The sequence below is a fragment of the Hemitrygon akajei genome, chromosome 3 (genome assembly GCF_048418815.1).
Source record: "Hemitrygon akajei chromosome 3, sHemAka1.3, whole genome shotgun sequence".
In the NCBI taxonomy this organism is placed as follows: domain Eukaryota; kingdom Metazoa; phylum Chordata; class Chondrichthyes; order Myliobatiformes; family Dasyatidae; genus Hemitrygon; species Hemitrygon akajei.
In genome coordinates this window covers 119,191,492-119,263,580 of record NC_133126.1, presented here as the reverse complement: position 1 = coordinate 119,263,580, position 72,089 = coordinate 119,191,492, and the positions used below count along the sequence as shown (strand labels likewise).

Genomic DNA, 72,089 nt, shown 5'->3' with positions numbered 1-72,089 from the left:
CCTTATAACTCTAATCCTCCTGTTCTGGTCACAGTAAATTCCTTGTAACTTGAATTTAATGACTTCCTTCCCATTGCAGGATGACCAGAACTGTACACAGTACTCCAAATGTGGTTTTCCCAACATCTTCCACAGGTTTTACAAACATTTGTGTTGATTTAGAGATACAACACGATGATGGGCTCTTCCACCCAATGAGTCCATCAGAATCAGAATCAGGTTTATCAACTCCGGCATGTGACAGGAAATTTGTTAACTCAGCAGCAGCAGTTCAATGCAATACATAATCTAGATAAAAATAAAATAGTAATAAATAAAATAAACAAGTAAATCAATTATATATATTGAACAGATTTTTTAAAATGTGCAAAAACTGAAACACTATATACTAAAAGAAAAGTGAGTTAGTGTCCAAAAATTCAAAGTTCATTTTGGAATCGGTTGGCGGAGGGGAATAAGCTGTTCCTGAATCGCTGAGTGTGTGCCTTCAGGCTTCTGTACCTCCTCCCTGATGGTAACAGTGAGAAAAGGGCATGCCTTGGGTGCTGGAGGTCCTTAATAATGGACGCTGCCTTTTTGAGACACCGCTCCCTAAAGATATCCTGGGTAGTTTGTAGGCTAGTACCCAAGATGGAGATGACTAGATTTGCAACCTTTTGCAGCTTCTTTCTGTCCAGACTGCCCAATCAGACAGATGTCATACATAACGGCCTTTGCAACTGATAATAGTGCTGCTTCGATGAGAAGAAGATACAGAGGATTCATTACTCATTGAAAAATGCTCTGCCTGACATACTTTGTGTCATCCATCTTGTGAATATTGGGGCCATTCTATTTCTGTTTTGTGTGTGGGCTTGACAACATCCTAACTGCAAACATTTCACTATTTGCTCTGGTACTCTGCTTTCCTTTGCCCAGCAACTCTCACTTAAAGTCACCTTCCACAGTGCAGCACCAGCAAATCTTCCCACAAGGATATTACTCCCTCTCCCATTCCTGTGAAAACTGCCCTGCCTGTACAGTTCCCACCTTCCATGGAAGAGAGCCCAATTATCTAAAATTAAGAAGCCCTACCCACTGCACCATCACCTTAGCCAAATGATAAACTGTCTTACCTTCCTATTTTGGCCTCACTGGCACACAGCATGAGTAGCAATCATAAGATCACAACCCTGGAACTTGTGCCCTTCAACCTTGCACCTTACCCTCTGAACTCACTTCACTTTTCCTCGCCATGACATCAGTATGATGTGACTACAACCTCTGGCTGCTCACCCTCCTATTTAAGAATTCTGTGGATTCAATCAGCTATGTCTCTAACTATGGCATCTGGGAGGCAATTTACCATTCAGTAATCCTTGTCTCATCCACAGAACCTCTTGTGTGTTTCCCTAAGCACTAGACCCCTAGCTCTACAGCTCACCTCTTTTTCTCCCTTTCATTCTAAGCCACAGAGCCAGACTCAGTGCCAGGGGTCTGACTAATGTGTTTTTTCTTTGCTAACTCATCCCCTCTAACAGTATCTAAAGTGGTATTCCTTTTATTGAGAAAAACAGCCACATACGTACTTTGCTTTGGAAGCCAATCTCCTTTCCCCTTCTGTCAGTCACCCAATTGCCTATGTGCTGCACCTTAGGTGTAATGATTTCCCTGTATGTCCTGTCAATCAGCCACTCAGCCTCCCAAATGATCTGCAGCTCTTTCAGCTGCAGCTCCAGTTCCAGAACAGAATCAAGAAGAAGCTGAAGTTGGATGCACTTCTTACAGGTGTAGTGGTTGGGTTCACTGGAGGTCTCCCTGCCTTCTATCATCCCACAAAAGGAATATTCTACTGTCCTGCCAAGCATTCCCACTGCTTTAACAGTGAATAAGAAAGGAAAAATAAAAAGAATGTTACTCAAAATCTTTCCATAGCTTCTCCTTGCTGAATCCTATGTGAGTCAAAGACTTATCCCTCTACTCTAACACTGGGCCACTCACATAATATTTGGTCTGCTGAAACCTAACTTCATCTTTATAGTATTTACCAAGTGTCCAATTAACCAACTAATTGTGGCCTGCCCCACTCACTTCCTTTCAAACCTTATAAGGCGCTGGTAAAGAACGATTTGCTGCCATCATTGATGTGATTAATTTGTTTCCCTTTATTTTATAAAACGAAGCATATTTTATTGAAAAACAGCTTGTATCTCTTTTGAAGGAATGTATGAAGAAACATCTCAGCTCCACACCATGGCCTCCATGCAGAAGAGATGTCTCCTGGTCTTAATATTTACAATAGCATAGGTGATGTACAGATGCTGGTAATTGGACAGCTTTCATTTCACTCAAATCTACACCTTCAGAATCTCTTAGGTGAAAAACAATTCCAGACATGAAATCCAGCATTATGTTTGTAGAAGCGACACACACAAAATGCTGCCTGGCCTGTTGCGTTCCACCAGCATTTTGTGTGTGTTGCTTGAATTTCCAGCATCTGCAGATTTCCTCGTGATTATGTTTGTGGAGTTGACTGACAATGTAGAGCTGACGCCATTGATGGTGTCCAAAACCCAGACAAACCAATGTATTATTTCATGAAGGGATTTAGTGGCAACTTGAACAGGTATCCACAGCCTGAACAAAGAGGTACCTGTTTGCACTCCTCAGTGAAGAATGTCATTATTCTATCATTAAATCCCATTGAATGCTTTGAAGACACTCAAGTCAAATCAAATCAAGTTGTGTTTATTATGCACTTCACTGCACAAGTACATTGAAATGCAGATGCAATGAAAAACTTGCTCACAGTAGCAGAGATTGGACAGCAGCTAAAGCATAAATTTACATAAATTGGTGAAAAATATTCAACCAAAGACAAGTCTATGGTAGTGAGGATTGTCACTTTGTCGTGATGGAGAAGCTTGTGTGGTCCTGAGATCCCGAGAGCGATGCTGTCTGGAGCTCTGCTCCTGGTAGGGTCACCAATAGCGCTAAGGTCGAGGGTGAGGTCCCTGACAAAGAACAATCCAACCAAGACCTCAACGGTGGAACAGGCCGACGGTTACTTCAAACTCAATGGCTGTGAAGGCGGATGAAGGCTGCAACAAATCCATCAGCTCCAATTGTCGTGGTTTCCATGCCATTGGAATTAGTTGGTTGACTTGTGAAGTATCGTGTACTTCTTGGAGTGCAACATCAAGTACACATTAAACAAATACACGCACATGCGTCTTAGCTCTGTGATAGATCAATGGAATGAAGACCATCATCCTCAAGCTCGAGGGATAGCCATGACAACGACGACGAGTGTAACCAGATGATCATTGAATATCATTTTTTATGGTTAAAATGCACTAATGCGTTCACCCTAGTAATGATGACATAGCTGCCCGGGACCTAAAGAGAAAATGGTGATGTCATTATGCACATGTGGAGTAGAAAGAAGAGTAACAATGTTCTAGAATAAATGTTAAGTGCTGGGAGCTGCTTTTCCCAGGTTTGGTGAGAAAAGGTGAATATTATTTGATAATATCCATGTAAATTCATTTATACTTTGTAAATCTAGAATATCAGTAATTTTACATGCTTTACATGTGGATGCTTTAGATTTCGCAAGTAAGGCATCGGCGCTGGATAGCGTGGTTGTGCAAAGTTCCGTATTGGCTTAGTAGGTCAGTCTTTCTAGTGAATTTAACCACAGGGCAATATACTGCAAAAATCTTTGTAAAAGTGTATTTTTGTCTAACTTTATTGTTTCATGACCGAATGTGAACATAATGGAGTAATGTGGAAGTATTAATTTCTCTTCACATAGTGTGAGCAAAGAGAATTCTTTTGAGTCTAGCCTACACATGTTTGGAAGTTAAGCACATGTGTGCCATTGTTAGTATACCTCTCAGTTAAGAAGTGATGTACTTATTCATATTTTTGATGTGTATAAGTCAGAGGGCTGGTGGGGTTCAAATTTTGTTTCTATTGTTTTTATAGAATTGCCACATCCATATTAGTTTTGTATATTTTTTATTTATTTTCATACTGCATATATAACTAGTTGATAGACATCTTTAAACTCATTTTGTTGTTTTTATTTTGAGACACTCTTTCTGCATTAAAACAGATAAAGGAATTAAAGACCTGATAAACTATTTGTTGCCCTGAGTGTGTATTTTTCCCAGTCTACAAAATTAGTGCAAGAAGTGGTCTGTAGTACTCATCACTGAGGTCTGGTTGATTGAAGAAAAGTGGGTGTTCCTAAATCAGATGAAGTGGGACTTCAAGCTCTGTACAAGTGAAAAGGGGGCATGGCCTGGATGGTGGTATCCATGGTGATTTTTGGCACTCACTTGTTTGAGAGTGAGCACAAAATTTGAAAGTGATCCGGCTCTTCTGGAACTTTTCAGTGTGCGTAAGATATTGTGTGCAGTCGCATGTTTGTGAAAAGCGAATGAGAGGTTTAGGGTCCAAGAGGGACCTTTTAGAACTTTATAATAGGCTTGAGATATCTCTGAGTGAGGCCTTTCAAAACTATTCACTGAGGTTAGATGGAACAGCCATTGTGTGAGTGCACCAAATTAGAGGTGTTGGCTACGGTAAGCTTATTCAAAGTTTATTTCTGTCTTTGTCTATTATTGCTTTGCTAGAGTTGTGACAATGGATCCAGGGTTAGTGGTCTGTTCTTCATGCCATATGTGAGAGATCTGGGAGACTTCCAGTCACACTAATAGCTGCTGTATATCTGCTTGAAGTACACACATCTGCAGCTCCTTACAGACCGTGTTAGGGAACTGGAGCTGCAGCTCAGTGACCAATGGCTAACTGGGTGAAAACACAGATGTGACTGGCCTGTTTCCACACTTTGACTAGTGGAAGGAGATGTCGACTCCATTGTTTGTTGGAGTGAACACCAAAGTACTTCAAAGTCTCTATTATTATTGTTGTTATTATATATTACTTGATAGTTGATTTTGATTTTGCAATTTTCGATTGCGTTTCCAGATGCCACGTTAACTGTTTTCAATTTATACCAAACTGCAAAAGTACAAGATTTGCAGCAATGACATGAATTGTTACACTTCCTGTATGATATGCCTTACCAACTGTGATTAGTGATCTTAGCTCTCAGTTTAAATATCAAATATAAACTCAGTAGTAATGGACAAAAATTAAAGTCACTTTATCCTGTTACTGTTGAAATTCTGTGTTGCGGTCATGAATAGACATTCATATCTGGAGACTGCCCAGCAATTTGAAGTGAACTGGAAGCCAGTGACTTGATGTTCTTCGTCCTCTCAAATCATATCCCCACATTGTAAAGTTAAAAATGATCACTTTTTTAATTAGCCCTTTCCTCCGCAAAAATATTTCCCAATGCAGAAAACTTTATTTTATAATTTGTCCCTATTAGTAACTTCTGGCTTGAGAGGGAGTTTGATGATTCTTGAGTTGGAGGAACTGGAATAAACAACGCTGCAGATTGTAACATCGAATCAGTGAGCTGTTGGCCTCCCCTCTGACTGTGGCAGGAGTGATATCTCTCCATCTCTCTCATTAGTGAGAGAGATGCGTGTTGTGATGTCAAAGTGTTGGCATGGATAGTAGTTTTTTTGACGGACTCCAGATCATGGTCTTTGGGGTCTTGTTATTACCCCAAATGGGTGGTGGTGGGGGGGGGGGGGGGGGGGGGTTGATGTTTTTGTTGCAGAAAGTGGGGGGAGGGGATGATTTCAGGTTGTATACAGTACTGTATAATGTACATTCTCTGATATTAAATTGAACCATTCAACCTTTGAAATTTAGTTATGTTCTTCATGGAAATCTTCCTATGTGCTTAGCCACTCTTGACTCTGTCAGCACACAATTATAATTATCCTTCTTCCAAATACAAAACCAATTAACATTATGACAAATCTAAATGCAGCAAAACACAGTGAATGATTTTCTCAAGAGTTTGTCTTTTTGTTTCTCAACTAATTCACATGAATGTTTTGTCAAATCCTGCTGCTTTCTGCTCTGTGATGACTTAAATGTGAGACACCTCCTGCATGGTCTCTGCCATCTGATCTCAATGCAAGATTACATTTTACAAACCTGCAGTGGGAAATTGATATTTCTGTCTGATTGATATTTGGCAACTGAACTGCATGGTATCTAGATTGGATGAGATGTTCTTTGAAGACTATGTATGACAATAAGTGTTTCATGGATTACAAATATGCTCAAAGGATTTTCTTATAAATTATAAAGTGAAATTTTGGGAAATGTGTCTACTTCATTTTGTCAATCATTGTACAATATCAAGTCTTAACTGACGCGGTACTATTTCTGGATTGAATTAAATTTTTGTATGTGATTGGACAATGCAGTTAGAAAAAGTTTTCAATTAATGATCCACTTCCAGCAACAATACTTTTTTTTCTTTCTGGAATTCATATAATTCCAGACATGTGCTCCATATGTAGCCGAGAAGGCCCGTTCTATATTCCCCTTTTCCCAGTGAACGTAGTACCTCCCCCATGCTGGATATGAGATTGGATAGAAACGTTTTGTGCTCCATATAGAGATGCCATTGCATTCCTTGCCAATGAAGGTGGCTGGTTTACTAGTATTGCATCATTTCTTCAGCACACGGGTGATCAGTCGAGGACCCTGTTGACCCCAAATATTGAAAAATTGTAATGGGCCACAAAATCTTCCATGCAATTCCATAAAAATGTATGATGCTTATGATGGAAACCAAGTGCCCCATTACTGACTGTTTCTGTGCTCTCTGGACATGTAAAGTTGGCAAACGGCGTAGAGCTCAGTGATATAATGTCAGTATCCAGGTAGGTTCCCCCATATTTCCAGAGCAGTGCCAATCTGCAGCCATCAGCAAGTATATGTGTCCAATACCTCTCCTTTTCTGGTTTTACCTGTGGTATAATGGATAAAGACAATGTTGATATTTTATGTTAATTTTTATTTTTTCTAAAACATCTCTTGTCCAGACTCTGCCTCTTGCTGAAGCTAATGACAGTTCAGTCAGACAGCCCAGTGTGCAGTGGCTGCAGCCAACACACAAAAACACTACAACCAGTATACTGAGGGAATGTGTGAAATGTTCACTCCACACAATCCCACACTGAAGAAGAGGAATGTTTCATCCAAAGACCCTTGTAAATATACTCCAGAGCTGTCCCTCAATCCAGATTAATTTGGTGGTTCCACTCCTTGGGAAAGAAATTTAACCTGTCACCTTTGTTACTCACTGAGAAAGAAAGTTGTAGTATTGTAAAGGTAGAAACAAGTCATTCAGCACATCTCATCCATCAGCTGACTGCACTCATTTATAGTAATCCCATTTGGAGTCATACAGTCCAGAATTAAACAGTTTTACAGCACATAAACAGGTTCTTTAGCCCAAATCTGCCTAACTGACCTCATCCCATTTGCCTGCATTTAGCCCATATCCCGCTATCAGGGGATCCCAACCCTTTTTATGCCATGGACCTCTCCATGGATCCCAGGTTGGGGATCCCTGCCTTTCCTGTCCAAGTTACCTGCGTTTGCTCTGTAGCCTTCTCCATCTTGACAATTCAAGAGTTTGTCTAGACACTTCTTGAATATTATGAGAGTACTCCATTACTTTCTTATTCCAGATTGCAACCACAGTCTTAACATAAACTCATGCATTTCCTCTGTCTAATACCAGTTTATTTTATGTAGTTTTTACTATCTGCCCTCACTATTCCCCTTATTATTTTGGATATCTTCATCATATCACACGTCAACCTCAGAATTTGAACTGTCTACAGTACACACCATTCACACTAGATTTAGACATGAAGTATACACACAGACTGACAATGTCCCCTGTGAATGCTGATTTGGATTGCTGAAGCTGGTCACATTTTTCTGCCTTAGAAAAGTTGTTGGCAATTCACAGTCCACCACAAGATTAGTTGCACTATAAAGAGGGTAATTTGGACATCTGGAAGTTCTCACCATGTGAGCTATACAGAACTTTAGATGCTTGCTGGAGAGCAAAGAAACTATTGCTCTACACCATTTTTGGCCTTTTCTTTTTATGTAGTATTATGTCTTATTATGCACTATGTATTTCTTTTCTAATTTATCATAATATCATAACTTATCAGAATTTATCATACCTACTGCTGCTGAAAAACAACAGATTTCATGACACTTGTCAGATGTAATAAAACTGATTCTGATTCTGTGTCCATACTTCCCATCCCTACTCACACCATCAACCCCTTCTCATCTGGATCCACTTACTACTGACAAGCTCTCACAAGAGCGCCTCTACTCTTTTAGAAGTTTTGACAGATTCAACACATCATCAAAACCCTTGACAAACCTCCCAACCCACACAGTGGAGAGTGGCTTGACTGGTTATACCACAGCCTGCTATGGAAACACCAATTCTCAGGAATGGAGACATCTACAGTAAGTGTTGGATGCAGCCTAATCCATCGAAGGCAAAGCCCCCATCACCATCCAGTACATTTACAAACAGCGCTGACACAAGAAAGCAGCATCCATCATCAAGAATGTCCACCATCCAGGTCAGGCACTTCTCTCAGTTCTACCATCGGGCAGGATATGCTGTAGCCTTAGGTTCCATGCCACCATGTTTAGGAACATTGTTACCCTACAACCATTGAGCTCCTGAAACAGTGTGGATCACTTCACTCACCCTAAATCTGAACTTATTCCACAACCTACAAACTCACTTTCAAGGAGCCTACAAATCATGTTCTCACAGCAGAGACACGTAGACATCATTGAGTTAGACTGGTGGGAATAAGTTAAAAGGAGATCATTTTTTCTTCAACTGTTTGGTCAAAGCACGACTGCACAGGTGCATGGACATCATCGAATTAGACAGGTGGGAAGAATTTAAGAAGACAGCTTTATAGAGCAGGTGTCAGAGTAGAGGGGAATCATAGTAGAAAGGTGTTGGCTCATTGGGGTTTCAGTGATAACATGTCGATGCGAGTTAAGTTGCTTGTGAAGAATAGGAACAGGAACTATGTCTGTGAGGTCGGTGTTCTGTACTGGGTGTTGGATGTGGGATGTCCGGGAGACAACATCACATCTCAGACCATGTGAATCAGATGGCCCAAAGCCTGCCAGATAGCAGAGTGGCAAAGATTTGATGAGGACAGAGATCTAGTGTTGGAAACAGTGGCCAAAGGTGGTGTGGAGAGGAGATTGCAGATAGATAGATAGATAGATACTTTATTCATCCCCATGGGGAAATTCAACTTTTTTTCCAATGTCCCATACACTTGTTGTAGCAAAACTAATTACATACAATACTTAACTCAGTAAAAAAAAATATGATATGCATCTAAATCACTATCTCAAAAAGCATTAATAATAGCTTTTAAAAAGTTCTTAAGTCCTGGCGGTAGAATTGTAAAGCCTAATGGCATTGGGGAGTATTGACCTCTTCATCCTGTCTGAGGAGCATTGCATCGATAGTAACCTGTCGCTGAAACTGCTTCTCTGTCTCTGGATGGTGCTATGTAGAGGATGTTCAGAGTTATCCATAATTGACCGTAGCCTACTCAGCGCCCTTCGCTCAGCTACCGATGTTAAACCCTCCAGTACTTTGCCCACGACAGAGCCCGCCTTCCTTACCAGCTTATTAAGACGTGAGGCGTCCCTCTTCTTAATGCTTCCTCCCCAACACGCCACCACAAAGAAGAGGGCGCTCTCCACAACTGACCTATAGAACATCTTCAGCATCTCACTACAGACATTGAATGACGCCAACCTTCTTAGGAAGTACAGTCGACTCTGTGCCTTCCTGATTGTTACAATCAACGTATCCAGATCAGAATAATAGTCACTATATAAAGCATTAATATGAATACATTGTGGATTGCATTGTAGTCAAAGAAGTATTATGCAGTTTTAGAATTTTAGAAATCTACAATTTAATTTTGACCCTCAGATCCTGAATCACTCTGAACTTCTTTTTTGGACTGAATTAAATTTTGGTATTCATTAGTAAAATACAATTGGAAATAATGTTCAATTGATCCAGACAAACCATTCTATTACTTCATGAAGGGGTTCAATGGCAACTTGAACAGGTATCCACAGCCTGAACAAAGATGCATCTCTTTGCTCTCCTCAATGAGGAATGTCATTATTCAGCCGTTAAAACACACTGAATGCTTTAATGACACTCAAGTCAAGTCAAATCAAGTTGTGTTTATTATGCACTTCACTGCACAATTACATTGAAATGCAGATGTAATGAAAAACTTGCTGGCAGAACCGTAGATTGGACAGTAGTCTGAACATAAATTTACATAAATTGGTAAAAAAAATCAAGTAAAAGCAGGTCTGTGGAGTGCATGAAGTGGTCTGCAGTACCCATCACTGAGGCAGGATTAGGGCTGTCTGGTTCAAGAAATGAATGGCATAGAAAAGTGGATGCTCATAAATCAGGTGAAGTAGGACTCCAAGCTCTGTACGAGTGAAGAGGGCGCACAGCCTGGATGGTGGGGATCCATGGTAATTTATAGCTATTTATAGCCCAGGGTCTGCTATAATTACAGTGATAGGTAAGCTTGCTTTGGTCAAACTGCGAAGACGCCTGATATAGCATACACCAATATGGGCACATGGGTGCATTGTTCAGACAGTTTCGATAACAGGGATCAGTGTTAACACAAATCCTCATGTAACAAGCCCTGGCACTGACTGGACTAGGACATCGTTGCCCACATCGCTTCCTGTGTTCCCTACGCCACTGCGCACAAGTGGAAGAATTATAAGGCATGGGGACTACATGCTGCGCAGGGTTTGCCCTTGAGCACAGGTAGCAATTCTGTCTTTCCATCGTGCTTGCTGTATACATTGCCCATTGGTACCATGTGTTCTCTTGTTGTGGCAAAACGGTGTGTGTGCTACTTCTCTTACTGCGTGCCCCCGAATTTCCCAGGGTTACATCATTCCCATGCCATATCCTCCATGTTGATGGTTTCCAAATCTGCGCTATAGTAGGCAGGTGTGTTATTCTGTGGGGCAAAACTGATTGTACCCAAACCATCCCCATTATCTGGAGGAATACTACTATCCACAACTTCATTCTCAGAGTCATCAGAATTACCAAAGACTTCCCTTACCACCTGGTCAAATTCCTGTGCTGCAGTGTCGGCTTCTTGTTCCTCCTGGCTGGTCTCTGCAATCTGCTCCTCCTCACCACTTACCTCGGGTTCCGCCTCTAACTGTACCTGCGGAACTGCCCTAGTGCAGTGGTTGAGATGATACCAAGTGGAACGCCCTTCCACCTGAACCGCAGTGGGTGATGCCTTGATTACCGTGAAAGGCCCTTCCCTTCTTGGTTCATTCCACTTCCTTCGAAACGCTCACACGTAGACCTGATCTCCCGGTTGGATTGGTCCTTCCCTTTGGACAGTCTCCGGCTCTTTCTGTTTTTCCTGTGTATAGATAGACTGATGTATCATAGTTAATTGCCGCATATATTGTCTTAGTTCAAGTTCCAATTGCTCTAAACTGGGTCCCTTATATGGTCCTCTCCATTGGGGCACTGGCATGGGCCTTCCAGTTAGCATTTCATGTGGTGTCAAGCATGTTACCCGATTAGTCTGCATACGGTAACTCATTAGTGCTAACGGTAATGCATCAACCCAATTCAGTCTAGTCTCTGCACAAATTTTGTTCAGCTTGGCCTTCAGAGTGCCATTGATTCTTTCCTCCATGCCCTGTGATTGTGGGTGGTACACACATCCAAACCTTTATTTTATTCTCAGTACTTGTAATACCAATTTGACCACCTTTTGGATGAAGGCCGAACCATTGTCCGAGCTAATTTCCGTAGGTATTCCAAATCTTGGGATCACTTCATTTGTCAGGAACTTTACCACTGTTCCTGCCCCTTGATCCTTCGAGGGTACTGCGTCTACCCATCTGCTGAACCTATCAATTACCACCAGAATGTATCTTTTCCCTCTTACCGTCTTTATCATATCTACGTAGTCGATCACCAGATGTCGAAATGGTCCTTCAGGCATGGGTATGTGACCTATTGGGGTTGCAATCCCCCTTCGAACATTATTCTGTGCACAAACCTCACATTGTGCTAAAACATAGTCTACCGAAGCCTGTAAGTAAGGTGACCAGAAACCATCCTTTTTTATTTTCCTTATTACTTCCCCCCTTGCACAATGGTCCACTCCATGTGCTTCTGAAATTAAGATAGTCAACAAAGGAGTAGGTGCTACCCACAAACCATCCTCCATGCTCCACAAGCCTTCTGAGTTCTGCTTGGCCCCCCGTCACCTCCACATCGTCTGTTCTGCCAACGTTGCCCTACTTTGCATTTCAACCAGGTCCTCTATCATGGGTTCCAGCTCTAGGCTTACCTGGGGTGTAATAACAGCCGATATACACCCAGATGCTTTCCTGGCCGCTTCGTCTGCAGCTTGATTTCCTTTTGTTATCATACCATTCCCTTTCTTATGTGCCTGGCATTTCACTATAGTCAATGCTTGGGGTTTCATAAGTGCTTTTATTCAGTCTGAAATTTGCTGACAATGCTGTATGGGGTCTCCATTACTTTTCCTGAAACCTCTCTGTTTCCACACTGCCCCAAACAGATGACATACCCCATGGGCATATGCGGAATCAGTGTAAATGTCTACTTTCTCACCTTCCATCATCTCACATGCTGCTGTCAAAGCCTTGAGTTCTGCTAATTGGGCGGAGCACGGTTGTGGACAAGCTTCCACTCTGATGGTCTTGAAGCTTGACTGGTCCTGCTGTACCACTGAGAATCCTGCATGATTTCCATCATAATCCCTATAGCAAGAACCATCTACAAACAAAACCTTTTTATCCGAATCCTCTAGTGGCTCTGACTGTAAATCTGCTCTCAGCTTGGCAAATGTCATCGTTTTCCCTACACAATCATGGGGTTCTCCTTCGCAGCTCAAAGGGACATAATCAGCTACGTTGCTGGTGGTACATCTTTGTATGGTTACATCCGGAAATGTCAGCAGCATCTGATACGCTGCTATCCTGGCTGGTGTTAACACAAATTTCCCTCTATCCAGCAATTCTGCTACCTTGTGGTGTGTGTACAGTATCACTGGATAACCCATAGTTACAGATGATGCCTTCTCATACGCATAGTACAGTGCTGCCAATCCCTGATAACAAGGTGGATACCCCTGGGCCACCTCGTCCAGTTTTGCACTGAAGTACACTATTGGCTGCTTCACTTTCCCTGTACCTGTCACTTGTGTCAGCACTGCTGCGGCATAGCCTTCCCGTCGATTAGATACATACAGATGGAAAACCTTTTCATAGTCAGGCAATGCTAATGCCGGGGCTGACTGCAATTCCTGTTTAATAGTGTTGAAGGCTATCTCCGCCTCCTCATTCCACTGCAGGCTAGTACTCAAATTGGTATGTCCTGCTTCTTTCATTATCTTTCTCAGTGGTGCTACAATCTCAGCATATTCTCCAATCCAATCTGAGCTATATCCTGTCATTCCCAAAAACGTCATCATCTGCCCTACTGTCTGGGGCTTTGGAGCCTTCATTATCGCCTCAATCTGACTCAGCACTATTGCCTTCACACCTTTAGATACCATCCTTCCTAAGTATTCCACCTGCTGCTTGCAAAATTGCAGCTTTTTCTTAGATACTTTATGTCCTCCATACGCCAGTTTCTCTAAAAGTATCACAGTATCCCATTCACACTGCTCTTCACTTTCAGAGCAAATCAACAAATCATCCACATACTGTATCAGTGTACTTTCCAGCAGAATGCCATCCAAATCTGCCTTCAATACTTGATTAAAAACATGTGGTGAATGCTTAAATCCTTGTGGCATTCTAGTGTAGGTGTACTGTTTGCCTCTGTATGTAAATGCAAACAAATACTGACACTGTTCGGCTAGGGGAATGCTGAAGAAAGCCGAACACAAATCAATTACTGAAAAGTAGCTCGCTTCTGGCGGGATATTAGTCAGCAGTGTGTGTGGATTCGGGACTACTGCTGCCAAATCCTTCACTACCTCATTCACTGCTCGTAAGTCATGCACCAGTCTCCACTTAGACCTGTCCGCTTTTGGGACAGGCAACAGCGGAGTATTGCAGGGGCTGTTTACCCTCTTAAGTACTTCTGCCCCTAACAGTCCCTGTATTGTCGGCACTATACCTTCCTCTGCTACCGGTCTTAAGGGATATTGTGGTCTCCTAGGTGGAACTGCTCCTTTCTTTAACCTTACCTCCACCGGACTGGCTGTTTTTATTTTCCCCACGTCCATGTCATGTTGCGACCACAGAATAGATGGCAACTTGTCCAATATTTTATTTTTCTGTCGATCCTCTGCCTTCCCCAATAACGGCATGTGTGGCTGAGGAGTTACTTCAACTTCCTTCATAGTTCCTGTCACACCTATGTTTACCCCTATCTTAATGTAGTTGTTGTCTCCGGATATCCATACCTCAGGCATAACCTTTCTCCAAACCGTTACGGTGCTTACCTGCTTTACTAGGGGTCCCAGGTCTTTAGACTGGTATCCCTCATTTACCAGCAGGGTTATGTTGGGTACAGCTTCCGGTATCCTGTACCATTCTTTCAAGAAGGTATTCCACCTGACTTGCAGGGCCGCCCCCTGCTTCCCAATTACTATGGCTTCCCCTTTTAGGTGTTGTCGAATATCTGTCCTCATGTTCCATCTCCTCTCTACCTCCTTATTCTGAGCCTCATCGAAAATTACAGTACAATGTAACTCAGATTTGGGCGCTACAGCCTCAGGTAATATGGCCTGCACGCCCTGTTTCCACTTTTCCCAGGTATCCCAGATCTGATCTTCTATGTCCCCTATCCAAAAAACATTGGCTCTCTTATCTTCTCGCATTATTAATTGAGCCCCTGCTCTTTCCACACTCAGCCCATTTCTGGTGCATTCTAATTTTAATTCCAGTTTCAATAGAGCATCTCTGCCTAGCAAATTAATCAGAGTTCCTTTAGATACTAGTACTGGCAAAACAATTCCTTTATTTCCCATTTTCAAATGCACTGGAGCCATGCACGGTGTCTACTGTGTTTTCCCCGAGAACCCTACCGTCTTTATAAACTTTCCTGACATGGGAAGGTGAAGGGCATACTGTGGCTGTACGCAAGTGTACGTGGCTCCAGTATCTATCATCATTGGTGTCAGTTGCCCTTCTAACATAACCTAAACCATAGGTTCCTCCTCTGCCTCCCTCGTTATCATTGGGTTATGTCCCTTCCCACTCGAGTTCTCGGGGCATCCCTAATACCAGGCATAGGGGTTTACAGGTCCGCTCGGACTCCCAGGAGCCAGCATGTGGCCAAACTGTGGCTCCCTTGCCATCGGCTCCTGCTGATACGAGACGGGCCATGGTTTAAATGGGCAGTCTCTCTTCATGTGTCCAGGCTGGTTGCATCCCCAGCACAATCTTTCTGCCTCTCTTTCCCCCTGTCTCCTCTCTAATCCTCTTTGCCCATAACTCCTCTGCCCCCCTCCTTGGTAGTTCCAGTCCTGTCTGGGCTGTTGCTTAACTCTGCTCTGTCCCCAATAAGGTATCTGTGGAAATGTTCCGCCGGAGACATTCATTATTGGCATGGGGTTTTCTGGCCCTTGACTGACAGAATGACCGGTTCCTCCATCTAGTGGTGCTTCATTCACTTTAATGGCTGTACTCACACTAGTGATGGCTGGCAGCATCTTTTTGCTTTTTTCTTTTTCCTTCTTTTTCAGTTCTTCGAGCTGCATTTGCAATAGCTTTCGCTGCACCTCTTCTTGCTGCTCAGCCAGCTTTCGTTTGTCTCTCCGATATTTCTCCACTGCGTGGACTACGTGATCACTGAATTCTTGTGGGGTCAGCGACGACAGCCCAACCACTTCCTCCAATTTAGATTTGACTTGCGGAGGCATTGCGTCCAGAATGCTTTGTCGGAACAGTGAGTTCAGAAACAAGCTATTTTCCACTTCTTGCTCAGTCTCCAGTCTCCACCTTTTCAACTGGTTTTCTACATAGGCTGCTGGGTTTTCAGTGTCTCCCAGTGGTTCCCCCTTTAAGGCTTTGGGGTCCACTCTGGGTTGATAAAGCTTCCTGAGGGCCTGCCATAACCTCTGCCTCACTGGATCAAAATTGGTCCCATCAGTCTGTGGGCTGTCCACATTCTGTAAGCCAGCCATTTCCATCAGTTCTTTTAGCTTGGAAGTTCCCATCAACCTTATCAGCAGTGCCTTCAAATCTCCCATAGCCAACAATCATCCTGTTGTTTCCTCCTCAAAGGCTCTAATCCACTTTCCTGCCCCCTCGTGCAGACAAGGCAGAGTATTTTTCAGCCCTTCCAGGTCCTGGGATCCCCAAGGGATATACTGTACTTGTCCTGATCCCTTTACCAGCAGTGGCAGCATTTCCTTCTCCCCGTTCCATGTAATCAAGCTTCCTTCCTCACTTGGTTCTTCATCTATTGCTGGCCCTAGTACTACTGGCTGCCACTCATACCTTCCTGGGGTATACCTTCTTCCTTGCTCCTTCCCTCCTCTAGTCCCCTCTTCCATCTCCAATATCTGCTTCTCTGTCCTCTCTCGTGCTTCCTCCAAACTCTCATCTCCTACCTTCCTCCAACTTCCTCTCAACTCACTCCGTTCTTGCCGTCTAGATGATTCCTGTTCTCTTCTAGTCTGTCTGTCTCTACAGTATAACCGATACTCTTCATAATCCCTCTTCTCTCTCAGCTGCTGTAGCCTTTCCACTTCTCTTTCCATCTCCCTTCTTTCCTGTTCTTTCCTTATCCTTTCTCCCTCTATCTCATTCTTCAGCACCTCTCTCACCCTCTCATATTTCCTTCTTTCCTCCTCAGGGTCCCAGACCTCTACTTCCCCCTGCAGGCTTACTGTTCCTGATATCATGGGGCATTGCTTGGGTGTTCCCTGCTCATGATAGGGAGGGGGTCTTTCTACTTCTTTCAGATCCAGGTATAGAGCTGAAGCTGGGCTTCTGTTAGGTTTTTCCTCTCCCCCACCCGACTGTTTTACCTGTTCCCTTTTGTCTTTTTCATTTATTATCAATATCCTGCCTGTCTTTCTCAATCTCTCTCCCTCCATCCTAAAAAGTTTCAATACTTCCATCTCCTGCTCTCTCCTTTCCTCCCTTTTCTTAGACTTATCGTTTGGTTTATGATTTTTAATTAGTGCTTCCATCTCTTCACACAAGCTTACATCGGATGTCTCTTCTTTTGGCCATTTCGTGTGCAGGTTTTTTGTTCTTTTTTCCCATTTCTCTGAAATTGCAGTAATCTCACCTCTACTTACCGGGAATTTTCTTGCACAGTCTGTCTACTGCTGTTCCTTTTTCTTCTGCCATGTTATTTTCTCCTTCTCTTAGGTACTATTTCTTAAAAGTCTCACAGTTCAAATATTTCCCCGATCCTATCTTTACGCCTAGCCCTACAGTTTATTCTACCAGTGTTTAAGCAATTTATCAAATTCTTCTTACCTTCTATTCCGTTCTGCCCGAACAGCCCTCAACCTAGGGCAGTACTCACAGAACTTTCTCTTCACTTTCCCTGCCCGTTCAGCCCTTCGCTTCATGCGAAGCGGTATCCACAGGGACTTACCAACACCACGTGGAATTTTCTTTACTCAACTTCTTATTACCTTATTCGTACTTACCCCCACTGCAGTGTTCTCAATCAATCCTCTGAGCCTCCTGTCAAACCCTCAATTCTGCCAGATTCTTTGGATCGGAGAAACCCTTCGGCAGTTGCTACACACCTCTGAGTCCCTGAGACCACCAAAACCAACAGAATTTTAATCCAAATTGTCACAAGAAGCGCTTACCTTTTTTTGGGTTTACCTGTAATTCTGTATGCTCTGTGAGGGCTCCCGAGGGACCGGGAAATGGCCTCAGCCCGCCAAAACTTTTCCGTGGGTCTCTTTCCGGTCCCTGTTCGGGCGCCAATTTTGTCGTGGTTACTTGAAATGACCTGGAGACACAGACAATTCTTCAAGAAAATTAAACCTTTATTTACAAACAAAGGCTGAGGCAATCAATGAACTTGTCACCAAAAGCCCCCCGAGCTCCGGTGTACAGCATTCTTTATAGTAATTTCTTATCTCAGTTACATTTCGGTTTCATCAGCATACCCAATCAAGTTTTAATTGCATATCATCTATATATTAACTAATCAATCGCTCTTGCCTAGCTCGCGGTGCGCCACCATTATGTTTCACCCGTTCGCATTGGGGCCCTATTCCTGGCCAAGGTTATGTTTTCCAGACAACCTCCCTCACATTACATTCCTGCTCGCAGCATCCTGTCCGCCACCGTTATCTCTTACTAAACAAAGGCTGAGTGTAATACATGGAGTACATTTCAGCTAATAGTGCTGCTAGCTAAACAGGTGTTCTGTAAGTACCACAGTATGCAGCTAAGAGAGTACAAAGTATCTAGTTAAAACAATACATAGCAAAATGTGTCTAGTAAAATAATACATAGTAATATTCAGTACCTAGAAGTGATTACGTAGTATAGTAAATAGCTAATACATAGTGATTATATTTCAGGTATATATAATGATTATGTCAGGTATATTTCTCAATAAGATCAAAAGTTTTTGCAAACAAGGTACCGAAAACAATGTGTGACCAAAAGACCGAGCTTGCTGTTATATCTCTTCTTGTCAGCCATCCAGGCAGATAGCCTTCAGGAGCAATCATATACTCAGATAGTATGTATGTTTGAAATAATTTGACAGAATATTTACCATTATGTTCGCAATAGTTTGACAGACGAAGGATCAATCATCTGGCCAATGCATGATCTTCTATTTTGCTTTTATAAATTGGAGAAATGGTTTGAGTGAGTATTGGCACTGAGGGAAGAGTAGAATTCATGGCTTCAGTTGTTGGCCGGGGGTCAATATAGTTCTGTTGGTATGCAGAGACAATCAAACATGAGCTTTGATTAATTAAGAACTGTGTCGTGAGTTTTTCAACCTAGACCTGCTGATGAATTAGTCAGCAGGAGATGTTGTTTCTGATCTGCAGTGACTATGACCTGCTGATAATTGTGCTCACCTCCAAGCTGTAGTCAATGACCAGTAGACTGACGTGCAGTTATCCAAATGGTCTAGCAGAAGACAGTATGCAGGCAGTGAAATAGCATCAAACATTGACCTGTTGAATTGGATTCAGATCATTTTTGAAGCTGGAGTTGGCCACAATCATCAGGATACTTCAGTCAATGCAGACCTGCAACAACTCCTCCAAAATGCCATAACTAGTCTATTTGGTTATGGTGGATGTAAGTGTTGACAGACAGTAGCCATTGAGGCCATCAGACTCTTCATGGGCATGGGTACGCTAGATACCCTTTTGAAGTAGGTGGGGAACTCAGACCACAGATGCAAGAGGCGCAAGTTGCCCTTGAAAAAATGCAGCCATTTGGTTTGCACAGATCTTTCAGCAGTCAGCCAGGTACACCATCTGGGCCTGACTACAGAAGCAGTCACCCACCACACAGCCCAGCTGTATTTGCACCCCATTCAAGTCAAAACCTCTATAATCTACTCCGTTACTTTATTCAACTTTGCTTAAGTCACAAAGAAGAAAGTTTATTGATTCTATTCACAGTGCTCAATCTTCATGAATATATACCAGTGACCATTGTTGAAACATACATCCTACACATGCAGAATGGAGATGAAAATAAATACCAGCTACATTGGAACATACAGGACAATTTATAACTGTTGGAATCAAGTAGAAAAGTAAAGAGGTCCTGCTGAGATTTTCTAGGGGCTGATGTATTTTGTCACTCAAACCTTGGGTCGGGAATTGGCCTATCATTCTGATTAAAATTACACAAGAGAGTTCTGAGAGTCAGAGATAGCCCAGGTGGTCAGAGACATTTTCCTAGGTTGGAAACGGCAAGAACAAGTGCAATATATCTTTGAGGTGAGAAGTGGAAAACATTGAAGCATCTTCTTTACACAGAGGGGGTTTAGGTCTCACATATATCTGCTACCAGGGGACATGGTGGAAACAGATATGATAGCAATCGTTGAGAAGCTTTTAAACCGAGACATAAACAGAGGTAATGGATGGATGAGGATCACGTGAAGACAGGTGAGATTAGTCTCAATTGGCATGATGTTTCCCAGAGAATCATTGTGCTGAATGGCCTGTTCCTATACTGTCCTGTACTATGTTCCATGTTCTATGTTCAAATCTCAGCATTACATTAGATTCATCACTTTCTAAACTTAAATTCGCTGGACCAAATAACCACAGCATAAAAGATTGTTACTTATATTTTCACCAGTTTATTTCTTCGAGCTCAGCTGGTGAGGGAACTTGGTCCCGACAACAGGGGGGAAGCGTTCTCATCCCTCTGGTGGTTCAAACAAGTTCACTGTTCAGCTTCCAGAATTGTTAAAATTTATAAGGCCACCGATACAAAAGAACAATCAGCTTGATAAACATTCCAGCCAAGTCAATGGACTATTGATACAAAAGATAGACACACCAGCAACTTTAATTAAAAAAGGAATGTCCTACCTGGTTTGTTGGAGCCAAAACTTAATTACAAAGATAAGAGCATCCACCAAGTTTATGCTTTAATTAAGAAAGGAATGTTCTGTCTAATTTCCATCAGGTACCGCCTTTTGTCGAAACCAAAAGGTGTGAAAAATCAGGGGATATCTTTTGTGGATCTGTGTGAACTTTAACACGTATCTTGCTCCAAAGAAGCAGCTGTGAGCCAATATTCAAACACGCTGCAGTCACTCACAAAATACACAGGCATAATCAGTACTTACCCCATTATTTACAGGTATCTGAGAATCCCCCAATTCCCTTAAAACTTTATCAAGTTCTGCCTCAAATGTGGCTCTTCATTAAATGGTCCAAAAAGAACCTGATTTTACTCAACGTATGACTGAGACACTTGGGAAAGGGAAATAATTCAGAAAGTGTTTTAGAAAAAGCACTTGAGTTGGGAGTCATGTTGAGCTGTATTGTGTCTTTTTTTGGCAATCATACTCAACAACGACTGGCAGCAACGGGATGTGACATGAAAGATAACTTGATATATGGCAGAAAATTTCCATTCATTTTTATTGTCACGTGATTATCACATAATCTGCTGAAAGCAACAAAAATGACATTTGACAGTGCATTGTAGGTTCCCCATTCCATTGTCCATAGTCTGCTATTGTCAAATGAAGATCTCAAGAACATCTGTGTGACAGTCACTGATATATCTGGAGCTTCTCGTGCAGTACAAAGTGAACTGTAAGCCTGTGTGTTCTCTGACTTTATGGTACTCATGCTTTACAGTCATATCCCTGCATCCAAGAGTCAATTTGGTTTTCCCAGTGATTTCCTCAGCATTGATATTTTCCTTTGCATAGAAATAATCTCATCTTCCTTGTTAACTCTTTTTTTAAACTATCCTTCCTTGAATTATGTAAATTATTCAAGTGCAGTTTCCTATGCACTTGGCCATTCTCTAATAATGCAGAATCATCATTCTTCTAAATACAAAAGTATTAAACAGTTTGATAAAAGTAAATGCAACAATGCAAAGTCCCTGATTACCTGAAACCTTTTTCTTTCTCATTCAATATTTTTCACCTGAGAAGCTTGTCAAATGTTGCTGCTTTGTTGTTCTACGGGGAGCTGACTGTGGATCAGCTGCTTCATGGTCACTGGCAAATACTTTCACTGCCCAGTTACATCACATAAAACTAGGGTTGGAAATTGGTTTTCAATTCTGATTAGTCTTTCCATTGAATCATTGAAAGAAGGGTATCCATTTGTCAGAATTCCTAGTTTAATAATGAATACACACTTGTCAATCTAATTATGTCATTCATTGTACAATATCAGATCCAAAATCATTCTGTACTATTGCTGGATTGAATTAAGTTTTTGTATGTATTTGGACAATGCAACTGGAAGAAATGTTCCATTAATGATCCACTTCCAGCAGCAACTTTTATTTTCTTGTGTTTATTCATGAAGTTCCAGACATGTGCTCCATACGTATCTGAAAAGACCTGTTCTATATGCTCCTTTTTCCAGGGAGCAAAGTACTTCTGCCATGCTAGATATGGGACTGGATAGAAACGTTTTGAGATCCATATAGAGATGCCATTGCATTCCTTGCCAATGAAGGTGGCTAGTTCAGTGGTATTGCACCATCTCTTCAGCACACGGGTGATCAGTTGAGGACCTTGTTGACCCCAAACATGAACAATGTAATGAGCCACAAAATCTTCCATGCAATTCCACAAAAAGGTATGATGCTTCTGATAGAAACCCATTGCTCCATTACTGAAAACATTTGGGCTTTGTGGACAGGTAAAGTTATCAAACGGCATAGACCTCAGTGATATAATGTCAGTATCCAGGTAGATTCCTCCATATTTCCAGATCAACGCTAACCTGCAGCCATCAGCAAGTACATGAGTCCAAAACCTCTCCTTTTGTGGATTTACCTACAGTATAAATGACAAGAAAAGTTTAATCCATTAACTGAGTATTTCAGTGATAATAAAGAACTGTATTTAGCATCAGGAAGAGAAATATAGATGTAGAAATAATGAGAAAGGAAATTAAGATAATAGTCAACTACAAAGGAAGTTCTAGTTGGGTGTCTCACAAAGGAGGAACACCAGCTCTTCTGCTGTCAAAGGCACATAGTGAAGGCATTATGAATTCTATTAATATCAGTATCAGAATCTGGTTTATTATCGGCATATGTTGTGAAATTTGTTAAATTACCAGCAGCCGCAATACATAATATTGAAGAAAAAATAAATCAATCAATCAATTACAGTATATGTATATTGAATAGATTAAAAATTGTGCAAAAGCAAATAATATATGTAGGACTCTCAGTACCCATAACAGTGGTGTTAACTGTTTAGGCTAACAAAATGGCTTTTCTGTTTGTTATAAAAAAAATTGCTTCTCTGTAATGCGGTGATGGGTTTCTGTGTCTGGTATGTTTGGGTTATGACTGTAGATAAGGGGGGAACTAACCAATGGAGAATTGTTATGCTATCTTGTATGTGTGAGCTGAGCGGGAGTTCACGGTCTTTTCCGGGAGGAGGACGAGGAGGACGGACGTGTGAGGAGCAGACAGCAGTTCCAGGGCAATGGATACTGGACGTTGGCGGTTCAGACGGTGAATGAAGGCTCAGAAGGTCATAGTGGATGGAACGGGAGGCCTGAGCTCCAACCTATTAAAATATTATGTGCACAAACTGATAAACTTACTTATTTGGTGCCTTTAGATTATCTCTTTCTACTAACCCATCACCAAGAGATAACTACAAAGTTGCAATTATTTAATCGCTTTTGGGTGCATTGTCTGATATTTGTATTGCGAGCGTGTACTGGGGGGGCATTACTCCGTATATACACCAAAGTATTGCACTATTGGCGGGGTGACGGCGGTTCACCCTAGGCAAACAGGGGCCAACTTGGGCTACATTTGTGGGGGTTTCTTGTCTGGGTTAGAATTTGTCACATACGGGGTAATTCGCCCCGGTTTAAACGACGGGAGATGGATTCGGATAAGATTGAACTCCGGTGTGAGATCGAGGACATAGCAGTTAATCATGCCTGAGTATTAAGTGGGGTGCACATGCGTACCTCAGATGAAGTGTTAATTCGATGTTTGAGTACGGTTAGAGATATGTGTTAGTGCAGATTGGTGCTGACGTCTCAGTGGTGGGACTGCCACCATCTCTGTGACCTCAGTGACAGGGGCGTGCATATTGTCACAGAGGAAGGGTTTGATGGGTTTGATGGGACACCTGAGGAGTTGCCAGCAGCTGGGTCGGAGATTTTCGAGAGCGGGTCCTATCATTTTTGAAGGATGAAGGATGAGTGTGTCGTGAAACTTAGAGGAGACTCAGTGAGGGAACGGCCTGGAGTCTCTGGGAAAACACGTTCCCAGCAATGTGCCACGGGACCCCTGAGTGGAGAAGAGCCAATCCCAGAAGGATTGGTGGGACCCAGATCCAGTGTGTCAATCCAGATAGAGGGAATAGATGCAAAAGCCATACTAGACATGGGGTCGCAGGTCACGCTATTGTACCATTCGTTCTACGATCAGTATTTGTCACATTCACCCCGACATCCTTCAATGCCCTGGAAATTTGGGGTATCAGTGCTGGTCAGTACCCATACAATGGTTATTTGTCCATGAGGCTGAAGTTCCTCGAGGCCGAGGTGGGAGTGTCTGAGGTTCATGAGGCCTTGGCACTGGTTTGCCTGGACCCAGTTGTGACTAGAGTTGTGTCAATTCTGAAAGGGACCACCACCCCTATTGTGCAGAAACTCCTGGGGGCCTGCAAGGAGAAGGCGCGTGAGGACTGTCGGTGCACCCGGTGTTCCAAGCTGCCTTTAAAGATGTGGGTGGTCGCCACGGGTGGGACATGGTATTGGAAAGAGGAACTGTATGGTGTGCCCAGTCGAAGCCCAGGGTGGTACGGCCCAGTGAAGTAGCGAGAGTGGTGGGGATCCCCAGATACCCCAGAGTGCCTGAGGGTGAAGCCTTTTTAGTGGACAGCCTGGAGGATCTCGAGGGGGAATCGAGATTCTCAGCTGGGGTGCTGGTGAGGCCTGAGCTACAGAAGCTCTCGGTGGTGAAGGCACGCCGGGTGGCGGTGAACATCAGGAACACCACACAACTGGAGATCACTTTTAAACGAGGAATGCCCCTGGCGCATTTGTTCCCAGTGACGGTGATGCATAGTGCCCCCGTGAGGCTCGCGGGAGGAGAACCATTGGAAAACAGGGATAAATTGACCGCTGGGGCGTTTAAATTTTTGGCCTCGCTTGTGCCAGAGAGTTGGAAGCGGAGGATCGTGGAGAAGATGTTGATGCTGAAAGATGTTTTTTCCCCAAGATGAGTTTGACGTGGGCTGTTCCAGGAGCACTCGCCACACCATCCGGGAGACTTAAGACACCTCGTTTCGAGAAAGGTCACATAAACTGGTCCCTGCAGAAGTGAACAATGTGTGGCTGCATTTGAGTTAAGCTGAAGAAAGCTGAGATAATTTCGGAGTCCCGCAGCCCTTATGTGTCCCCGATAGACATGGCCAGGAAGAAAAATGGGAAGATTCATGTGTGTGTGGACTATAGGACCCTGAATAGGTGCACCATCCCTGACCAGTATACGGTCCCCAGGGTCAAAGACATGCTGGCCTGTCTGAGTGGGGCAAAGTGGTTCAGTGTGTTGGATTTGAGGAGTGGATATTACCAGATCCCAATGAGTGAGGTGGATAAGGAGAAGATGGCCTTTATATGTCCTCTGTTTTCTTACCAGTTCAAAAGGATGCCCCAGGGCATATTGGGGGCCCCGCCACCTTCCAGAGGGTCATGGAGAAGATCGCGGGGGATATGGACCTGCTTGAAGTGCTGGTATATTTGGACAACCTGATAGTATTTCGATCCCCCTTGGAAGAAAATGATGCGAGGCTAATGAAGGTGCTAATGAGGCTAATGAAAAGCCACCGGTGCTGGCTTTTGCGGAACCCCGGTTGCCCTATGTGCTACACACCAATACTAGTCGGGAGGGGTTAGGGGTGGTCTTGTATCAGGATCAGGGTGCCGGGCTGAGGCCGGTAGCATTTGTCAGCCGGAGTTTCTCACCCTCCGAGAGGAACTACCTCAGCCACAAGTTGGAGTTTCTGGCATTGAAATGGGCGGTAGTGGATAAGCTGAGTGACTATCTCTACGGGGCTGAGTTTGAGGGACAGACGGACAACAACCCGCTTACCTACATCCTGACCTCGGCGAAACTGGACGCCACCGGTCATCGTTGGTTGGCCGTCCTGTCTGCAAATGACTTTCACCTGAAGTACCGGCCGGGGAGCCGGAATGTCAATGCAGATGCTCTGTCTTGATGGAAGCATGAGGACCTGGAGGGGGACGAGGAGTGGGAGAGCATTCCTGCATCCGGAGTGAAGGCCATGTGTCAGTTTGCTATAACCGCGCAGGCCGAGGAAAAGGAGCGGCCAGAGTGTGTGGTGGACCCATTGGGGGCATCCGATGATGCCCTACCCCTAGTTGACTGTGACATGTCAGCTCTGAAGACCCCACAGCTGCCAGAGTTGAGTCCTGGGGAAATTGCAACTGCTCAGCGAGATGACCCTGGCATTGACGCTATTTGGGACGCAGTTGAAAAGGGGGACGTGGCCTGGGTGGAGAAGACACAACACGGCTCAGTGTCTCTGTTACTGAGAGAGTGGCCTCGGTTGAGGTTGAAGAACCAAATGTTATACCGGGTAACGTCACCCCCGGACCGACCTCGGAGTTGGCAGCTGGTCCTGCCTGGGAAGTATCGGAGGGTTGTGATGAGGTCACTGCATGATGACTCTGGGCACTTGGGGGTGGCGAAGACCTATGGATTGCTGAAGGACTGGTTTTATTGGCCCTGAATGAGGTCAGAGGTCGATGAGTATTGCAAGTCCTGCATACGTTGCATACGCCGGAAGACGCTGCCTGTGCAGGCTGCTCCGTTGTCGCACTTGCAGAGTGCGGGGCCTTTGGACCTGGTGTGTATGGATTTCCTGGCCATAGAACCTGATACCAGCAACACGGCGAATATCCTAGTCATCACCGATCATTACACCAGGCATGCTCAAGCATTCCCCACCAAGGATCAGAGGGCGACTACAGTGGCAAGAGTGCTATGGGAGAAGTATTTTGTGCATTATGGCCTTCCCCGACGGATACACAGTGACCAGGGACAGGACTTTGAGAGTAAGCTCATCTATGAGTTACTGGATATGCTGGGGATTGAGAAATCGAGGACCACCCCCTATCATCCACAGGGCGATCCCCAGCCAGAGAGGTTTAATCGGACTTTTTTAGACATGCTCGGGACTCTGGAGATCAGCAAAAAGAGTCGATGGAGTCAACATATTGGACATCTGGTTCATTGCTACAACTGGCCCTTCCCCCACTGGGTTAGAGGGGGTAAGGGGGGCTAGTGATGGGCTGTTGGGAGTAGCACAGGGCATTGGCGAGGAGGATGTGGGGCCCGAGCAAGAGATAGAGGGTTGCGAGGTGCAGAAGGGTTTGGGTGACCGCTTTCAGGAGGGTTCGCCTCATAGTTTCCATGAGTATTCTGTAGTGTCCGAAGTGGAGGAGGTAGAAGAGGGAGTGCGCAGGTATCAGAGAAGTAGGCGCCCCCCAGATAGGTTGGTCTATGTTGCACCTGGGGAGCAGGGTGTGATCTCCACTGTTTTAGGGAGTTATGTCACTGCTTTCTGCACCTGGGTTGGGCTTTGTGCTTTGCAGGAAGGGTTGGCAAATTATCTGAGCGTCATGAGGGCTTGACTAAATTTAGTAGGGGGAGAATGTAGGACTCTCAGTACCCGTAACAGTGGTGTTAACTGTTCAGGCTAACAAAATGGCTTCTCTGTATTGTTATAATGAAATGGCTTCTCTGTAATGCTGTAATGGGTTCCTGTGTCAGGAATGTTTGGGTTCTGACTACCGATAAGGGGGAAAATAACCAATGGAGAATTGTTATGCTATCTTGCATGTGTGAGCTGAGCGGGAGTTTGTGGTCTTTTTCAGGAGGAGAACGAGGAGGACGGACGTGTGAGGAGCAGACAGCAGTTCCAGAGCAATGGATACTGGATGTCGGTGGTTCGGACGGTGGCCGAAGGCTCAGAAGGTCGTTGTGGATGGAACCGGAGGTGTGAGCAGCTCGCATTATTATTTTAGGCACTGTTATAATTGTTGCCTCTTTGAAGCAAGTGGGAACTTCCACCCTTAGTAGTGAGAAGTTGAAAATGTCCTTGAATACTCCCACCAGTTGGTTGGCACAGGTTTTCAGAGCCTTACCTGGTACTCCATCAGGACCTTCAGTCTTGCAAGTGGTCACCCTCTTTAAAGACAGGGGTTAAAACTAACTCTCATATCCTAATTGGTATTTGAATGGTCTTGAATTTTTTTAACTTATATTTTTCAATATATACACAAAAAGGATGGGAGAATGTTGAGTTCTGTCAACTAAGACTATGTAAGCATTTAGTAGGGATGTGCTTTTTCCCTTGTACGCACGTACACACTGGGTGAGAAAGGGGATTGTGGGATGAAAACGTGGAGGCCCTCAGGTATTGAACTGAGACACTGAAAATAAAGTTGCTTAAACAAAATAAAATCATATCTTTGTTGTTCGGGCATTAACACTGACCTTGGCATCAACAACTTCCCTAAAATATTCACTCACTGTAACGTGCTGGAAGATATTTAAATACTAACTCTGTGCTCCAGAGGACTATGCTGTGACTAACTGAAGATATTACGACTCTTTATGAAGTAGATTTGCAGTACTTGTGTCTTGTGTGCTGTTTCTTTAAGAAGTTTTCTGAGTTGTGTGGATATGTGGGCTCCCACTGTCATCCATCATCTTTTGACTTTAGGTTTTGGACCACATGTTGGAAGTTTCATTATGGAATTAACTCGAACACCTATTACCACCAGTAATCATCTTCCATCATACAGCACCTTTGCATGTACATAGAAGAAAAATTTCTGCACTTTGGTCATGTGAGAAGGGAAGTCATTATTTATAAAAGTTCCTTATCTATCTTCCAGGTGCTCAATTACTCCTTCAGGTCAAGCAACAAATTATCTGTATTTCTACCAATTTTAGTGCACTGCATCAGGATTCTTGTCTTTCTACACTGGAGAATCCAAAGCCAGATTAGGCAAGTGACTGTTGTACAGCGTATCTCTGCTGTCTTCGATTGAGACCCAAGATGTCAAGTTTAAATTTTTAATCACATTAATTTTCTCCACTTGCTTTGTACAGCACTGCCTTGTCTCAAAATACACCATGTTCCTTTCCCTTTGGTGTCCATTAGCGTGTCTGCCTTGCCTCCAACATCTGGCCTGCAGTAAAATGCTCTCAGATACAACACACTGGTTAAAAAGTAAATAGGCAAAGCAATGTTTCTGTTGATTACCTTTTGATACCAGCTTTTCAATGGAGTGTCTTCGAACAGTTCAGTGACATTCAAGGGTAGAATGGTGATATTCCTCACTGAGGAGAGCAAAGGGATGACTTTGTACTCAGGCTGTGGATACTGGCTCAAGTTGCCACTGAATCCCTTCATGAAGTAATAGATTGGTTTGTCTGGGTTTCGGAGAGCAGCAGACTCCACTGAACACACCACTAATGGTGTCGGCTCTACGTTGTCAGTCGACTCCAGAAATATAATCCCGGGATTCTGGTATAAGAATGCAAGATCAGGAACATCTTTTTCAGAACCATATCCGTCTTTTAGATGCAATATTCCAAGCATGTACCTTTGAATGGAATAATAGCCTTCTAAATCCCAGCATCTGTACAACACACCTGCAGTTGCAAATATTAAGACAAGGAAATATCCTTTCTGCATGGAGATCATAATGTGGAGCTGAGATGGTTTATCAAATGTTTCTGCAAAACAAAAATGCACGTTCTGTTTTCAATATTGACTACATGAACTAAGACATATTTAGATTTATAGAAAAGGAAGACAAATTAATCCTGTTATTGATGGCAGAAATCTTTCTTTAAAAAAAAACAAGTTTAAAAGAAACTGGCAAATTATGAATCCCCAGCATTTACTGTTCTGAAATATTGGGATCTAGAATTAAGGACCCAAAGTCAAAGTTATCATGAAAGTTTTGAGCTGATCAGACATAGGATTTATAACATAAAAATAGACAAAGCTGCAGGTCACATGCAACTGTGGAAACAGAGCTCACGATCCAGGTTGAAAACCCTGTGGTGAACTAGATATACCTGTCTGACTGCTCCTGTGGCTCCTCCCACAAACCCATTGTCAGAAATGCAGTGAGAGAAAAGTTAGTTTTATGTGTTTAGAAAGTGCAGGGGTGGGATGGAGTGGACTCTGACGTGCATTAGACAATGGAAATAACATTTGACAAAAGAGAAATAGGGTAGGGCCAAGATACTGACTCTTCCTCTCTCACTATACTGTACTTCCTTAGAAGGTTGGCATCATTCAATGTCTGTAGTGAGATGCTGAAGATGTTCTATAGGTCAGTTGTGGAGAGCGCCCTCTTCTTTGTGGTGGCGTGTTGGGGAGGAAGCATTAAGAAAAGGGTCGCCTCACGTCTTAATAAGCTGGTAAGGAAGGCGGGCTCTGTCGTGGGCAAAGTACTGGAGAGTTTAACATCGGTAGCTGAGCGAAGGGCGCTGAGTAGGCTACGGTCAATTATGGAAAACTCTGAACATCCTCTACATAGCACCATCCAGAGACAGAGAAGCAGTTTCAGCGACAGGTTACTATCGATGCAATGCTCCTCAGACAGGATGAAGAGGTCAATACTCCCCAATGCCATTAGGCTTTACAATTCAACCGCCAGGACTTAAGAACTTTTTAAAAGCTATTATTAATGCTTTTTGAGATAGTGATTTAGATGCATATCATATTTTTTACTGAGTTAAGTATTGTATGTTATTAGTTTTGCTACAACAAGTGTATGGGACATTGGAAAAAAAGTTGAATTTCCCCATGGGGATGAATAAAGTATCTATCTATCTATCTATAACCTACTCCCTCCTGAACCCGCAGCATTCCTCTCTGAAAGGACAGTGATAATACCATTCTTTTCCTGATAAAGTGCTACGGGTCTAGTTCAGTGAATTGTTTGCTAACTTGCAGAGATCAAATGTCAGCTCTCAGGCATGTCATTACACATCCACTGGATCATGACACAATCATACCGTCACCAATCATCAAGCAATCGAAGCCTCTTCCTCTCTCTTGAACTGTGTGTGTGTGTGTGTGTGTGTGTGTGTGTGTGTGTGTGTGTGTGTGTGTGTGTGTGTGTGTGTGTGTGTGTGTGTGTAAATACACATGCATATCACTACATATGTAAATACCTTTGAGTCAGAGTGTTTGTGTGTGTGTGCATGTCTATGTCTGTACGTGTCCATTTTCCTGTGTGTGTTGTGTATGTGTAGCTGTGTCCATCCTAAGATTGCAAATGTTATCTCTGATTCTGTCAGTGAATTAACCGTGACAATTGCAATGGATTTTTTTGTAACTGCTCCCAGATACCGGATGCAACACCGGCAGAGATTTCCACAGTCATTACTTGCCATCCCCACTTCATCTCTAACCTGTTGATCATGCTGGCAGTCCACATGCAGAGGAAATACCTTCTTATTTCAACTTTTCTAGCTGACATGAAAGCCTTTGTCTTAAAGACAGCCTCTCTCACAGCTATCGCTACACTGAAAATATCACACAAAATTCCAGCTGAGTCACAGCATTAGGGACAGTTCTGATGAAGATTTGCTGTCATGATGCCACAAATGGTTGGCATGGATCTCCATCCATCATCCCATGGGATTAAGAGGAATAGACAGAGTGGACAGCCAGCGCTTCTTCCCCAGGGCACCACTGCTCAGTACAAGAGGACATGGCTTTAAGGTAAGGGGAGGGAGGTTCAAGGGGGGTATTAGAGGAAGGTTTTTTACTCAGAGTGGTTGGTGCGTGGAATGCACTGCCTGAGTCAGTGGTGGAGGCAGATACACTAGTGAAGTTTAGGAGACTACTAGACAGGTATATGGAGGAATTCAAGGTGGGGTTTATATGGGAGGCAGGGTTTGAGAGTCAGCACAACATAGTGGGCCGAAGGGCCTGTAACATGCTGTACTATTCTATGTTCTATTACCAAGGCAAACATGAATACCACTCCCAACCTGCACTGGCTTGTTAACTGTACAGACTGTGTTTGGTGCTTGAGAGATAAAAGAGATGATGAAAATCTGAAATACAGCTTAACATACCAGGGGAACGTGGGTCTGGCAGTACAAGTAGAGTGGAAACCAGAAATTAATGATCCAATTCAGTGAAGCATCAGTATTACTTCAATAATCCTGATTGTTCTAATTTCTTTAATACTTTTAATGAGAAACATGGTGAAAGAAAACAAAACAAAACCAAAGCTATGTCTGAGTCATATTAATATACTAAACATCTTTTTCTTAATGACATGTTTTTTGTGCTTTTTGTTTTTGTGATGTCTAGACATCAACATTCAAAATTGATATTAGAGTATTCCTGATTGTCAAAATGTTTTTCTTTGCCAAACGTTGTAAAAACAGATCAGGTAATTCCTCAAATTTGAATCTATCCCCAGTTTGCTCACTGGCTGATGGTATCCAAAGAGATCAAGTTCATGAAAATTAAAACACATTTTCCCAAAATGAAAAGAAATCCCAACATAATTCAGAGAAAACATATTAAAATTCATTGGCACCTACCTGTTTTAAGTGGGATTCACTCATGCCACTCTGTGTGAATGAAAGGGTGTTCCAGGAGTTGTTTGACTTTATATCTGAAGTATAAATCTTGTTAGCATATTTGACACACCCAGTGTGCTCTGCTTGTAACTCAGGTGAGGGGAGGCCAGCTAATGGTGGAAAATGAAAAGCAGAAACAAAGCAACTCACACAAGATGCTGAAGGACTCAGCAGGTCAGGCAGTATCTATGGATCTTTTCCCACTGATATCAGTTCTGGCCATTACAGGGTTGTAGAATTGTGCATGTGGAAACAAGGTCTTCAGCCCACTGAGTCCCGAGTCGGCTCGTCATATTTGCCCTCCTCCAGACAGATCAGTTGCAAATACAAGCCCTTAACACTGACACCATCTATGTTATTCACTCTCTCCACCTGACCGCATCAGACACTCCTCACATTTTTATACAATTTCAAACATTGCTTACAGTCTCATGATTTGGTTCTTCCAATAAAAATTATCTGCTATAAATAACAAATCTGTTACGCCTCTACAGCTGAATTCCAGCTAAACAAATCACCTGATGCATCAATGCTGGCTTTATTTGCCTTTATAGGTGTAAATGATGGTTGAGATAAAATTGATACCTCACGGAATTTGCCACAGGCAATATTTTAATGAGAAACACAGTAAAAGCAAACACAAACAAAACCTAAGCTATATCTGAATTATATTAATATACTAAACTTTTTTTCTAAATAAACATGTTTTTTCATGCTCACTAAGTACACTGCAGATGCTGGGGTCAAAGCAACACACACAACAAGCTGGAGGGACTCAGACCTGCTGAGTTTCTCCAGCTTGTTGTACATGTTTTTTGTGCTGTCTGTTTCTCCTATATCGGGGCTTCAACACTCAAAATTTATATTTCTGTATTCCTAATTGCCATAATGTTTTTCTTTGCCAAACATTGTGAAAATCGATCAGAGAATCATTCATGTTTGAATCTATCCACCGATTGCTCAGTGGCTGATAGTATCAAAAGAGACCATTGATGAAAAAGGAAACACATTTTCCCAAGATGAAAACAAATCCCAACATAGTTACAAAGAACACGCATTCAAATTCATTGGCACCTACCTGTCTTAAATGGGATTCACTCATGCCACTCTGTGTGCATGAAAGGATGTTCCGGGAGTTGTTTGACTTTATATCTGAAGTATAAATCTTGCTTGCATATTTGACACACCCAGTGTGCTCTGCTTGTAATTCAGGTGAGGGGAAGCCAGCTATTGGTGGAAAATGAAAAGCAGAAACAAAGCAACTCACACAAGATGCTGAAGGACTCAGCAGGTCAGGCAGTATCTATGGAAATGAATAAACAGTCAATGTTTCATCCCGAGACCCTTTCAGGACTGCATAGGAAGGGTGGGAGATACCAGAATAAAAAGGTGTGGGGAGGGGAATGAGGCTAGCTAGAAGGTGATAGGTGAAACTGGGTCGGTAGCAATGATAAAGGGCTGGAAAGGAAGGAATCTGATAGGATAGGACAGTGAAGCTCAGGAGAAAAGGAAGGAGGATGTGATAGGCAGCTGAGAGGAGGAAAGAGGACAGAGTGGAGAAGAAGAGGAGAGGAGGAGGGATTTTTTTTACCAGAATTAGAAAATGATATTCATGTCATTGGGTTGGAGGCTACCCAGATGGAATATACATAAGGTGTTGCTAGCAGCTCAGAGAACATTTCCAATCAACAGAATTCAATGAGAACTGGGAATGTGAAAATAGAAAATGGGAAAACAGAAACAGGATTTGGGAATGAGAAAACAGAAAATGGTGATGTAAGACCACTTATTCCTCTCCATAGATGCTGCCTGACATGCTGGTTCCTGCAGTATTTTGTGTGTGTTGCCATAGTCATGAAAGGTTGTTGATCTGAAACACTAACTCTGTGTCTCTCTCCACAAAAGCTGCCAAACCTGCTGAAGATTTCCGTCATTATCTCCTTTGTTTCAGATTTCTTGCATTTCAGGTTTTTCACTTTGATGATCACAAATATCACGAGGTCAAAGATTTAGCGAATAATGGTTCAGGTTGGAAAACAAAACAACATGAGCTGGCAGAAACAGGAGCAATTCAATGTTAAGCGAGAATGATCGGTGTGAAAGGAATTTTTAATCAGATGTGAAGTAACTATCAGGATATCAGGCAGGAACTTGTAAGGATCAATTGGAAATAGATTTTCTCAGGGAAACGTACCGAAGATATATGGTGAATGATCAGATGATATTTGTGTGGGGTTCTGAGTAGTTTCCTTGCAATGAGACATGGAAAGAATGGTAGGGTACAAGATCCATGGTGCACAAAGGCTGTTGTAAATCTAGTCAAGAAGAAAAGAAGAGCTTATGAAAGGTTCAGAAACCTAGGTAATGTTAGGAATCTAGAAGATTATAAGGCTGGCAGGAAGGAGCTTAAAAATGAAATTAGGAGAGCCAGAAGGGGCCATGAGAAGGCCTTGGCTGACTGGATTAAGGAAAACACCAAGGCATTCTACAAGTATGTGAAGAGCAAGAGGATAAGATATGAGAGAATAGAATCAATCAAGTGTGATAATGGAATAATGCGTATGGAACCGGAGGAAATAGCAGACGTACATAATGAGTACTTTGTTTTAGTATTCACTATGGAAAAGGATCTTGGCGATTGTAGGGATGACTTCCAGTGGACTGAAAAGCTTGAGAATGTAGATATTAAGAAAGAGGATGTGCTGGAGCTTTTGGAAAGCATCAAGTTCGATAATTCACCAGGACTGGACAGGATGTACCCCAGGCTACTGTGGGAAGCAATGGAGGAGATTGTTGAGCCTCTGAGGATGATCTTTGCAACATCAATGGGGACGGGAGAGGTTCCGGAGAACTGGAGGGTTGCGGATGTTGTTCCCTATTCAAAACAGGGAGTAGAGATAGCCCAGAAAATTATAGGACAGTGAGTCTTATTCAGTTGTTGGTAAGTTGATGGAGAAGATCCTGAGAGGCAGGGTTTTTATAAATGACCTGGATGAGGAACTGGAGGGATGGGTTAGTAAATTTGCTGATGACACATAGGTTGGGTGTGTTGTCGATAGTGTGGAAGGCTGTCAGAGTTTACAACGTGATATTGATAGTATGCAAAACTGGGCTGAAAAGTGGCAGTTGGAATTCAACCCAGATAAGTGTGAGGTGGTTCATTTTGGAAGGTCAAATATGATGGCAGAATCTAGTATTAATGGTAAGACTCTTGGCAGTGTGGAGAATCAGAGGGATCTTGGGGTCTGAGTCCAAAGGACACTCAAATCTGCTATGCAGATTTACTCTGTGATTAAGAAGACGTATGGTGCATTGGCCTTCATCAATCGTGGGATTGAGTTTAAGAGCCAAGAGGTATTGTTGCAGCTATATTGGACCCTGGTCAGACCCCACTTGGATTACTGTGCTCAGTTTTGGTCGCCTCACTATAGGAAGGACGTGGAATCCATAGAAAGGGTGCAGAGGAAATTTACAAGGATGTTGCCTGGATTGGGGAGTAGGCCTTATGAGGATAGGTTGAATGAACTCGGCCTTTTCTCCTTGGAGAAACAAAAGATGAGAGGTGATTTGATAGAAGTGTACAAGATAATGAGAAGTATTGATTGTATGGATAGTCAGAGGCTTTTCCCCAGGGTTGAAATGGCTAGCACAAGAGGGCATAGTTTTAAAGTGCTTGGAAGCTGGTACAGAGGAGATGTCACGGGTAAGTTTTTTTTACGTAGAGAGTGGTGTGTGTGTGGAATGGGCTGTCGGTGACGGTGGTAAACATGAAAACCAAAAACAGGTGCTGCAAGTCTGAAATAAAACCGGGAAATGCTGGAAACCACAGGTTAGGCAAGCTCCATGGAAAAAGAGATTTTATTAGCATTTCAAGTGGAAGAACCTTTTGTACAACTGGAAAATAGAGAAAACGGGTTGGTTTTAAATTGCCAGGATAGAGACATTATTTTGTTAAAGACATCATCTGGGTGATGGGTCTTAATGAGCAGTGCCACAAAGTCATGATGTGTCTGAAATATTAATCATTTCCACAAGCTGTTGGTTTACACTGTTTCACAAATCTGATGGCTATTCCATTAAGCCTATGATCATCACTAAAGACCTGATAGTGAATGCATTCAGCTCTAATTGGTCACTGCCTAGGAGGCCCCGAGGCTCACAATATATTAAATAATCGGTAAAACGGAGAGAGTATTAACGATAACATAGAACTCTTGCAGACACTGCAATCCATGACACAACAACCCATGTAATCCGGAAACGCAAGAAAGTAAGGATCGATAAAAATCCCTACAATGTCAAAGGTCACTCTGAGTACAGAACAGGTAATCCGTGTTCCTGCGGAGTCTGAGGAAATTCCAGAACAAGTTTGTTCACATGAAATCACGACCCACAGACACCAACAATAAATCTGAAATACTCGACCCAGGCAACTTTAACGTTGCCCTTTAAAGTCCCCTTCAAAGTGACAGTACTTTGGAGATTTTTCTACAGAGAACCGTTGTTGTTTTTGAAATGAACGGACACATCCACAGCTGTGTCTCTGTCATTCTTAATGAAGACAAAATCTAGAATCCAGGCATGACCTTCCTCATCAAGGAATTGCTGTTCTTTTCGGACAGTAAAGCCAAACAAGCACCGTTTATTACAGAGCATATCCAGGATCTTATTATGATGCTGGATGTTTGGTAGCTTCACGGACAGGCATGCTCTTGAAATGTTTCTGATGGTTTCTCTGGCCAGACCACATTTCCTGCATTCTCTAGACTCCGTGGGTTCTGGCCAGAGTGTGGATGTTCTTAACTGTGTCCAAGTTTGACCAGAGGATCAGGCCAGTTATATAATTAGACTGCCTAAAAGGCATAAAGCACCTCAGCTAGCTATTGGACTGGGAGTTGTTACAAAAGCAACAAAATTCAATCCCTTGATCACCTTGCCACACCACTGACTGACAATTATTCCTATTTACTTCTATATCGATATTGTCCTCCTCACTTCTCACCACATCTCCTAAATGGCTAGTGGCATTAAGATATTTTAATTGTTTGTATCTTCCAATTTTCTCACCCATGTGGATTCCAGCAAATCTGATACTCAATCTTACCATACCAATCTTTGAATTCATAAAATTCTCATATTTTTTAATCTTGCCCCATGGAAATTGAGTTTTGAATTTGGGGGATTTTCAAGCTATCATCTCTATACCTAGAATATAAGATACCATCATTACAACTGAAGAGGAGTTGTAAAACGTCCTTCACGAGGCCCCAGACTCTTCCACCCAGTTTGGATAGAATGTTCTGGAAAGCCTGACGAAGTATCAATGAATCATAAAGTCATAGAGATGGAGTAGGTCTTAAAAATGCAAATCTTTTGGGCAGGTTGGAGCCTAGTGCTCAGGATGTTCATACCCCATTCCTTGAGTTTAATTATCCTGTCTTGTCTGGAACACCCAATCCAGGGGTTGATCCTAGCACCAAAATACTTTTCTATGTTACAAGGAATAAATATACTTCACCTCCATTAAAAAGTTTATAGACATAATTAAATAGGAATGTTTTTACCTTGCATTCCATATAAAAGCCATCAGTCTTGTTGAGATTAACCTCAAGGCCAGACTTCATACAGAAGATTTCCAAGACTTTGAGGTTCCTGACCAAGCCCTTGTGAGAATCACTCTGCAGCACAGCATCATCAGCAAAGGCTGGGGCTGTACATGACTTATTGCCAGTAGATGGCACCAGACCCATCCCTATCTGATGAATATAAAAGAATGCATTAGTAGAAACAGACAACCTAAAGGCGCCAAATCAGTAAGTTTATCCGTTAGTGCACATAATATTTTAATATGTTGCAGCTCACGCCCCCGGTTCCATCTATATCCACCTTCCGAGCTTCGGCCACCATCCAAACCGCTGCTGTCCAGTATCCGCCGCCCTGGAACCGCTGTCTGCTCCTCGCACGTCCGTCCTCTTCGCACACCTCCCGAGAAAGACCACGAACACCTGCTCAGCTCACACATACAAGATAGCATAACAATTCTCCTTTGGTTAGTTCCCCCCCTTATTTGCAGTCATAACCCAAACACTCCAGACACCAAAACCCATTACAGCATTAAGTAATATTACAGAGAAGCTATTTTGTTAGCCTGAACAGTTAACACCACAGTTAGTGATACTCAGAGCCCTACAAGTGTCTGAAACCATGTTAGATAATATTGGGGAAAGAGGGTCTGCTTGATTTACTCACTTTAGAATAACAATGGGTCAGTCCCAGCCTTGTCATTCTCAACAAGAGAACTGAAACCTGTATTTAGGTCTGTAATGAGGCCCACAAAATGGCACCAACACCCATCCAGTGCAAAGCTTCAACAATAAGCTTATAAGCAGAATATAGTATTAATGGCAAGACTCTTGGCAGTGTGAAGGATCAGAGAGATTCTGGGGTCCGAGTCCATAGGACACTTAAAGCTGCTGGCATACGGTGCATTAGCCTTCATCAATGGTGGGATTGAGTTACATAGAAAACCTACAGCACAATACAGGCCCTTCGGCCCACAAAGTGGTGCCACACATGTCCCTACCTGAGAAATTACTCGGCTCACCCATAGCCCTCTACTTTTCTAAGCTCCATGTACCTGTCCAGGTGTCTCTTAAAAGACCCTATCATATCTGCCTCCACCACCACTGCCAGCAGCCCATTCCACGCACTCACCACTCTCTGCGTAAAAAACTTACCCCTGACATCTCCTCTGTACCCCTGACTCCCCAGCACCTTAAACCTGTGTCCTCTTGTGGCAACCATTTCAGCCTTAAGAAAAAGCCTCTGACTATCCACATGATCAATGCCTCTCCTCATCTTATACACCTCAATCAGGTCACCTCTCATCCTCCATCGCTCCAAGGAGAAACGGCCGAGTTCACTCAACCATTTTCATAAGGCACGCTCCCCAATCCAGGCTACTTCCTTGTAAATCTCCTCTGCCCCCTTTCTATGGTTTCCACATCCTTCCTGTAGTGAGTGGGGTCTGACCAGGGTCCTATACAGCTGCAACATTACCTCTCGGCTCCTAAATTCAATTCCACAATTGATGAAGGCCAATACCCCGTATACTTTCTTAACCACAGAGTCAACCTGTGCAGCTGCTTTGAGCGTCCTATGGACTTGGACCCCAAAATCCCTCTGATCCTCCACACTGCCAAGAGTCTTACCATTAATACTAAACTCTGCAATCATATTTGACCTACCAAAATGAACCACTTCAGAGTTATCTGGGTTGAACTCCATCTGCCACTTCTCAGCCCAGAAAACTTAGAAAACTTAGAAACTTAGAAAATAGAGGGCTATGGGTAACCCTAGGTAATTTCTAAAGTAAGAGCATGTTCGGCACAGCTTTGTGGGCCGAAGGGCCTGTATTGTGCTGTAGGTTTTCTATTTTTCTTTGTAACTGACAGAGTCAGAAGTCTTCAAAAGGACAAAAAAGACCAAGGTAGCAGTCCTGAATGACTGGCGTCCTGTTGCACTTACCTCACTAATAAGCAAATGTCTTGAAAGACTGGTCAAGCACTACATCTGCAGCATGCTACCACCCAAACTGGACTCCTACAATTCTCCTACAATGATCAACAGATGACACAATAGCCACTGCTCTACATACAGCCTTTCCACATCTGGAGAAGAAGAATGCTTATGTGAGATTGCTGTTCCTGGACTACAGTTCAGCATTCAATACCATAGTTCCACCCAGGCTTGACAAGAAACTCAGAGACCTCAGCCTTCACCCTGCCTTGTGCAGCTGGATCCTGGACTTCCTGTCAGATCACTGGCAGGTTGTAAGAGTGCTCTCCCTCACCTCCACCACTCTCAACACATGAGCCCCTCAGGGCTGTGTCCTAAGCCCCCTCCTTTACTCCCTGTATACCATGACTGCATCGCCAACCACAGCTCCTATCTGCTAACTAAATTTGCCAACACTACGTTGATTGGCCTAATCTCAAACAATAAGAAGGTGGCCTACAGGGAAGAAGTCATCTCTCTGACACAATGGTGTCAAGAAAACAACCTCTCCCTCAATGTCACAAAAACAAAGGAGCTAGTTGTGGATTACAGGAGGATTGCAGATGGGCTAACCCCTATTGTCATCAATGGATCTGGGGTACAATTGAGAGCATCCTGACTGGCTGCATCACTGCCTGGTATGGAAACTATACCTCCCTTAATCGCAGGACTCTGCAGAGAGTGGTGCAGACAGCCCAGAGCATCTGCAGTTGTGAACTTCCCATGATTCAGGGCATTTACAAAGACAGGTGTGTGAAAAAGGCCCGAAGGATCATTGGGGACCCAAATCACCCCAACCACAATCTGTCCCAGCTGCTACCATCTGGAAAACGGTAACACAGCATAAAAACAGGAGCATCAGGTTCTGGGACAGCTTCTTCCAACCAGGCGATCAGACTGATTAACTCACTCTGATTTGAGTGTATTCTATTTTACATTGACTGTTCTATTTATTATAAATTATTATACATTACTATGATTGCATATTGCCCATTTAGACAGAGACATAACATAAATATTTTTACTCCTCCATGTATGTGAAGGATGTAAGAAATAAAGTCAATTCAATTGAATTATGGTTCCACCATCAAATTGCTTAAAATAACAATGTTTTCGTTAAAGCCAGGTATTGCTGGAATGAATTCTTTCTTTAGACAGTGCTGGACACCTGTATTCATCAAACGTTTGGCCAGAATTTTCAATAATAATCTCAAAAGAATCAGACCAATCATTATAGGACTATTTTTTGTTTTTCACTGTGGTCAGACTTTGGAGTAAGGAGCATTCTGTGCTTTTTCATTGAGGTGGGTGTACCACCCATCTTCATCCAGGAGGAAATCATAATAGACAGCTCATTGGTGCCCATCTTCTGAATCTCAGCCAATACAAGGCAATGAGGGCTGGCTGTAGCATACCTCTGTTGGAAAAAGAGAGAGAGAGCTACCGCTTCTACCTCTTCCAACGATCCTGAGTGAGGCACAGAGAGATCTGTATTTACTGACAATTACCTTTATTGTTCAAACTAACAAGTACGTGAATTCATGCACTAAATACCTTATGTGCACACCCGCTAAGTATCCCTGACTCTCTTGGATAGTCAAAGAATAGCAAAGGTATTACTCAGGCAGAGGAATTTACGCTGGCCAGGCGTTCCTTGTTCCTCATGGTCCCGATTCACACTCCATGTGCTTCACGCAGGGTTCTTCTCGCTTGTATCTGCGATGGTTATTCTTCAAAGTTACTGCCACCAGCACACACAAAGTATCCACTTTCATATCCATTGCTTATCAATTCAAATGTCGCATTCCCGTGTCATTGGCCGCAGGTCATGTGTCTGGCCTTTAACACCTGGTCATTGGCTCTGGTCCAAGCCAGCATCCATCTATTGTCTTCTTCCCATTAAGGGACAGTTGCTGACTCATGGCTCTTTGTTCTCAGTCAGCAATGAGCTTGAATCGCCTCAGGCATTCACAATCCTGCATGTTATAGCCAACCAAAGAACACCTCACAAATAACTCCTTATTTGGAAATGAGCTCCAGTCCAGCAGATTACCTGAAGAGTGCCTTCTTTAAAACACTAATCAAGCCCAGCATGTCAAGCTCACAAAATGAAGAATAGAATGTTCAAAATGGCAGCCTCCATCCCCCAAGCACACAGCAAGAACAAAGACTGCTTCCACTGTCCTTGATTCATTTGAATTCACTGATTTGAAGATTGTCATTCTTTCTGGCCAACACCTCAATACACTCAACAACCTGTATGGAAGTAATGGCATGTTAAAATCCGAAGCCTGCTCAATACAAGGACTAAAGACTGTCCAGTCTGCCTTATTGTTTGGTTTTACAAAAATAGACATAAAATACCTTTCTAAATCTTCAGTCCTGTTGGGATAGCTGACCTCTGATCCATTCTCGAGCTAAACTCTTCCTATTTCTCTTGCACAATTTTAAAATCACTTGCATGTCGCTTTGCATATCTTCTTGTGTTTGAGTTCAGATTAGTCTTCTTAATTATTTCTTTCTAATGTAACCAGGTGTTGTTTGAATATCATTTATTATACTTAAAGGACACTTACGTAGTCACCCTAGTAATACTAAAATAGCTGTCTGTGCCTTTAAGAGAAAATGGTGATGTCATTATGCACAGGTGGTTCTAGAAAGGAAGTCGAAAGCTAATCGTAGGTGAGGAAAGGTGAACAATATTTGATAAATCTATGTAAATTCGTCTACACTCATTTGTAAATCTGGTATATCAGTAATTTGCATGTTTTACATGTGGATACTTTAGATTTTCGCGAGTGAGGTGTCAGCGCTGGATAGAGAGGTTGTGTTTTTTAGTCTTTATCGTAATTTAAACTCCAAGACAATATACTGTAAAAGTTTTTGTAATAGCTTATTTTGTCTTTCTTTATTGTTTCATGACGTGTTATAGAGTGAGGGAGGAGAACTCGTTTCAGGGTCTAGCCTATACGTGTTTGGAAGTTAAGCACGCGTGTGCCTCTTATTTAAAATAAGATGTATTTATTCATATTTTGATGTGTATAAGGTACAGGGTTGGTGGGATTCTAATTTTGTTAGTATTTTTTAAGAATTATCACTACCGTATTGGTTTTGTATATTTTGTTATTGTTACGTACCCATGACACGTGACGGTGGTACCCTTGTCACGTGACTGGGGTTGAAGTTATACTGGACTTGAGGTAATGGTCTTGTGATGGTGGAGTGATGTCATTTTCCCGCCAGTAGAGGTCATGTGACAGGTTTTTTTTACAGGGTATAAAAGGAGGACCCCTCCCTGTGAGGAGGGGCAGTTCGTGGCTGGATTTGCCATTTTGACTTCATGCCACTGCGTGGTCCAATATTATGATGCAGTTTGGTGGAAAGACGGAGTTTTATTTAATGCCTAAAGTTTAAAAGGTCATTGCCGGCAGTTTCTTTATAATACTGCCAGTTAAAAATCAGTGGAGAGTGAAGATCGGAGTTCGGAAGTTAAAAGATCGAGGAAAGTCGATTTCGATGGTGAAACAGGTTCGACCTTGTTTGATCCTCATTCAGAAGGAATTCGTTGGCTGTCCCCATGTTAATCCCTGCAAATGGTAGCAGAAAGGATTGGGAACAGTTTTGTCAAGGAAAGGTCAGTGCCTTTAAGCCATTTCATTTCCATCTTCGTAAATTCTTCGGGAAAAGTAGTTCAACTGGGAACTGCAACGACACGTCGTGAAAGAGAATTTAAATCATCTAAAAAGTCTCTCCTTTAATGGACTGTAAGCATTTTGAACTTTTGCAGTACTACTTTGAAGAACTGTTTTTGCAACATCGCTTTAAGAACTGTTTAAGCTGCCACACAGCAGCTGATTTCCGGCTACATTAGTTGTTTGTTTACTTTTGGGGGTTTGTTTTTCAGTGTTTAATAAACGTTTTGTTTGTTATAAAACCCTGCCTCACTCATATATTTATTGTTGCTGAGTCCGTGACAGTTATATTTATTCCATACTGCATACGTAACAAGGGTGTGGACTGAAATTAATCTGAAATTGTAACAGCAGAAACTGTATTGTTTTAAAAAAATCCATTTTGTCCATTGTATTTTGATACTATCTTTCTGCATTAAAACATCTAAAACAGATAAAGGAATTAAAGACTCGAGTAAGTATTTGTTGTTGTGTGCTTTTCCCCCAGGCTACAAAACTAGTTTGGAACCTTTGGGCTGTAACCTCAACTTTTAATTAAAATGCTATTTTGTTCTTGTTGAGGGCCATTGAGTCATCGTCGACTCATGGCAACCCAATGGATAGTGTAGTTCTCCATCAGGTTTTATCTAAAATCTTACAATAGTTACTTCTGGTGTGGCTTCAGGGTGATCTCTGTTACACAGCTTGATGGAGACTATTAGATATTCCAGTTTCAGCCTGCTACAGTTGAGAATCACAACTGCATCCAAGGTCTATACAGTTAATAAAGTTGTTTTAATGCGATTGAACTATTTATCTCTGCTTAAAACCGACAGAAACAATGCCGCTTGTAGCCTTACTTCTGGCCTGACTGTGGCTGCCGGTCCGGGCTACAAGTGTGATTTTAAAAACGGTGATTTTGACTCTCGGTGCCAAATATATTTCTGGAAAACATACAGTCTTTACTTAAATAAAACTGACAATCTCAAAGTTAGGGTGCTGTGTCAGAGGGACATTAGGACCATGTGCGCCCACTGTTTCACAGAATCTTGGTTACCGCCTTGCATACCGCACAAAGAATTCAATTGCAAACATGAGGAAATCTGCAGATGCTGGAAATTCAAGCAACACACACAAAATGCTGGTGGAACACAGCAGGCCAGGCAGCATCTATAGGGAGAAGCACTGTCTACGTTTCGGGCCGAGACCCTTTGTCAGGATTAATTGAAAGGAAAGATAGTAAGAGGTTTGAAAGTAGGAGGGGAAGGGGAAAATGCGAAATGATAGGAGAAAGGCCACACCGGAGCCACTGAACGCAGTATAACACACCAGCCGACTCACAGGTGAAGTGTCGCCTCACCTGGAAGGACTGTCTGGGGCCCTGAATGGTGGTGAGGGAGGAAGTGTAAGGGTAGGTGTAGCACTTGTTCCGCTTACAAGGATAAGTGCCAGGAGGGAGATCGGTGGGAAAGGATGGTGGGGCGGGAGGGGAGGAACGAATGGACAAGGGAGTCGCAACAACTCTCTGATACCTCCTCTTATTTACCCCTTGATCATGACCCCACTAAGGAGCACCACGCCACTGTCTCCTATATCATCACCAGCCTTATCAACTCTAGGGATCTCCCATCCACTGCCACCAACCTCATAGTTCCCACACCCTGCACTTCTTGTTTCTACCTCCTACCCAAGATCCATAAACCTGCCTGTCCAGGTAGACCCATTGTCTCAGCTTGCTCCTGCCCCTCCGAACTCATTTCTGCATACCTTGACACTGTTTTATCCCCCCCTTGTTCAATCTCTTCCCACCTATGTTCGCGACACTTCTCACGCTTTGAATTTTTTCAATGATTTTAAGTTCCCTGGTCCCCACCGCCTTATTTTCAACATGGACGTCCAGTCCCTGTATACCTCCGTCCCCCACCGGGACGGTCTCAAAGCTCTCCGCTTCTTTTTGGATTCCACACCTAACCAATTCCCCTCTACCACCACTCTCCTCCGTCTAGCGGAATTAATTCTTACTCTCAATAATTTCTCCTTTGGCTCCTCCCACTTCCTCCAAACCAAGGGTGTAGCCATGGGCACCCGTATGGGTCCCAGTTATGCCTGCCTTTTTGTTGGCTTGGTGGAACAGTCCATGTTCCAAGTCTATACCGGTATCTGTGCCCTTCTTTTCCTTTGCTACATTGACGACTGCATTGGCACTGCCTCCTGCACTCATGCTGAGCTCGTTGACTTCATTAATTTTGCCTCCAACTTTCACCCTGCCCTCAAATTTACCTGGTCCATTTCCGACACCTCCCTCCCCTTTCTTGATCTTTCTGTCTCCATATCTGGAGATGGCTTATCTATTGATATCTACTATAAGCCTACAGACTCTTACAGCCACCTGGACTATTCCTCTTCCCACCCTGTCTCTTGCAAAAGTGCTATCCCCTTCTCACAATTCCTCCGTCTCCGCCGCATCTGCTCTCAGGATGAGGCTTTTCATTCCAGGACGAAGGAGATGTCTTCCTTTTTTAAACAAAGGGGCTTCCCTTCTTCCACCATCAACTCTGCTCTCAAACGCATCTCTCCCATTTCCCACACATCTGCCCTCACTCCATCCACCCACCACCCCACTCGGGATGGGGCTCCCCTTGTCCTCACCTGCCACCCCACCAACCTCCGGGTCCAACATCTAATTCCCCGTAACTTCCACCACCTCCAACGGGATCCCACTACCAAGCACATCTTTCCCACCCCCCTTTCTGCTTTCCGCGGAGTTCGCTCCCTACACGACTCCCTTGTCTATTTGTCCCCCATCCTCCCACCGATCTCCCTCCTGGCACTTATCCTTGTAAGCGGAACAAGCGCTACACCTGCCCTTACACTTCCTCCCTCACCATTAATTCCACGTCCCATTCCCATTCTGATATGTCTATCCATGGCCTCCTCTACTGTCAAGATGAATCCAAACTCAGGTTGGAGGATCAACACCTTATATACCGGCTGGGTTGCCTCCAACCTGATGGCATGAACATTGACTTCTGTAACTCCTGTTAATGCCCCTCCTCCCCTTCTTATCCCATCCCTGATATATTTAGTATTTTCCCCCCTCCTTTTTTTTCTCTCTTTCTGCCCATCACTCTGCCTGTTTGCCATCTTCCTCTGGTGCTCCCCTCATCCTTTCTTTCTCCCTAGGCCTCCCATCCCATGATCCTTTCCCTTCTCCAGCTCTGTATCACTTTTGCCAATCACCTTTCTAGCTCTGAGCTTCACCCAACCCCCTCCGGTCTTCTCCTATCATTTCGCATTTTCCCCTTCCCCTCCTACTTTCAAGTCTCTTAGTATCTTTCCTTTCAGTTAGTCCTGACGAAGGGTCTCGGCCCGAAACGTTGACAGTGCTTCTCCTTATAGATGCTGCCTGGCCTGCTGTGTTCCACCAGCATTTTGTGTGTGAAGCAATTCAATTGACGGGTTCACTTATACACCGTCAAAGTAGGACTGTTGAGTCTCTCAAAAGCAGAGATGGATGTGTATGCCTCATGATCAACTCCTTTTGGTGCACAAATGTATCAGTGATGTCCAAATCCTGCTCACCAGACCTGGAATATCTGGCAGTGAAGTGTCGTCCATTTTACCTGCTGCCGGAGGTTTCAGTGATCATTTTGGTACGGTGTACATTCCACCTCAGGCCAATGTCAAACAGGCTCCAAATAATCTGAGCAATGTGATCATCATGCCCGAAAAGGCACACCCTGATGCCTTCACCATCATTTTGGGAGGCTTTAACCAGTCCAAATTGAAAAAGTCACAAAATAATTATCATCAACAAATCACTTGCAGTACCAGAGGAAACAACATACAGCACCATTGTTATACCACCATCAAGAGTGCTTACCATGCTATTCCACATCCACACTTTGGTAAGTCTGATCACCTGGCTGTATCTCTATCCTCTGAGTATTGGCACAGACTGAAGACTGCAGCACCATAGTGAGGACCAGGAAGGTATGGACAAGCGAAACACAGGAGCACTTACAGGACTGCTTTGAATCAGTGGACTGGACTGTATTCAGGGATTCATCTTCGAATCTGGATGAGTAATGCAGTTGTTACCGACTTCATTAAAACCTGTGTGTGTGGGTGAGTGTGTGCCTAAGACATCTTGTTGTATGTTCCCAAACTAAAAGCCACGGATGAACCAGGAAGTTCATTATCTGCTGAACTCTAGATCTGGTGACACACGACTGTTCAAGAAAACCGGGTATGACTTGCCAAGGGCTATTTCAAGAGTGAAGAAACAATTCTGAGCAAGGTTGCAGGTGATAACTGGTGCATGTCAACTCTGACAGGGTTTTGTAGTCATTACTTCCAACAAAGCATAACCCAATGGCATGAATGGCAGTGATGCTTCACTACCAGATGAGCTCAATGTCTTCTGTGTGAGACTGAAGGACTAACAGCAGGAGAGACTGGACCAGCCTCTGCCTCTGAATGGCATATTGATTCAGAGGAAGAGGAGATGGGGGAATGGTACATGCTGCCTTTTGTTAACTCCCCACTGACTGAGGAACAGAATCCTAACCCCTCTCACGCTGTATCAGGTGAAATTGGGAGTGCTATCTGTGGACACCTTGGGGTTCAGTGGGACCTTGCAAGGGTTGAAGCGGGGCTCAGCCAAGGGACAGAGGGGTCCGAGTTGCAGGAGGGCATGAGTTATAGACCAGGGGAGGCCTTTCCAGGAAGACCAGAAGTATCCCAAGTAGTGTTGGAACCTGAAGAAGTAGATGAGGTCTCAAAGAATCAGGAGACCACTGGATAGGCTGGCCTATGTAGCACCGGGAGAACAGAGTGTGGTACCTACTCTCTTGCGAAGCTACAGTATGTCACTGTGTTTTACACCTGGGTTGGATTTTGTGCTTTGCAAATAATCTTAATGTCATGAGGATATGACTAAATTTGGTGGTGGGAGAGTGCAACACCTTGGCAAAGGTTTCACTGCTAATGCAATGGTGTTTCTGTAGAAGCAGTGTTTAGGTTATGGTTAGAGATAACAGGTGCTTTGTAATGTGAGCCGTCCAACGAGGGGAAGTTGTTTTCATGCTATTTGCTTGACACCCAGGCAATCTGGGTCTTGGCGGAAGATGGAGAGAGAAGATGCCAGAAAGGAGAGGTTGCAGACTCCAGGAAGGAGTGGACTTGGAGTGGTGCCGAGTCGTCAAAGCCCGGGGAAATCGATGGAGTATCAGTGGAAGGGAAACCATGAGCTCCAACTTGTGCACATTAGACTGTTTCATTAAAATGGGACCTTTTCTTTTCATTTTACTTTACTAACCCTTTCGTCAAATTAAGAATTATACATCTAAATCGTTTAATTGCATATGGTGTATAGTCTGGTATTTTCTGGTACAAATTTGTAACAGGGTAACACATTGTGCAGCATCCACACAGACAGGAGGATTTGCACCTCAGTCTCACACATTTGGTGGGGCCAGAGATTGTCTTCCCTGGACCAACACAGCCGACAGAACCTGAGGGTTACATCTATTGTTTAATATATTGTGGGGCCGCAGGGCCTCTTAGGCAGTGACCAAGTAGAACTGAATACATTCACCATCAGGCCTTTAGTGATGATCATAAGCTTAATGGAGTGATGATAATGCCGGAAATATTCAACAAGTTTGGCAGCTTCTGTGGAGAGAGACAGAGTTAGTCTTTCCGATCAATGACCTTTCATCACTATGGCAACACACACAAAATACAGCAGGAACTAGCATGTCAGACAGCATCCCTGGAGAAGAATAATCAATCTTACTCATCATTTTCTGTTTTCTCATTCCTAAATCCTGTTTCTGTTTTCCCATTTTCTATTTTCACATTCCCAGTTCTCATTGAATTCTGTTGATTGGAAATGTTGTTTGAGCTGCTAGCAACACCTTATATTCCATCTAGGTAGCCTCCTAGATGGCATGAATATCATTTTCTACTTCTGGGAAAAAAAATTCCCTCCTCCTCTCCTCCTCTTCTCCACTCTGTTCTCTTTCCTCCTCTCAGCTGCCTATCACATCCTCCTTCCTTTTCTCCTGAGCTTCACTGTCCTATCCTATCAGATTCCTTCCTTTCCAGCCCTTTATCATTGCTACCAACCCACTTTCACCTATCACCTAGCTAGCCTCATTCCCCTCCCCACACCTTTCTATTCTGGAATATTCCATCCTTCCTTTCCAGTCCTGAAAGGGTCTCGGGAGGAAAGATCGACTCTTTATTCATATCCATAGATAATGCCTGACCTGCTGAGTCCTTCAGTATTTTGTGTGAGTTGCTTTGTTTCTGCTTTTCATTTTCCACCAATAGCTGGCTTCCCCTCACCTGAGTTACAAACAGAGGTCACTGGGTGTGTCAAATATGCAAGCAAGATTTATACTTCAGATATAAAGTCAAACAACTCCTGGAACATCCTTTCATTCACACAGAGTGGCATGAGTGAATCCCACTTATAACAGATAGGTGCCAATGAATTTTAATATGTTTTCTCTGAATTATGTTGGGATTTCTTTTCATTTTGGGTAAATATGTTTTATTTTTCATGAACTTAATCTCTTTGGATACCATCAGCCAGTGAGCAAGCTGGGGATAGATTCAAATTTGAGCAATTACCTGATCTGTTTTTACAACGCTTGGCAAAGAAAAACATTTTGACCATCAGGAATACTCTAATATCAATTTTGAGTGTTGATGCCCAGACATCACAAAAACAAAAAGCACAAAAACCATGTCATTAAGAAAAAGATCTTTAGTATATTAATATGACTCAGACATAGCTTTGGTTTTGATTGATTTTGCTTTCATGGTGTTTCTCATTAAAAGTATTAAAGGGATTAGAATGATCAGGAGTATTGAAGTAATATTGATGCAACATTGAATTAAAATTTCAGTTGGACAGTTTTACGTTTTGTGGCAGAGCTGTGCATTTCTGATGAAAGGTCATCCGCCCATAATATTAACTCAGATTCTCTCTCTAAACTGCTGCCCTACACACAGTGTATTTGCAACATTCTCTTTCATGTCAATATTTTAAATACTAGTGAAAGCTCTGATTTGCTCACTTAAATCAAACTGTGCCTGAAATGTTTGGGGTATAATATTTCAGTTTCACTGTTTTGTTGTCTGTGGTACTGATAAGCCTGTGGCAAATTCCTTGAGTTATCAATTTTATCTCCACCATCAGTCACACCTGCGGTCATTAGGTCGCATTTGGATTTACCAGTTGGTGGATGATTTTCCTCACGCCGCTCTGTCCCAACACTTGTCAACAACATCCCTCGTCTTGTCCAGCTTGGTCCAATCCTTGATGTTATCCAGTCACGTTGTTCTTTGCCTTCCTCTTCCTTTCTTTCCCTCCACCTTTCCATATAGCAAGTCCAACAAGATGTTATCTCTCCACATAACGTGTCCACAAAAAGCAACTTTTAACTTCATAATCTTCACCAGCAATGTCCATGGTCTTTCAACTTCAGACATAACCCTCTCATTTGAAACTTTCTCTACCCAGCTGATCTTCAACATTCATTGATAGCACCGTATTTCAAAAACATTAATTCATTTCATGTCATCCTTCTTCAGGGTCCATGTTTCTGATCCATACCTCAGCACTGACCATACGTAACACTCAAGGAAGCGGGTTCTACTTTGGATGTCTACCTTCCGATTGCATGGTAGATCTTTTAGCTTTATGAACTGGGTCTTTGCCCATACCTATTTTTTTTTTATCTCAACTTCACATCTCCCGTCATCTGTCAGACAACTGCCAAGATATTCAAACTTTCGCACCTGTTGAATGTCTTCTCCATTCACTTGTAACGATACCATCATGAATGAGTCTTCAGTGTTTGTTTTGCTTACCACCATTGTTTTTGTTTTCTTAGGGTTGATTTTAAGTCCGCATTCAAGGCTTTTCTCATTCACTTTATTCAGCATAATTTGCAGTTCTGTCAGCTAACAACGTGGTGTCGTCCGCATACCTGATGTTATCCACCTTCCGGCCTCCGATTGGAATACTGTACCTGTCTCCTGATGGTCACTTTCCCAAATAATCCATTCTCCGCAGAGATTGAACAAATCCGGCAAGCCAACACAGCCTTTCGAACAAATATTAGAACTTTTTTGGTTCATCCGTACTGAGCAAATCAAAGTCTATTTTGTTTGATGGTTTGGCCTTTCTCAGCTTCTTCAAATGCACACTCATGTCCAATACCACAGGAACGTGATCTGTATAACAGTCAGCACCAGGGGACGTTTTCACCTGCTTCACTCCATTCCTCAACCAATTGGGTACAAAAATGTAGTAAATTTGGATTTTTACTGAACCATCAGGACTGGTCCACGTGTACAGTCTCCATTTTGGCAAACTGTACCAGGTGTTCGCAATCATTAGTTTGTTAGATTTTGCAAATTCAACCAGTCTTTCTCCGCGGTCATTTCAATCCCCAAGCCCAAAGGGTCCTACAGTCAGAACTTCTCTTCCGCTGCCAACTTTGGCATTAAAATTGACAAGAATCACAGTTACCTTGTTGTTTTTAGTTTTTTTCATTAGCTATTCAACTTCTCCATAGACCATATCGACTTCATCATCGTCATGGTCTGTGGTTGGCATATAGCCCTGTATGATGTTAATGTCAAATGCTTTTGCTCAGATTTTAATCATCAACATTCTTTTTTTGATGGATACACTGCCTTTGATAGTTCTCGCTGTTTCCTTGTGTACCAAGATTCCAACTCCGTGCTTACGCTCACTTTCTCCTGAACGGATCAGTTGGTATCCATCATCCCTTCCTCCCCCATCACTCAGCCAGACCTGGAGCGCCTGACGACGCAACCCGCCAATCAATCCCCGCAGGACGCGTCCACCAACCTCAAAGAGCTGCCAACAACACACTGCATCAATGGAAACCTGGAAAGATGCACAAATTACCGAGGAAGTGTGGGAAAAGAGCTGGGCTGCTGGTCAGATTGATGCGGAGGGGCTTTAGGGTTCCTCTGCCCACCATCCTACTAGCTAATGTGCAAGCCATAGAGAACAAGGTGGATGATCTTAAAGGGAGACTCACCTACTGCAGGGAGATGCAGAACTGCTGTGTATTCTGTTTCACAGAGACCTGGCTCTCCCCTGCCACCCCCGACTGTGCCATCCAACCAGAGGGATTTTCAATCCATCGGATCGACTGCATGGCATCTTCTGGCAAGATGAAGGGCGGTGGAGTCTGCCTTCTGATCAACACTGTGTGGTGCTCGGACACAGTTGCACTGACAAGCTCCTGCAGTCCGGACCTGGAACATCTGTCGGTGAAGTGTCGTCCCTATTATCTGCCACGGGAATTCACCTCGGTCATACTGACAGAGGTTAACATTCCCCACCCAGGCGAACGTGGAGTGTGCTGTGAATACACTGTATGCCAACATCAGTGAACTTGAGACCAGGTATCCAGAGGCTTTGTTCATTACAGCTGGGGGCTTTAACCAGACCAACCTCAGAAAAGCACTGACAAAGATATACCAACATGTCTCCTGCTCCACTAGAGGCCCGAATATACTTGACCACTGCTACACAGCGGTCAAGGATGCCTACCATTCCGTTCAATGACCTCACTTCGGAAAATCAGACCATCAGGCCATACTCCTTCTCCCAGCTTACAAATAGAAACTGAAGCGGGAGGTCATGGTGTCAAAAGTGGTGTCGCGTTGGACAGAGGAAACGGATGAGGTTCTCCGTGACTGCTTTGAATCGGCGGACTGGTTAGTGTTCAAGGACTCGGCAGCTAACCTTGATGAGTATGCTCAGCTGTCATGGACTTTATCTGGAAATGCGCAGAAGACTGTGTGTCTCGCAAGATGATCCGGGTATTCCTTAACCGGAAACCTTGGATGAATTATGATGTCCACTCCCTTTTGAAGGCTAGAGCTACGGCTTTTAGGTCCGGAGATACCGGTCGCTACATGGAATCCAGGCGTGAACTCCGGAAAGCCATTAAGGGTGCCAAGAGGCAATATCGAGCCAAGTTGGAAGCCCAGGCTAACCAGAGGGATGCCAGTAGACCATGGTAGGGTCTAAATGAGATCACTGGGCGCAAAGAAAAGGCTGGAAATATCAATAACTGTAGCGCTTCTTGTCCTGATGAACTTAACGTATTCTACACAAGATTCAAACAGAAGAAGAGTGTCCAGCCCCCTCTGGATGAACTGGACCTGGTGGCATCAAGATTCATCATCACCGAGGAAGACATTAGAAGAGCCTTCCTGAAGATAAATCCAAGGAAGGCAACGGGGCCAGATGGCATCCCGGGATGGGATGTGCAAGCGAGCTAGCTGGAGTGTTTGCTGACATCTTCAACTGCTCCCTGCTTCAATCTAAGATCCCCTCGTGTTTTAAGAAGGCAACGAAAATCCTGATGCCGAAGAAAAGCAAGGTGGCATGCCTGAATGACTACCGACTTATGGCTCTAACATCAATTGCTACGAAGTGCTTCGAGCGATTGGTTATGGCACACATCAACTACCGGTCAACCTCGACGCTTCGCAATTCGCCTACCAGAGCAACAGGTCAATGGCAGATGCCATCTCTCTGGCACTACATTCCTCCTTGGAACATCTGGAGAATAAAGACGCATATGTAAGGCTCCTTTTTATCGACTACAGCTCTGCCTTTAATACCATCATTCCAAATAAACTGATTCCTAAGCTCCGGAACCTGGGTCTTAGCACTCAGATCAGCAGCTGGATCTTCAACTTCCTCACAGACAGGACCAAGGCTATAAAAACAGCGGACAAACTCTCCTCTACAATCACTCTGAGCACCGGTGCCCCACAAGGCTGTGTACTCAGCCCCCTGGTGTACTCACTGTACACCCATGGTTGTGTAGCCAAGGTTCCATCAGACTCAATATATAAGTTTGCTGATGACACCACAATTGTAAGCCATATCTTGGGGAATGATGAGTCTGAGTACAGAGAGGAAATTAAGAACCTGGTGGCATGGTGCGAAGACAATAACCTATCCCTGAATATCAGCAAGACGAAGGAATTGGTTGTTGACTTCAGAAGGAGTAGCGGACCACACAACCCATCTACATCTGTGGTGCGCAGGTGGAACAGGTCAAAAGCTTTAAGTTCCTCAGGGTGAATATCACAAATGACCTGACTTGGTCTAACCAAGCAGAGTCCACTGCCAAAAAGGCCCACCAGCGCCTTAACTTCCTGAGAAAGATGAAGAAATTTGGCCTGTCCCCTAAAACCCTCAGTAATTTTTATAGGGGCACTGTAGAAAGCATTCTTCTAGGGTGCATCACAACCTGGTATGGAAGTTGTCCTGTCCAAGATCAGAAGAAGCTGCAGAAGATCGTGAACATAGCCCAGCACATCACACAAACCAATCTTCCATCCTTGGACTCACTTTACACTGCATGCTGTCGGAACAGTGCTGCCAGGATAATCAAGGACACGACCCACCCAACCAACACACTTTTTGTCCCACTTCCCTCTGGGAGAAAGTTCAGGAGCATGAATTTGGGAACAGCTTCTTTCCAACTGTGATAAGACTGCTGAACAGATTCTCACCCGAATCTGGGCCATACCTTCCAAATATCTGGACCTGACTTGCACTACCTTACTTTCCCTTTTCTATTTTCTAATTATGATTTATAATTTAAATTTTTATTAAGCGCAGAAACAAATATCACTGTGATGATTGTACACTCTAGTATCAATTGTTTGGTGACAATATAGTATAAAGTTTTGAACCATCCCCCCTCTGTCCATCTCGTTTCACATAGTCCAAGTATGTTGATCTTCAAGTCCTTTCATTTTCATAGCCACATTTTATAGTTTACCTCATATAAGAAGAGATCTAATATTCCATGTAGCTAACCTGACATCAGGTTTTCCGTTGATGACGACCCTAGTAGCCTCATTCCTACCGTTGCTGGATGCGACTCCACTACTGTTTATTCGTGGCTCTGTTAATGTCGTTGTTTTGATCCTTGATTGAGACTGACATACTGGGAAATCGTGCACTTGGCAGGTTACAGCAGTCGTTTGCCTTTGCCTTCTGCCGTGTGAGATTAAAGAGAACACCACCTCTTTTCTTGGTAGATCATCTGCTTGCAAAGCAACCATTGTCTCCAAGGTCATAGCTCTTCCGCATTCCCTGCTAGTCTGCTGCTGGGTCCACTGTTGGCCATCGCTCGTAACCCCGAACAAGGGATCCTCACCAGGTGCTACCAACCGGGTCAGCTGGCTGTGAGGCGTTTTGCCATGCCGTGCTCCGGGCTGGGTGTTGCGGTGGCCGGCGGCCATAGTGGGGACACCGGGGATGGAGCAACACGGCCTGGGCCTGGGCTCGAATTGACAGCACTGGTGGTGCTCGTCCAACTACATCTACAGTAGATCACAATAAGGCCAGCACTGATATATCAATGAAATTAAAAAAGCAAACACGAGGAAATCTGCAGATGCTGGAAATTCAAGCAACACACACAAATGCTGGTGGAACACAGCAGGCCAGGCAGCATCTATAGGGAGAAGTACTGTAGTCCTGACGAAGGGTCTCGGCCTGAAACGTCGACAGTGCTTCCCTAGAGATGCTGCCTGGCCTGTTGTGTTCCACCAGCATTTTGTGTGTGTTGCTATCAATGAAATGCTTGGTTTAGCTGCAATTCATTTGTGGAGGTGTAATTACTTTGATGTTTACAACAGGCATTTTTCATTGGAAGAACAGAATATGGGTATGTAAGAAATGTCTGAAATTGTTTAGAAAGGTGAGGAGTGTAGGAATGTGGTCAGGTTCACACTGAGAGTAAACAACATAGATGGTGCCGGTGTTGAGGGCTTGTTATTTGCAACAGATCTGTCTGGAGGAGGGCAAATATAATGAACTGACTGGAGACTCAGTGGGCTGAAGACCGTGTTTCCACATGCACAATTCTACAACCCTGTAATGGCCAGAACTGATGCCAGTGGGAAAAATTGTTCATCTGCAATCACACGTTGAGTCCCAAGGCTTAAATGTGACCTTGACTTTTCTTGGCCTCTCGCTGAAACAACTTTATCTTTCTCTCACTCTCTCACTCTCTCTCTCTCTCTCTCTCTCTCTCTCTCTCTCTCTCTCTCTCTCTCTCTCTCTCTCTCTCTCTCTCTCTCTCTCTCTCTCTCTCTCTCTCTGAGTTGCCCTACCCTTCAACTCCACTCACTACAATCATTTCTTCCTTCATTTGCGATGTCAAAATTCACAACAGGTTACATATCTTAACAACCTTCTGAGAGTTGGTTATCTTGTGTTAACACTGACTCCCATTCCCCCACACCATCACTGCTCTCAGTCTCCCTGCTTGTTCTGGCTTCACTACCCTCTGATCTTTCACTTTCTCAATTGTTCAACATTTCCCAGAGTTCTCAGCTTCATTTTCCAAAGCTCCTCATATCAATAAACTCCAAGACTTACATGGTGTTGAGTTCTTCTCCCTCCGTACCCAACTCCACACCTACTTCCTTTGCCACCAGAATATTCTGTTTACAATTTTTCCTTCCTCCAGAACCTTCATTCCATTCCTTCCGGCCTCTTATTCTTTATAGATCGATTTAATACTGACTACCAATATGAAATAGTTACTCTATCTGACTAAACCCTCTCTGAATTCAATGTTAACCACTGAGCGGAGTAACATTTCTACTCAAAAGACGAGGGCTGAGCTGATGGTGGGCTTCAATAGATGAAAGTATGATGCACAAGACCAATCCCAAATTCGTCTTTTTGCACTTTTGGTAACATTGAATTTACAGAAGCTGATTGGTAGCTCTTAGAATTCACCACACACCTCCCCTGGGCCACTACCCGACACAAAGCATTTGGCCATCGTCACTGACTTCATTTTTTGAGATCTTTCCTCCACAGTGTCATAACTCCCCAAATGTGCACAGCTCAGTACATTGTATTTTCCAGTCCTAAAAAAATTAGCTGGAAAACAGAAACTTGGTGCCATCCTTTGATTGATCATATTATAGTCTGCAAGGTGCAACACTAAGTTAAACTTGCAGCTGAACAGTTTTCCAGTTGTGGCAGAGCTGGACATTTCTGATGAATGGTCATTAGTCCATAACATTAACTCAGGTTCCTCTCTCTACACTGCTGCCGTACATACAGGGTATTTCCAACATTCTCCTTCCTGTCAGATTTCCAGCAACTGTGGTGTTCTGTCTCCTTGTTCCTGCACTGTCTTTCCCCTCTCCCCATCCTCTCTCCTCTCCTTCTATTCACACGTCCTCACAGAGATCCGCTGTGATTCACCAGCCACCAATACCCTCGCAGCTCACACCACCATGGTCCATGTAGCTCTGTCTCTGTTGGTCTGCACCCTATCACTGTCACTAACTTTGTCCTCTCCACCCCTCACTCGGCTCTGCAACTTGAAACATCTCTGATTTTGATCTTCTCTGAGTTCAATGAAGCGTCACTGAATTGGATCATAATTTCTGGTTTCCACTCTACTTGTACTGCCTGACCCATGTTCCCCTGGTACGTTAAGATTTATTTCAGATTTTCATCATCTGCACACTTTTGTCTCTCAAGCACCAAACACACTCTGCACAATTAACAAGCCGTTTCTTGTCAGTGCAGGTTGAGAATAGTACTCAAGTTCTCACCAGCATATTCTCATGTTTTGCCTTGAGCATGATGGATGGAGGCCCAATGTCAGCCATTTGTGGCATCAGGACAGCAAATCTTCAGCAGAATTGTCCCTTATGCTGTGGCTCAGCTGGAATTTGTGTGATATTTTCAGTGCAGTGCTTTTTGTGAAAGAGGTTGCCTTTAAGATAAAGGCTTTGATGTTATATTAGAAAAGCTGAAATAAGAAGGTATTTCCTCTGCACATGGACTGCTAGCAGGATCAAGATATTAGAGTTCAAGAGGAGATGGCAATTAGTGACTGTTGAAATCTCTGCCAGTGATGATTTGTGATGGTATGGTTGTGTCATGATCCAGTGGATGTGTTAGGACATGTCTGACAGCTGACATTTGTCCTCTGAAAACTGGCAAACAGTGCTCTGAAGTGCAATTTTGATAGATGAATAAATACATAGATAGATACTTTGTTGATGCCAAGGAGATTACATTGTCACAGCAGTATTACAAGTGCACAGATATACAAATGTTAGAAGTGAAATAAGAAAGTATAAAAAATAAGTTACATCAAACAGTCTAACAGCAGGGGTAATGACTTCCCCTGCTATAGTCTGACTCATTATAGAGCCTGAACACCGAGGGTCAAAATGACCTTAGGTAGCACTCTTTGGAGCAGCACACTTGTCTTAGTCCCTAACTAGAAGTGCCCCTCTGTTCAGCCAAGGTGGCATGCAGAGTGTGGGAAACATTGTCCAGAAGTGCTAGGATTTTCCATAGGGTCCTTTGTTCTACCAAAGCCTTCAGTGGCTCCAGTTTGAAACCTATAACAGAGCCAGCCTTTCTAATCAGTTTATTAAGCCTGCTGACATTGCTCGTGTTGTTGACATTGCTCCAGCATGCCACCATCCAGAAGATTGTCTGAGCAACAACAGACTGGTAGAACATGTGAAGGATAAGCCGGCATGCCCCAAAGAACCTCAGTCTTCTCAGGAAGTAGAGGGAAAACTGGCCATACTTATACACAGCCTCTGTGCTGGTGCTCCACTCAAATCCGTCATCTAGGTGCACACCCAGGTACTTGTAGGTCCTCACCACATCCACATCCTCACAAGACAGCAGTGCAGGGTTAGTCTTCGTAAAGTCTATGACCATCTCCTTTCTATTATTGATGTTGAGCTGCAGATGATTCAGCTTGCATCATTTGACAAATACCTCCATCAGAGGCCCTGTATTCATCTTACTGCCCTCCCCTTAGGACCTAATGTTATACAATCAGTGACATAATTAGATTAAAAGATTTTCTTAACTTGACAGATTGTCCAAATAGCACTATTCATGCAATTAATGAAAATAATGGGAAATTCAAAGTTCTGTACACTATCTGGTCAGAGGTATTGAGTGCATTGATAAAGATTACTAACATTTTGGCGACTTATTTGAAAACCAGTCTGAATTTCTGTGGGGCATACTATAGACTGTAATATTTGATTATTGGAAATTTCATCTTTAATTTTTACCATTAATGTCAAATTTATTTGTGCTACAACATTAACATTTGATTAATGGAACTTGTAACTTTAATTTTTATCATTATTGTTGAATTTGTTTACAATACAAGAATTGATCATCTCCTGTGATCTTTGGTGGATCTTCCAATAATGTCTGTCTCCCTCACTCACCTCCAGATTTCCTCAAGAACTAGATGGATCAGGGTGTCACATTATATCTAATCTTGTTGATTTAGAACACAGAACATTGAACTCATAACAATACAGCACAATATATGGCATCTGGCCCCATTGTTGTTCCAATCCTTTAATGTACTTGAAGAACAATCTAACCCTTCCCTCCCACATTACCCTCCATTGTTATTTCCTCCATATGCCTATCTAAGAGTCTCTTAAATGCCCTTAATGTCTTTTATCTGCCTTTACCACTACACCTGTTAGTGTGTTCAATGCATTTACCACGTTCTGTGTAGAAAGTTTGCCTCTGACTTTCCCCCATACACTTTCCTCCCAATATCTTAAAATTATGTCCCATTGTATTGGCACTGTCCACCCTAAGCAAAAGTCTCTGTCTGTCTACTTGATCTATCCCTCTTATCATCTTTTACAACTCTTATCAAGTTACCTCTCATTCTCCTGCTCTCCAAAGAGTATAACCATAGCTCGCTCAACCTATCTTCATAACACATATTCTCCAATCCTGGTATCATCATGAATAAACTCCCTGTCACACTCTCTGAAGTCTCCACACCTACATATGAAAAACAATGGGAAGTTAGAGGATTGGAAAGCTTTTAAAATCCATCAGCTATCAACTAAAAGAGTAATAAAAATGGACAAGATGGAATACAAAGAGGTAAGCTAGCAAATAATATTAAAGGTGATACCAAAAATTTCTTCAGATACATAGTATAAAAGAGAGATGAGAGTAGATATCAGACTGCTGGAAAATGATGCTGTAGATGTAGCACTGGGATATAATGAAATGGCAGAGAAACTGAATAAGCATCTGCCATGGGCCACTGCCTACTCTCTCTTATAAATGCCATCATAATATCTCCTGGCTATTCACATACATTTCCATGCCCAGGTTTGCTGTGGACTCTCCTTGGACAGTCTATCAGCTCAGTGTGTTTTTGTGTTTGCCAACGTAATTCAGAGAGGAAGGTAGGAAAATGAATACAACCTGAGAGATGGAGCTGATGGACCAAATCATTTTCATTCGACCACTCAAAAGCAGCTGCATATCTGTTGAGATGGCGAGGGGATTGGGCTGATGGTATAAGTAAAAATACCATCAGTTTGACTCATGTTGTAAACTGAACTCTTCATGACGCACACCGTGAGTACATTTGGGAAAAAAAAGCACAATTCCTTCAGAGGAAATCTGAAACTCCAATCTAGTATGTGAAAAAGTCTTGAATAATGTCTTTGAACCTTCTGGTAAAATATTCTTGTTATGAAAAAACAACATTTAACATTCAACATTTAATATTATTCTCAAATGTCCCAATCTACCTGCTAGAGTGATTTTCAGGTTTAGCACATTTAAAGTTAGCAAGTGACCTCTCAACCACCAATCGTCAATTCTGAATGTAAGTTGTAGATTTGATTTAAATGAACAAGATGTTCCTAAAAGTTTTGAATCACAGACCAGATAATGCCGATTAAAATTACTTCAGATGTCTATGGTGTCGGTGTGAAGCGTGCGTGTGGTTTTTTTTAAAAAAGCATTGTAAATATGGAATTGTTCTTTGACGTTTAACACATAAAATGTGAGTAGCGCTGGGCATAGGCAGACGTTTCAACCAAAAGTGTCTCCATGTGATGCCTGCTGTATCTTGTTTTGATTGATAAAGAAGCTGGTTTGTACTACCAGTAGCTTTCTGCGGTGACTTCATTCACACAACGACATTTGGTGTCAGGAGTGGGGTATCTCCGAGTGACCGACCCGTCGTGAGCCCAGCGATCTTAGCAGTCCAAATGGGTGAGCATTTTTAAAATCAGCCCTCGCTCTTGGAACCGGTCAGGCCGGTCGTGCACAGGAACACGGAGAGCAGAAATGGTAGATCTAAAAGAACCATGTGCGCGTGCATATGTGTTTCTTTGGGTGTTAATTTGGCAAGACGGAGCCCACCAGTTACGAATGGTTGTTAAAGGTTCGGGACGCCAGTGGGGGGGGGGGGGGGGGGGGGTGGGGCTGTATACTTGTTTCGGAGGCTGCATTTTAGTATACAGTACATGCTTCGCGAGTGTGTTGCAAAGGAATAGAGCAAGCAGCTTGAGTTCAGGCACTCAATAGTGGCAGAATGCAGAGTACATAGAGTATGTGCTGTTTAACTGGTACCCGCCACTCATATTTTGCCTACTGTGGGAATTAATGTGGAGATATTTCAGGGAGAGGTTTTACCCAGATGTATCTGTCAGGAATGAGGTCAGGCACGACAGGTCGAAAACCCTGATGATCCGAGCAAGACCTTGAATGATTACAGCCATTCATAAGTCCTCCAGCCCTGGGGAGAAACAAAATATTGTCAGAGTTGCCCTGAATGAAAGTTGCAAGTGGGAATTCGGAACTCTGGCGCAATCTCAAGGAAATGTTTGAAATTCAACGGATATCCTGAAGATATGTGTTAACTAAAAGCGAAGTGCCCAAGGAATATGTGGGACGGGATGGCCCAGGGGGTGTGGGATGGTAAATGGGCATCAACCGGGAACGCCAATAATGAAATAAGATATTGCTCTTTTAAAAGGGGAAGTGATTCAGCGAGTCACTGGGGAACGATAATGGCAGTGATTCAAAACACTGATGAGACAGCCATGGATTATGCAAAACGTAAATATCAAGTTATGACGGCTAAACAAGGTTGGATAATCGAGGTAGGGACCACCCAGTACTCGTGAATATGCTGTAGGATGTCCTGCGGTCAGCCCACCAAGAAGTTTTAGATTAAAGCAGGGGTTCCCAACCTGGGGTGCCCGCACCCCCAGGGGGTGTGAGATGGAATTTCAGGGGGTGCGACAGAGGAGTGGCTTGTGTCCTTGAGTGACGAGTCACGAGTCATCACTCAGCCAGCTGTCAGTGTGCCTTGAGAAGTGGTGGTAACATTTGTCCCAAGCACACTCCAGTCTCCCGCTGCCCGAGTCCAGAGAGACGTAAACTCACTCCAGTCTCCCGCTGCCCGATTTCAGAGAGACGTAAACTCACTCCAGTCTCCCGCTGCCCGAGTTCAGAGAGACGTAAACTCACTCCAGTCTCCCGCTGCCCGAGTTCAGAGAGACGTAAACTCACTCCAGTCTCCCACTGCCCGAGTCAGCGTTGAGTGGACTCATCAGTGTTACCTGGGAGTTACACCTCAGAGTTGAGGAGTCTGATCAGTGTTACCTGGGAAGTTACACCTCAGAGTTGAGGAGTCTCATCAGTGTTACCTGGGAGTTACACCACAGAGTTGAGGATTCTCATCAGTGTTACCTGGGAGTTACACCTCAGAGTTGAGGATTCTCATCAGAGTTACCTGGGAGTTACACCTCAGAGTTGAGGAGTCTCATCAGTGTTACCTGGGAGTTACACCTCAGAGTTGAGGATTCTGATCAGTGTTACCTGGGAAGTTACACCTCAGATGTGAGGAGTCTCATCAGTGTTACCTGGGAGTTACACCTCAGAGTTGAGGATTCTCATCAGTGTTATCTGGGAGTTACACCCCAGAGTTGAGGATTCTCATCAGTGTTACCTGGGAGTTACACCTCAGAGTTGAGGATTCTCATCAGTGTTACCTGGGAGTTACACCTCAGAGTTGAGGAGTCTCATCAGTGTTACCTGAGAGTTACACCTCAGAGTTGAGGATTCTGATCAGTGTTACCTGAGAGTTACACCTCAGAGTTGAGGATTCTGATCAGTGTTACCTGGGAGTTACACCTCAGAGTTGAGGATTCTCATCAGTGTTACCTGGGAGTTACACCTCAGAGTTGAGGATTCTCATCAGTGTTACCTGGGAGTTACACCCCAGAGTTGAGGATTCTCATCAGTGTTACCTGGGAGTTACACCTCAGAGTTGAGGATTCTGATCAGTGTTACCTGGGAGTTACACCTCAGAGTTGAGGATTCTCATCAGTGTTACCTGGGAGTTACACCTCAGAGTTGAGGAGTCTCATCAGTGTTACCTGGGAGTTACACCTCAGAGTTGAGGATTCCATTCAGTGTTACCTGGGAGTTACACCTCAGAGTTGAGGATTCTCATCAATGTTACCTGGGAGTTACACCTCAGAGTTGAGGATTCTGATCAGTGTTACCTGAGAGTTACACCTCAGAGTTGAGGATTCTCATCAGTGTTACCTGGGAGTTACACCTCAGAGTTGAGGAGTCTCATCAGTGTTACCTGGGAGTTACACCTCAGAGTTGAGGATTCTCATCAGTGTTACCTGGGAGTTACCCCTCAGAGTTGAGGATTCTCATCAGTGTTACCTGGGAGTTACACCTCAGAGTTGAGGATTCTCATCAGTGTTACCTGGGAGTTACACCTCAGAGTTGAGGATTCTCATCAGTTTTACCTGGGAGTTACACCTCAGAGTTGAGGATTCTCATCAGAGTTACCTGGGAGTTACACCTCAGAGTTGAGGGTTCTCATCAGTGTTACCTGGGAGTTACACCTCAGAGTTGAGGATTCTGATCAGTGTTACCTGGGAGTTACACCCCAGAGTTGAGGATTCTCATCAGAGTTACCTGGGAGTTACACCTCAGAGTTGAGGATTCTCATCAGTGTTACCTGGGAGTTACACCTCAGAGTTGAGGATTCTGATCAGTGTTACCTGGGAGTTACACCTCAGAGTTGAGGATTCTCATCAGAGTTACCTGGGAGTTACACCTCAGAGTTGAGGATTCTCATCAGTGTTACCTGGGAAGTTACACCTCGGAGTTGAGGATTCTCATCAGTGTTACCTGGGAAGTTACACCTCAGAGTTGAGGATTCTGATCAGTGTTACCTGGGAGTTACACCTCAGAGTTGAGGATTCTCATCAGAGTTACCTGGGAGTTACACCTCAGAGTTGAGGATTCTCATCAGTGTTACCTGGGAGTTACAGCTCAGAGTTGAGGAGTCTCATCAGTGTTACCTGGGAGTTATACCTCAGAGTTGAGGATTCTCATCAATGTTACCTGGGAGTTACACCTCAGAGTTGAGGAGTCTCATCAGTGTTACCTGGGAGTTACACCTCAGAGTTGAGGATTCTCATCAGTGTTACCTGGGAGTTACACCTCAGAGTTGAGGATTCTCATCAGAGTTACCTGGGAGTTACACCTCAGAGTTGAGGGTTCTCATCAGTGTTACCTGGGAGTTACACCTCAGAGTTGAGGATTCTGATCAGTGTTACCTGGGAGTTACACCCCAGAGTTGAGGATTCTCATCAGAGTTACCTGGGAGTTACACCTCAGAGTTGAGGATTCTCATCAGTGTTACCTGGGAGTTACCCCTCAGAGTTGAGGATTCTCATCAGTGTTACCTGGGAGTTACACCTCAGAGTTGAGGATTCTCATCAGTGTTACCTGGGAGTTACACCTCAGAGTTGAGGATTCTCATCAGTGTTACCTGGGAGTTACACCTCCGAGTTGAGGATTCTCATCAGAGTTACCTGGGAGTTACACCTCAGAGTTGAGGGTTCTCATCAGTGTTACCTGGGAGTTACACCTCAGAGTTGAGGATTCTGATCAGTGTTACCTGGGAGTTACACCCCAGAGTTGAGGATTCTCATCAGAGTTAACTGGGAGTTACACCTCAGAGTTGAGGATTCTCATCAGTGTTACCTGGGAGTTACACCTCAGAGTTGAGGATTCTGATCAGTGTTACCTGGGAGTTACACCTCAGAGTTGAGGATTCTCATCAGAGTTACCTGGGAGTTACACCTCAGAGTTGAGGATTCTCATCAGTGTTACCTGGGAAGTTACACCTCGGAGTTGAGGATTCTCATCAGTGTTACCTGGGAAGTTACACCTCAGAGTTGAGGATTCTGATCAGTGTTACCTGGGAGTTACACCTCAGAGTTGAGGATTCTCATCAGTGTTACCTGGGAGTTACACCTCAGAGTTGAGGATTCTGATCAGTGTTACCTGGGAGTTACACCCCAGAGTTGAGGATTCTCATCAGAGTTAACTGGGAGTTACACCTCAGAGTTGAGGATTCTCATCAGTGTTACCTGGGAGTTACACCTCAGAGTTGAGGATTCTGATCAGTGTTACCTGGGAGTTACACCTCAGAGTTGAGGATTCTCATCAGAGTTACCTGGGAGTTACACCTCAGAGTTGAGGATTCTCATCAGTGTTACCTGGGAAGTTACACCTCGGAGTTGAGGATTCTCATCAGTGTTACCTGGGAAGTTACACCTCAGAGTTGAGGATTCTGATCAGTGTTACCTGGGAGTTACACCTCAGAGTTGAGGATTCTCATCAGAGTTACCTGGGAGTTACACCTCAGAGTTGAGGATTCTCATCAGTGTTACCTGGGAGTTACACCTCAGAGTTGAGGAGTCTCATCAGTGTTACCTGGGAGTTATACCTCAGAGTTGAGGATTCTCATCAGTGTTACCTGGGAGTTACACCTCAGAGTTGAGGATTCTCATCAGTGTTACCTGGGAGTTACACCTCAGAGTTGAGGATTCTCATCAGTGTTCCCTGGGAGTTACACCTCAGAATTGAGGATTCTCATCAGTGTTACCTGGGAGTTACACCTCAGAGTTGAGGATTCTCATCAGAGTTACCTGGGAGTTACACCTCAGAGTTGAGGATTCTGATCAGTGTTACCTGGGAGTTACACCTCAGAGTTGAGGATTCTGATCAGTGTTACCTGGGAGTTACACCTCAGAGTTGAGGATTCTCATCAGTGTTACCTGGGAGTTACACCTCAGAGTTGAGGACTCTCATCAATGTTAGCTAGAAGGTTACTTCTCAGAATTAAAAATCATCTCATGTTGTTGTTGTTCGTCCTTTGGAGTCAAAGATGACCATGACTTCTGTCAAGTGGAGGTTTTGTGACTGTGGATCCGGAAGTGACTGGTGAGGCCAATCCGGGCCCTGAAAGTTCACCCACATGTGGGACACATGAGGGTAGGTGCTGCAGTGGAAGTGGAGGTAGCTTGAGCCTTGCTTGAGCGTGTTTCCTCTGAGCCTCTGCGGTGCGTCTGATTTCTGCTGCATACGCTCCTTAGTGGTCCTGCTCCACCAGGTTGGGCGGTCCAGAGCAAGCGATTCCCAGCTGCTGGGATTGATGTTGAGGTCTTTGAGGGACACTTTGAGGCAGTCTTTGAAATGTTTCTTCTGCCCTCCAACTGAGTGCTTGCCCTGGCTCAGCTCTCCATACAGCAGCTGTTTTGTTAGTCGACTGTCAGACATCCTGACGACATGGCCAGCCCATCTGGCCTGGGCTTTCTGTAGGAGGGTGTAGACGCTGTGGGTGCTAGCCCACTCCAGGACCTCCGTGTCTGAGACTTTGTCCTGCCATCGTACGTGGAGAAGTCTGCAGAGGCAGATCAAGTGGAAGTGGTTGAGCTGATTAGCGTGTCTGCTGTAGACAGTCCAGGTCTCGCTGGCATAGAGGAGGGTGGTGAGAACCACTGCTCAGTACACCTTCAGCTTGGTGGTAAGGCTGAGTCCTCACTGCTCCCATACATTCTCACAGAGTCTACCAAAGGCGGCACTGGCTTTGGTAATTCTGTTGATGATCTCTGCATCTATGTTCACCGCTTGTGATAGAGTACTACCCAGATAAGTAAAGCTGTCGACTGCCAGTAGCTTTCTGCCCCTTTACTGTGATGTGTGGTTCCTGGTAGGGCTTTCCGGTGCTACGTATTCAGGCAACAATAAATATATGTGAGTTAGGCAAGGGTTTTTATAACAAATAACATGCTTATTAAACACTGAAAACAAACCCCCAAAAGTAAACAAAACACTAACGTAACCGGAAATCAGCTGCTGTGCGGCAGCTTAAACAGTTCTTAAAGCGATGCAGCTCAAACAGTTCTTAAAGTGATGTTGCAAAAACAGTTTTTTAAAGTGGTATTGGCAAAAGTTCAAAATTCTCACAGTCCATTTAAAAGGAGAGACTTTTTAAGACAATTTAAATTCTCTTTCACGTCATTTTTCTTTCAGTCCCCGAAGTCGAACTTTTCCCACGAAGAATTTTATAAAACAAAATGGCTTAAAGGCACTGACCTTTACTTCCACACTGTCCTCAATCTTTTCTGGTATTTCCCAGAGATTAACACGAGAACAGTCAACAAATTCCTTCTGAATAAGGATCAAATAAGGTCGAACCCGTTTCACCGTCGCAAATCGATTCTCCTCGATCTTTAACTCCCGAACTCCGATCTTCACTCTCCACTGATTCTCAACTAGCAGTATTTGTAAAGAAACTGCTGGCAATGACCTTTTAAACTTTAGGCATTAGATAAAACTTCACCTTTCAACTAAACTGCGTCATCACATTAAAACACGCAGTGGCATGAAGTCAACATGGCAAATCCAGCCACGAACTGCCCCTCCTCACAGGGAAGGGTCCTCCTTTTATACCCTGTAAAAAAAACCTGTCACATGATCTCTACTGGCAGGAAAATGACATCACTCCAACATCACAAGACCATTACCTCAAGTCCAGTATAACTTCAACTCCAGTTACGTGACAAGGGTACCACTGTCACGTGTCATGGGTACGTAACACCTGCCTCCAAAAAAACATTTTTGGTCTGACAAGAACAAACATTTTAACAATTACTTACAAGAAAAACAAATGTATAAATTTTATAACATACACGATATACAATACCATCATATAACAGCTTACAACTCACAATACAGTAGGAGTGTTACAATAAAAAAAACCACTCCAAAAAAAAATTACATTGTACATTCAACATCGAGATAGACAATCAGCAACCACATTATCTTTACCTTTAATATGAGTTATCACAATATTGTACTCTTGTAACATCAAACTCCAATTTAATAATCTTCTGTTTTTGTTTTTCATCTTACTCAGAAAAACTAACGGATTATGATCAGTGTAAACAATAAGTGGATTTTGAGTTGTACCAACATATACCTCAAAATATTCTAAAGCTAAAGCAAGAGATAACAATTCCTTCTCTACTGTGGAATAGTTTCTTTGATGCTTATTAAATTTCTTTGAAAAGTAAGCTACTGGATGATCAACCTCATCACCCTCATTCCTTTGCATTAATACTGCTCCTGCAGCCTCATCACTAGCATCTACAGCTAATGAAAAAGGTTTTCCAAAGTCAGGTGCTTTAAGCACAGGTTGTTGACATATCATTGTTTTCAATTTTTCAAATGCTTCTTGACAAAGGCACTGTCCACACAAACTTCACATTCTTCTGCAAAAGGTTAATTAATGGAAGGGCAACATTAGCAAAATTCTTACAGAATTTTCGATAATATCCTACCATTCCCAAGAATGTTCTGAGAGTTTTTTTCCCGTTGGAGTGGGAATCTCTAAAATTGCCCGAACTTTTGCCTGAACAGGAGCTACCATACCTTGACCCACAACATAACCAAGGTAAGTCACAGTGGCATGTCCCAATTCACTCTTAGCTAAATTAATAGTTAAGTTAACTTTTGAAAGCCTTTCAAACAATTTCTCCACCACAATAATGTGTGCTTCCCAAGTATCATTTCCTGTCTCTAAATCATCAATATAAGTATCAGTATCTTTCAATCCCTGAATCACAGAGTTAATCATCCTCTGGAAACTACCTGGGGCATTCTTCATCCCAAGTGGAAGAACATTATATTCATATAACCCAGATGGAGTTACAAATGCAGAAATCTCTCTACCTCTGTCTGTTAATGGAACACACCAATACCCTTTCAATAAATCAATCTTTGTAAGGAACTTTGCTTTTCCAACTTTATCTACACAATCATCTACTCTAGGAATTGAATATACATCTGTTTTCATTACAGCATTCACCTTCCTATAGTCCGTACAAAACCTAATACTACCATCTGGTTTTGGCACCATAACACATGGCGAACTCCAATTCGAGTTAGAATGTCTAATAATATCATTCTCTAACATATATTTAATTTCTTTCTCAGCAAGTTCACATTTTTCAATGTTCATCCTATATGGATGTTGTTTAATAGGTTTGGCATCTCCAACATCTACATCATGTGAAGCTATAGTAGTCCTTCTCGGAACATCTGGAAACAAATCCTTATATTTAAAAATTAATTCCTTCATCTGTTGTTTCTGCTCTAGCTGTAAGTGTGCTAATTTCTCATCAATATTTTCCAGAATGGTTGAATTTTGTAACCTAACAGAAACAATGTTGGATTTAGAATGAAATTCAGATGGATGATCTATCATGTTCCTAGTTAAATCAAACTCACTCTCACTAACCACAACAGTCACAGTATCAGATTGTTTCTCATAATACGGTTTAATCATATTTATATGGCAAAGTTGTGTTGACCTTCTACGATCTGGAGTTTTTATCACGTAATCCACATAATTGATTTTAGACACAATTTCATAAGGACCATGAAATCTAGCTTGTAAAGGATTTGTCTGCACTGGGAAAAGAACCAACACCTTATCTCCAGGCTTGAACATCCTCATCCTAGCTTCCTTATCATACCAAGTTTTCATTTTCTCCTGAGCCAACTTTAAATTTTCCTTGGCTAAGCTACAAGCTTTATGTAACTTGTCCTTAAATTTCAAAACATAGTCCAACAAATTAGTGTGTACTTCCTTACTAATCCACTGTTCTTTTAATAAAGCTAAAGGTCCTCTAACTCTATGCCCAAACACAAGTTCAAATGGAATATAACCTAAAGATTCCTGTACTGATTCCCTTACTGCAAATAAAAGTAAGTTTATACCCTCATCCCAGTCACTTTCATTTTCCACACAATATGTCCTAATCATATTCTTGAGGGTAGAATGAAACCTCTCCAAGGCACCTTGCGATTCTGGATGGTATGCAGACGAAGTGATTTGCTTAGCTCCTAATTTATAAACTATCTGTTGAAACAATCCAGACATAAAATTACTGCCTTGATCAGTTTGTATTTCCTTAGGTAATCCAAAATAAGTAAAGAATTTTATAAGAGCCTTTGTCACAGTTTTAGCTTTTATATTCCTAAGTGGTACTGCCTCTGGAAACCTAGACGAAGTACACATAATAGTCAACAAGTACTGATAACCAGTTTTTGTCTTTGGTAATGGACCAACACAATCTACAATAACTTTAGAAAACGATTCACCAAATGCTGGAATAGGTTGTAATGGAGCTACTGGTGTAATTTGATTTGGTTTACCCACAATTTGACAAGTATGGCATGTTTTACAAAATATCGCCACATCTTTTCTTAGACCAGGCCAGTAAAAATGTTTTAAAATCTTGTCCACAGTTTTCCTTACCCCTTGATGTCCACCTAAAGGCACACTATGAGCTAAAGTCAAAATCTCATTTCGATAAACTTTAGGGACAACTACCTGGTAAACAAAATTACATTCCTCACTTGCAGGAATTGTAGGTGACCTCCACTTCCTCATCAACACTCCTTTTTCCAAATAATATCCTACTGGCACCTTCTCAATTTCACTATCTAGTAAAGCTTGTTCTCTTAATTTTATAATCTCAGGGTCTCTAATCTGCTCTACTATCATCTCCTTCTGAGACAGATAAATCTTCATAGTCAGACTTACTCCCAGAATCTTGTTCAAACAACGAAGGTAAAAAAGTCTCTGACTGTGGTGAACTACATATACCTGTCTGGACTGCTCCTGTGGCTCCTCCCACAGACCCCTGCTGACTGCTCCTGTGGCTCCTCCCACAGACCCCTGTATAAAGGCGATTGAAGCCTGAGCCCGGCCTCATTTCTCCAGGATGTAGTGTTGTTCATTCTTCCAGTCAATAAAAGACGATATCTCGTTTCTTACGTCTCAGAGTGAGTTATTGATGGTGCATCACTGACACATCCTCAAAACACGAATCCTGAGTTGAACAATCATGAGTAACAACCTCATTCTGCACATCAATCTTTTTAGCCATAGCTCTAGTCACAACACAGGAAGAATCTGTGTTAGATTTCATCTCTAGTTCCTCTGACTCCATTGTCAAATGCACTTCAGGAAAAACTTGTCCACCTGCCAAGTCATTACCTAACAATAAAGAAATACCCTTCACAGGTAAGCTATGCTTTAATCCTACTTTAACAAATCCTGTAATTAACCCTGACTTTAAATTTACTTTATGTAAATGTACAGGCATAAAATCACTCCCAACACCTCTTATGTAATTTACCTCACC

The 72,089-nt window shown here is 43.2% G+C and overlaps 1 protein-coding gene across 11 annotated transcripts; it reads right to left on the bottom strand.

Moving 5' to 3' along the window:
- Positions 1-17,985: 17,985 nt before the first annotated feature.
- On the bottom strand, positions 17,986-33,549 carry LOC140725336 (alpha-1,4-N-acetylglucosaminyltransferase-like). Of its 11 annotated transcripts, none has more exons than XR_012098319.1 (4): positions 32,341-32,791; positions 29,021-29,496; positions 18,782-22,519; positions 17,986-18,001 (listed from the first exon to the last, which is right to left on the bottom strand). XR_012098319.1 is itself a non-coding variant. In XM_073040673.1 (4 exons), exons 3-4 carry the CDS (start codon positions 29,462-29,464, stop codon positions 21,917-21,919), a joined length of 1,047 nt encoding a protein of 348 aa, XP_072896774.1. In that variant the 5' UTR covers positions 29,465-29,496; positions 32,341-32,489; positions 33,458-33,549; the 3' UTR covers positions 18,102-21,916. The 11 variants fall into 11 exon arrangements, 9 of the variants coding, with proteins under 9 accessions (XP_072896774.1, XP_072896781.1, XP_072896775.1 ...); XR_012098320.1 differs by lacking the exon at positions 17,986-18,001 and having other exon boundaries at positions 18,102-18,944; positions 21,618-22,519; XM_073040673.1 differs by lacking the exon at positions 17,986-18,001 and adding an exon at positions 33,458-33,549 and having other exon boundaries at positions 18,102-22,519; positions 32,341-32,489.
- Between the last annotated feature and the right edge of the window lie 38,540 nt (positions 33,550-72,089).

Bases quoted from the DNA above. Each gene is read 5' to 3' on its own strand.
- LOC140725336 (XM_073040673.1), bottom strand. From the start codon at position 29,464: ATGATCTCCATGCAGAAAGGATATTTCCTTGTCTTAATATTTGCAACT. The intron at 22,520-29,020 runs GTAATCAACAGA...TTTATACTGTAG, and splicing joins TGAAAAGCTGGTATCAAAAG to GTAAATCCACAAAAGGAGAG.